Source organism: Lathamus discolor, chromosome W (genome assembly GCF_037157495.1).
Source record: "Lathamus discolor isolate bLatDis1 chromosome W, bLatDis1.hap1, whole genome shotgun sequence".
Classification (NCBI taxonomy): Eukaryota; Metazoa; Chordata; class Aves; order Psittaciformes; family Psittacidae; genus Lathamus; species Lathamus discolor.
Genome location: NC_088908.1, coordinates 33,896,427 through 33,965,927, shown reverse-complemented (window position 1 = coordinate 33,965,927; position 69,501 = coordinate 33,896,427). Strand labels below are relative to the sequence as shown.

The following is a 69,501-nucleotide window of genomic DNA, read 5'->3' as shown; positions in this document are numbered from 1 at the left end:
CTTCCCGTTTAAGTTTTAACCCGTTACCCCTTGTCCTGTCGCTACAGTCCCTAATGAAGAGTCCCTCTCCAGCATCCTTGTAGGCCCCCTTCAGATAGTGGAAGGCTGCTATGAGGTCCCCACGCAGCCTTCTCTTCTCCAGTCTGAGTAGCCCCAACTTTCTCAGCCTGTATTCATACAGGAGGTGTTCCAGCCCCCTGATCCTCCTCGTGGCCCTCCTCTGGACTTGTTCCAACAGTTCCATGTCCTTTTTAGGTTGAGGACTCCAGAACTGTACACAATACTCCAGGTGAGGTCTCACGAGAGCAGAGTAGAGGGGCAGGAACACCTCCCTTGACCTGCTGGTCACGTGCCTTTTGATGCAGCCCAGGATATGGTTGGCTTTCTGGGTTGTGAGCGCACACTGCCAGCTCATGTTAAGTTTCTCATTGACCAACACCCCAAAGTCCTTCTGCACAGAGCTGCTCTGAATCTCTTCTTTGCCCAAACTGGGATTGCTCTGACCCAGGTGTAGGACCTTGCACTTGGCATCGTTGAACTTCATAAGGTTGGCATCTGCCCACCTCACAAGCATGTCAAGGTCCTTCTGGATGGCATACCTTCCCTCCAGCATATCAACCGAACCACACAGATTGGTGTCATCGGCAAACTTGCTGAGGGTGCACTCAATCCCACTGTCCATGTCACCGACAAAGAAGTTGAACAAGACTTATCTCAACACTGATTCCTGAGGGATACCACTCGTTACTGGTCTCCAGCTGGACTTTGAGCCATTGACCACAACTCTTTGCGTGCGGCCATCCAGCCAGTTCTTTATCCACTGAGTGGTCCACCTATCAAATTGATGTCTCTCCAATTTAGAGACAATGAAGTCGTGTGGGACAGTTTCAAACGCTTTGCACAAGCCCAGGTAAATGACGTCAACTGCTCTGCCCCTTCCCATCAGTTCTGTAGCCCCATTATAGAAGGCCACCAAATTGGTCAGGCGGGATTTCCCCTTAGTGAAGCCATGCTGGCTGTCACCAACTACCACGTTGTTTTTCATGTGTGTTCACGTTGTTTCCTGGAGAATATGCTCCAAGATTTTACCAGGCACAGAGGTGAGACTGACTGGTCTGTAGTTCCCTGGGTCATACTTTTTCCCCTCCTTGAAAATGGGGGTTATATTACCCTTTTTTCATTCGTTGGGAACCTCAACTGACTGCCATGATTTTTCAAGTATGATGGACAGTGGCTTAACAAACTCATCTTCCAGCTCCTTCAGGACCCGTAGATGGATTTCATCAGGTCCCATGGACTTGTGCACATTCGGGTTTTTAAGATGGTCTTGAACCAGATCCTCTCCTACAGTGGGCCTAAGGTCTTCATTCACACAGCCCCTGCGTCTGCATTCCAAGACTTGGGTGGTGTAATCAGAGCATTTGCCAGTGAAGATCGAGGCAAAGAAGTCATTAAGAAGCTCAGTCTTCTCCAAATCCAGGGTAGCCAGTTCTCCTGATAGCTTCCGGAGAGGATCCACATTGTCCCTAGTCTGTCTTTTATTTGCAATGTAACTACAGAATCCCTTCCTGTTATCTTTAATATCCCTAGCCAAGTTTAATTCTAACTGGGCCTTAGCTTTCCTAACCTGGTTCCTAGCTTCCATGACAACATCCCTGTATTCTTCCCAGGCCGCCTGTCCTTGCTTCCACCTTTTATAAGCCTCTTTTTTCCTTTGAATTTTTCTCAGCAGCTCCTTATCCATCCAAGGAGGTCTCCTGGCCCTTCTGCTGCACTTCCTTCTAGTTGGGATGCAACACTCCTGAGCTTGTAGCAGGTGATCCTTGAATATCAACCAACAGTCTTGGGCGCCCCTGCCCTCCAGGGCTATATCCCATGGAACCTTACTAAGCAGGTTCCTGAAGAGGCCAAAGTCTGCTCTCTTGAAGTCCAGGGCAGTGAGCTTGCTGCATGCTCTTCTCACTGTCCTGAGGATCTCGAACTCGAACATCTCATGATCGCTACAGCCAAGGCTGCCCTAGAGTGTCACATTTCCAGTCATCCCCTCCCTGTTGCTGAGCATGAGGTCAAGCATGGCACCTCTCCTTGTCAGCTCCTCTATTACTTGCAGAAGGAAGTTGTCTTCTACACAATCGAGGAACCTCCTGATTGCTTTTGTCAGGCTGTATTGTCCCTCCAGCAGATATCAGTTTGGTTGAATTCCCCCATGAGGACAAGGGTCTGGGAGGGTGAGGCTGTTCCTATCTGTCTGTAGAGTGCTTCATCCAGAGTCCTCTTGATCAGGCGGTCTGTAACAGATCCCCACAGTAACATCCACCATAGCTGTTCCCCCTTTAGCCCTGACCCACAGACTCTCTGTTAACTGCTCACCTGTCCCCACACAGAGTTCCATACTCTCCTGCCTTTCCCTAACATAAATATCAATTCCCTCTCACTCTCTGCCAGGCCTGTCTTTTCTAAAGAGCCTTTAGCCTTCCATTACAACATGCCAGTCATAGGAGCCATCCCACCACGTTTCTATGATACCTATTATATCCCTGCAGATGTGCACACATCTCTAATTCCTCTTGTTTGTTCCCCATACTAATGGTGTATCATGGTTTAAGCCCAGCTGGTAACTCAGAACCATGCAGCCACTCGCTGGCTCTCCCTCCCACTTCCTCCCCCTGCTCCTGGAGGGGTGGGGAGGAGAATCGAAAGAATGCAACTCCCACAGGATGAGATAAGAACAGTTCAGTAACAAAGGTATAACATAAAACCTCTACTGCTACCACCATTAATAATAATGATAAGGGAAATAACAAGAGAAGAGAATATAACTGCTCACCACAAGCTGACTGATACCTGGCCCAACACAAGCAGCTATCTAGCCCTCCTGGGTAGCTCCCCCCAGTTTATATACTGGTCATGATGTGCTGTGTTATGGAATAACCCTTTGGCTAGATTGGGTCAGGTGTCCTGTCTCTGCTTCCTCCCGACTTCCCCTCCTCCCTGGCAGAGCATGAGACTCAAAGTCCTTGATCAGAGTAAACATTACTTAGCAACAACTAAAAACATCAGTGTTATCAGCGTTCTTCCCAGGCTGAAATTCAAAAACACAGTGCTGCACCAGCTACTAAGAAGGAGAAAAATGACTGCTACTGCTGAACCCAGGACAATGAGACACACTCCACTGGGTACTTTCAAGGGGACTCCAGAAGGACACCTCCACGAAGACACCCACCTCCAACGGACTCTTGGGGGACGCTCTGCTCTGATACCAACTACGAACCCCAAAGAACTCCCACCAGCAATGATAACGACAACGGATCCCTGGGACACCGCTGGATCCACAGTGGTGACTATCTCTCTCTATGCACCCCGAATCCTTGCTTCATTTTCTACCTTTTTTTCCAATCTGTCCTATCTCTATTCCCTTTATTACAGTAATTTCCTTTTTTTATAATTACTGTCTTTTTGTGATTTGTAATAAACAAACTGTTTGATTATGGTTCTTGACCTTGTTTGTGTCTTAATTTCACTCTTGGGATCACGAACTGAAACAGGATCCGGCACTGGGTTTTTTCTCCATTTGGACCCTGGCACTTCTTAAGGACTGTCCCTTAATAGAGAAAATGGTAGCAGATGAACCACGTGCTCTACAGAGAAATTATCATTCAAGTGCTTATGTTGATGGTTTGTGAAAGAAACTCTGGGAAAAAAAAAAAAAACACAACAAGAAACCAACAATAAGGGGGAAAAAGCTTTCTACTGAAATATAAGTATGCACAGGCAAAATGCAGTATTCAAAAGTATTGTGACAAGTCTCCTAATATAGGATTTTGGCATATTTGATTTTTGTCTGTAATAACTTCCACTCACAGTAGAATAATCAACAAATGGTTTTGAATATAGAGAAGGTATTTTTACTGAGAATGTTTCTGCCATTCTTCAATTGAAAGCCATGGCTCTTCTACTGAAAAACTGAGGGTTTGTTAATAAATATAGATTTTAAAAGCTGGTAAGCTGACATAATATTATGTCCTGGGGAAAAAGAAATAATCATGTAGAATTTTCACATTTTCTAACTGTAATGTGAAATGACTGATGAGGCTGGAAATGATGCATAAAAGGATAAGTAACCATGTTGCAAAAACCTCCAAATTTTTTTTTTGCATTTTAATTAAAAAAGTTATGAAAATACACTTCATGATTTGAATAACAGGACTGACTCTGCAATGTGACATGTCGGGTTTTTTTTTAAGTTGAGATAGTAATTCTTCTATTATAGTGTTAACCATGATATGCCTATATTTTAAGGCATCTTAAGATGCCAAAACATTTTAAGATACCAAAAAGAATTTTCACCATTAATACTTCCTGAACTCAATTTGCTTTGCAATTTATATTTTATACCACTTTCAAAAAACAGTTATAAATACAATGTTAAAGTTTATTTGCAATGAGTATATTCTGGTATATTGTCTAACTTCATAATTATATAGCTTCTGATCCTTTTATTATCAGTGGAAGCCTATATTCTGATACCATGAAGAAGGCTGGGAACTGGAACTACTGGCAAAGTGTAATTGTGCCCAGATCTCCTCATCGAGAAATGCAGCAGGACATGCATGTCGTGGTTTCAGCCCAGCTGGTAACTCAGAACCATGTAGCCACTTGCTCACTCCCCTCACCTTCTTCCTCCCCCTGCTCCTGCAGGGATGGGGAGGAGAATCAAAAGAATATAACTCCCAGAGGTTGAGATAAAAACAGTCCATTAACTGAGGTATAAAACCAAACTACTACTACTACCACCAATAGTAATAATGACAAGGGAAATAACAAGGGGAGGGAATACAATTGTTCACCGCCTGCTGACCGATACACAGCCCGACCCCAGCAGTGATCTGGGCCTTTTGGGTAACTTCCTCCCAGTTTATACACTGAGCATGATGTGCTGTAGTACAGAATACCTCTATGGCTAGTTTGGGTCATGTGTCCAGTCTCTGCTTCCTCCTAGCTTCCTCTCCTCCCCGCCAAAGCATGAGACTCAGAAAGTCATATAAAGATCAGAGTAAACGTTACTTAGCAACAACTAAAAATATCGCTGTTATCAGCGTTGTTCCCAGGCTGAAAGTCAAAAACACAGCACTGCACCAGCTACTAAGGAGAAAATATGACTGCTACTGCTGAACCCAAGACAGTATCCACCCCTTATTACATACCATTCACGTCATGCTCAGATCCCACATTTTTCAATAAAACATCGGTTTTGTCTCATATATATACATATATAAATACACTCACATACACACAAAGAGAGAGATTTCATTGCTTAGTCCATGGACCATCCCTACGAATTTTGCTGAGTTCATCCAGTTCATGATGTCAGGCTCCATCTCTTGTAACAGCCTTTCACGGTAGGAGAGACAGTGTTCAGTGTTGGATTATTGTCTGATGATGACACCCCCGAACTCATCTGGTCACTGCTGAGCTCGTCTGGTTTCATCAAAGTTCAGTCTTTGTTGGGGTGATGATCGGAAGGAAGTCAGGGTCAATCAATGGTGACCTGAGGACAATTCCGTTACTGCTGGCTTTTCCCATGACATTATTCTCTGCTGATGATCATGACATCACATATCTTCTTTTTAAAGGCCAGAGTGGTGGAGATACACATCTAGCTGATGGGCTAGAGAAGTATTATATAGCAGGCAACAGCATATAATTGAGTTCATTGGCTGTTTTCCCCTAAAATCAAATCCCCTTGAGGTACACATCGGATTTCCCCATCTTCCCATATTACCCATCAAGTATATCTGCGTCCCTGAGCAAAAGCAATCCCACTAGTGGGTTTGCCTTTACCTGAAGAAGGAATAACCTAAACTGTCTTCCCCAGCAAATTCTTTACGTGCACCACAGGAACTTTATCCCCCTCTACAGTATGTAAAAGTTCCGACTGGGCTGGGCCAGGCCAGCCCTGTTGGCAGATCCTCTGGTGTTGACCAACCAGGTGGCTTTTGGTAAATGTGTATCCCAATGTTTGAAAGTCCCACTACCCATTTCTCTCAGTGTAGTTTTTAACAGCCCACTGTACTGTTTGATTTTCCCAGAGACTGGTGCATGTTAGGGGATGTGATATATCCACTCAATGCCATGCTCTTTGGCCCAAGCGTCTACAAGGTTGTTTCAGAAACGACTGCCATTGTCTGACTCAGTTCTCTCTGGGGTTCCATGTTGCCATAAGACTTGTTTATCAAGACCCAGGATAGTGTTCCGGGCAGTGGCATGGGGCACAGTGTATGTTTCCAGCCATCCAGTGGTTGCTTCCACCATGGTAACCACATGGCGCTTGCCTTGGCAGGTCGGTAGGACTGTGATATAGTCAATCTGACAGGCCTCCCCATATTTGTACTTGAGCCATTGTCCTCCATACCTGAGAGGCTTTAACAGCTTGGCTTGCTTAATTGCAGCACGTTTGACATTCATGTATAACTGGGCAATATTGTCCATTGTTAAGTCCACCCCTTGATCGCAGGCCATTCTTTATGTTGCATCTCTGCCCTGATGGCCTGAGGTGTCATGGGCCCACAAGTCTAAAAATAATTCACCCTTACGTAACCAATCTAAGCCCATCTGAACCACTTAAAGTGTAGCAGCTTGATCCACTTGTTGGTTGTTCTGGTGTTCCTCAGTGGCCCGACTCTTGGGTACATGTGCATCTACATGGCGTACCTTCACCACCAGGTTCTGCACCCGGGCAGCGATACCTTGCCACAGTGCAGCAGCCCAGATGGATTTTCCTCTGCGTTGCCAGTTGCTTCTCTTCCATTGCTGCAACCACCCCCACAGGGCATTTGTCACCATCCATGAGTCAGTAGAGAGATAAAATACTGGCCACTTTTCTCATTCAGCAATTTCCAAGGCCAGCTGGATGGCTTTCACCTCGGCAAACTGACTCTATTCACCCTCTCCTTCAGCAATTTCTGCAACTTGTCGTAGAGGACTCCATACGGCTGCCTTCCATCTCTGATGCTTTCCCACAATATGGCAGGACCCATCAGTAAACAAGGCATATTGCTTTTCACTTTGTGAGAGTTTCTTATATGGTGGGGCCTCTTCAGCACACATCACCTCCTCCTCTGGTGACATTCCAAAATCTTTGCCCTCTGGCCAGTCCATGATGACTTCTAGAATTCCTGGATGAGTGGGATTTCCTAGTCGAGCTCATCGTATAATTAGTGCAGCCCACTTACTCCATGTAGCATTGGTTGCATGATGTGTAGAGGAGACCCTGCCTTTGAACATCCAGCCCAGTATGGGCAACCGGGGTGCCAGGAGGAGCTGTGCTTCAGTGCCAATCACTTCTGAAGCAGCTCAAACCCCTTCATAGGCTGCCAGTATCTTTTTCTCAGTTGGAGTGTAGCTGCCTCAGATCCTCTGTATCTCTGACTCCAAAGGTTGACCTAGAGTCTCCTCTGGAGCATTCTGCCAGAGGCTCCAGGTAGGACCATTCACCTTGGTTGCAGTGTAAAGCACTTTTTTCACATCTTGCCTGGTCCAGAGTGGTCCAAGGGCTACTGCATGAACTATCTCTTGTTTAATTTGCTCAAAGGGTTGTTGTTGCTCAGGGCCCCATTTGAAATCATTCTTCTTCCACATCATGTGTTAGAGAGGGCTTACAATCAAACTGTAATTTGGGATGTGCATTCTCCAGAACCCCACAGCACCTAAGAAAGCTTGTGTTTCTTTCTTATTAGTTGGTGGATACATTGCTGTTATCTTGTTGATCAGATTTGTTGTGATGTGGCAATGTCCATCTTGCCATTTTATTCCTAAAAAATTAATCTCCTGTCCATGTCGCTTCACCTTACTTTGCTTTATGGCAAAACCCGCTTTCAGAAGGACTTAACTGAATTTAATTGGTATACATTCTCAGTGAAGTTATAACAAAACTATTAACAACCTATTCCATTACAATCCTTCCCGTTTAAACGTAGTTAGGGTAAGTTTTCAAGGGTTTATTCCCTAGAGTAATGAAACAGTTACCCCAGCAGAGGGCTGCGTGCTCTGTCCGGGCCGTCGAACACGCTTTATCCGCTTTTAGGGCAGCGGTGGTGCTCTTTTCTGCACTTCCTGCAGGATTTGCGATCTAGTCCCCCGGCAGTCTGGGGTGGGTAATGTGTGTGAAGCGAGGACGGGACGCAGCTCCGCCCTGGTAACGGCGGCCTGGCTGGCTCCTTGGGAAACCAGAGCGAAGAGAGGTTCTCCCCACTTCAGGAGGGTCCTTGCGGCCGAGCTCGGAGTCATGTCTGTGCAGAGAGAGGACTCCCGCTCCCCCGCGAGCCCCAGCCGATACGGGAAGAATGGCTGCCTGCCCAGAAACACTTCCCGTTGTTATCCCAAAGTCAGGATTCTTCACCCAGTGTGCAAAGAACTGATTAACACAGAGAGTCGAGCTATTTATTTATTTAATGTCTGCAAAGAAATGGGCGCTAAGTGGTAGCTCCACAAAGCCAGCGCGCCTCGGTTAACACGGTAACATTTTATACATTCCGAGCAACAGTTAGTATTTTTTACAGTCGCATTTAGGCACCCTCGTTCCCATTGGCTCTTAAGATGCCCCGTCTTTACTTAAAGTCATAGCATCTCTTCTTTTTGTTGCGCATGTTCTGTGGGGAAAGTGCTTAGTTGCTAGGGGAGCTTTCCCAAAGGAAAGGTGTGGGTTATTATGTTAATTAGGATGGTTCACTCAAAGTTCAAGTACTCTTCTCTTTGTATTTGTCATCAGTTTTTGTTCTCTTTGTGTTTATCTTGGTATTTCCTTGTTTGGTTGATTTATGGTGTTATCCTACTCCTTCAATCAGGGCCAAATCTTGTTAACCTTGAAAAAGGTTTCTTTATTTTCCGTAATATCGCCAACACGGGGGGCAGTCGAGTTCACTGCTAGAGCGTCCACATGTTAAGACGCTCTGGCAAGTACCGCGAGCTTCTCTGTAGTCAGGCCCGCCTCTCCGGTTGTGTGTGGCACCACCGCGAGCAGAACAGTCGTGTAGACTCCACCATGATGAACAGCGGAGGAATCGGGGTTCCGCTCGGTTTCCCCTTGGGCCCCACGTCTGTCATCCAGGTCACAAACCTGTCTTCGGCAGTGACCAGTGAGCAGATGCGGACTCTTTTCAGCTTTCTGGGAGATATTGAGGACCTACGCCTTTATCCCCCGGAGTAAGTACGGTCCGCACCGGCTTTCGGAGCGATAGAGACTTGAGGGGTCGAGAGAACGGGAGGAAGAAACATAAGGGCCTATATGCCATCTTGAATGGGGGCACCAGAATCTCCTGCATGGGTGGGTGGGTGGGTCACGTGGTCCCATCCCTTTGTATGTGGCAGGAGTGTTATATGAAAGCGGCTTCACTTGGATCTAAGATGGTGGTCTCAGCTTGGAGGAGGGGAGCAATTGTGGCTTTTCCGGAATGGCTTGTGGAAATAGGGTGGGTTTTGTGTTGTGGTGGCGGCTGGGGTTGCCTTTGCTGAGTCACGGTCTAAGGCCTGGCGAGAAGCGTGTTCCAAAGCTGCCATGAAGCGCTTCCCCGGTGCTGGTCTCGTTTCCCCGTTTTCCTGAAAATCTCTTTTTTGTGTTTCCACCTTTCTTTTCTTTCGGACTTATCCCAGGTGTGGGGGCGGTCGGGTGGGAGCGTCGCAGGCTCTAACCCAGCCCGGCTGGTTACCAGGCCCCTCCGCCCGGGGGTTGCGGGAGGAATTCTTTTTGTTTGAAGGGCCGTTAACAGAAGAACGGTAACTGCGAAATTGTGATCTGCACAGTTATTTCGGAATATCTTGTTTTGATAGGTTATTAATTTCTGCTGTTGTCTCCCCAGCTGCCACCGAGAAAATTTTGACCTACAAGGATGTTTTGTAGCCTTTTATTTGGTTGTGGGTTTTTCTGGGGGTTTTGGTTGGGTTTTCTTTTTTTTGTGTGTGTGTGGTTTTTTTTTTTTTGTTTGTTTGTTTGGTTTCTTGTGTGGGTTTTTTTTGTGTGGGGGGTGTTTTGTGGTTTTTTGTGGATTTTTTGGTTTGTTTTTGTGTGTGTGTGTGTGGTGTGTTTTTTTTTTTTTTTCCCCCCCCAGTGTATGTTTCTGAATTCTTAGGTTTTTGGTAGATTTTTGTTCTGTTGGGTGATGGATGGGATGGATGTTATTGTCTCCCTTCAAAGGAAAACAAAAAAAAAATGGTAGTAAGATCTGAATATTACTTAGATCTTTATTTCCTTTTTGAGCTTTTTTGCTTTCATAAAGAAACTGGATTTTAATAACCTTGAATCAGAGATGTGGGACTTGCTTTTTTTGCCCTTGTACATTGTAGCCCTAGGAAGAAGACTATAACTCTACCTCAGTTCATCCTCAGGAAAGATTAATAGAGAAAAACATGTAACAAAAGGAATTAAAACAAAATAGGACTTTTCTGTGTTAAGGTTTCTTATGAAACCTAATAGGGAAGTTTAAGAGGCCCACTTCATAAAAGGAGAAGACTTGATTGCTGTGAAACCTTTTATAATTTTACATCTTTTGGATCTTAATAATCTCCCTTGATGTAGATGCAGTATTGATGTGTTTTCAGTAGAGGTGGTCTCCTTATAAGAGAATTCCTCCTCTTAATTAATTTTCCAGTGAATTGCATTAGCTTAACCTTCAGAAAACACTTTGTACCAAAAGTTCTTTTTTAGAGCCTTGTTGTAGCAGTGTTTTGATGTTAATAATTTCTAATATACTTTTCAGATGGCTTTTGTGATTGGAATCCAGGAAATATGGGGGGGGGGGTATTAAAAAAAAACAAACCCAAAACAACTCAACTATTTATAAGGATTATTTATGGAGTTTGAAAATGCATGGAACAGAATTATGATTTTGAGTTAGCAATAAAGGACGAGATGTTAGAAGTCTGGACCACAGAGTTTTCAGCCATTTCAGTTGTAATGCTAGCATGTGTATTTAAAAATAAACCAACCCCAAACAACAACAAAAAAACCAACCCCCAAAACACCCTCACCCCCAAACTAAACAAAATACATCTGTTACCATTAAAATAAAATAATCTTTGCAGTGAGCAATGTCTGGATCTTCAGAATATGTAAGACTACAAATTGCATGCAAATGTTTTTGCTGAGTACTGAGAAAGTCATAGCTATTTGTCAGCTCTAATGGAAAGTTTGTGTTGTGGTTTAAGCTCAGCCTGTAACTCAGAACCATGCAGCTGCTTGCACGCTCCCCCCCTCCCTGTGGGATGAGGAGGAGAATCGAAAGAATGTGAATACCACGGACTGAGAAAAGAACAGTCCAGTAACTAAAGTATAATCCAAAACTACTGCTACAGTTACTACTAATCCTAATGATAAGGGGAATAACAAGGGGAGAGAATATAAAACTAAGGGAAAGGGAGAAAACCCCAATAAACCCAAGTGTTGCACAATATAATTGCTCACCACCCACTGACGGATATCCAGACCTGAGCAGTGATCTGGGCCTTCTGGATGACTTCCCCCAGTTTATATACTGGGCATGACATGCAATGGTATGGAATACCCCTTTGGCTAGTTTGGGTCAGGTGTCCTGTCTCTTCTTCCTCCCTTCTTATGCCCTTCCTCACTGGCAGAGCATGAGAGACTGAAATGTCCTTGATCAGAGTAAGCATTACTTAGCAACAACTAAAGCAACAGTGTGTTATCAGCATTGTTATCAGACTGAAGTTGAAAACGCAGCACTGCACCAGCTACTAAGAAGGAGAAAAATAACAGTTGAAGCCAGGACAGTGTTCTGAACCAAGACCTTGCAGATGGCTCAAAAGCCATTTTATACATTTATTTTATTCCTGAGCATGAAAGCTTGAAACTGATAACATTGTCCACTGCAAACAGACTAAATGGACACAAGAAATGTAGTCAGCTTACAATGTTTTTCTAAATTGTATAAGATTGGCTTTTGTATTTATGTTTCTTCCCCTCCCTGTTAATTTTTGCTTCTTTAATGTATGTTTTCACAAAATTTTCCATCATAAATGTTTTTGCCATTATCAAGTTGGATGGCTGTCTAGATATTTTACCCCCATTACCTTTCTTGTAACCAGAAATGTAGCAATCTGCCAGCCTCAGACTAAGTTCCTAATTTATTTATGCAATTAGTATGATGCAGTAATGTGTCTAAAACTTCTGAGTTCATATTTAAATACTAAAACCTCATTAATTCCATATGACAACTTTGGGGGAGTACCAGCTTGGAGTTTGAGGGGCTACAAGATGGATTGATCTAAACTGCTTCTGGTGCTTCCAGAAAGTTGACAAGTGTTTCAGTTGAGGGAAGGTCAGGATTAAACTGTTCATACAGTGCATTTTCCATGATTTTCTACTTTGCTTTTTATTTATTTATTTATTTATTATTTCTTTTTCGAATGGAACTTGCTGATGTTCCACCAATATCCTATTTTATTCTGTATTTGAAGGCTTCACCTGTACTTCCTTCATATGAATAAACTGCTTGTATAAAGAGTATAAACCTTAACTAGTGAATACATTTTTGTTTGGTTTTTTTTCAAGTAAACTTTGGTTTTGATCAAGGTTATAAAGTTAACATATTGTGCTTTTTGATGTCTCTGTTGGTGTACTATCTAATGGAAAAGCAAATTGCCCAACATACATATTTTTAATTTTCTTCCTTATTCTAGCTTAATAGTGAATTCCTCCTACAGTGTTATTCTGTACTATACTATGCCAGACTAAGGCAGATGATAAGGATTTTTGTTACATTAGCAAACAAAGAATAACATTTTCATGAACTTTCAAGAAATGATTTTATCTTGGTGAATTAACAAAGCTTCTTTTGTGAAGGCCTAAGAGTATTGGTTAATATGGGCTAATATCTGGGCTTACTGTTTGACTAAACTATTTACTTGACATGCATTGAGTAAATGTGCTACTTACAGTAGTAATTTGGAATATATTGGTGAATGATGTTTAGCAAGATATGTAAAGAAAATCAGCCTTGTTAATTTGGGATTTTGGCTTATGTAAATTTCCATTAAAAAGGAGGAAGGGCTATGCTATGCTCTTTTTTAGTGGCATAGTAAGTAGGCAAACTAGTAAATTTCTATACTCGTGTCTTTTAGGCAACTTTTCCAGGAAGTCTAACACTTTTTTTTTTTTTTTTTTTTTTTTTTTTTTTTTAAGAAATAATAGTTGAAAATGCATGCATACAATTATTTAATTTGTCTAATTGTTTTGTTGTTGTGTTTTTTTTTCCCTTTTATCTTGCAGCAATGCACCTCTTGCTTTTTCCTCCAAAGTATGTTATATTAAGTTTCGTGAAGCATCAAGTGTTGGTGTGGCCCAGCATCTAACTAACACAGTTTTTATTGACAGAGCTTTGATAGTTGTGCCCTGTGCAGAAGGTTGGTATTTTAGACATTGTTCTGTAATGTTGGTCTTTGTCCTGTCTGCTAGTTGTTTTAAGCTTTCTATGCAAGGATGTGATGCTCTGTTATTTTATTGCTTAAAAAAAAAAAAAAAGTCTTGAAACAAAATTGAAAATTGAATGGAGAAACCCAGTTATATATATTTGATATTCAGTATTAGAAAAAATTAGTTGACCTTAATTAGGATAATTCATTTTTCCATAGTTATTACAAATTTTTTGGGAAAAGAAGCTAAAATAATTCCCTTCAGTATGGTAAGCTTATTCCCACACAAAGTTCTCACTGAAGTCAACAGAGCACTGAAGTACTGCAAAAGATTAGGCAATTTCCTGGCACTGAGAACACTACAGCTTGGATCTTGATGTATTGCCCTTGGTGTTTTTTTGGTGGGGGGTGTTTTTTTTTCTGGTTTTTGGGTGTTTTTCTTTTAAAATTTATTATTATTATTATGATTTATTATTATTATTTGTGTGTGTGTGATGTTTTTGTTTGTTTTATGGGGTTTGTTTATTTGGTTTTGGGGGGTTGGTTTTTGTGTGTTGTTTCTTTTGGGGGTGATGGTGTTGTGGTTGGTTGGTTGTGGTTTTGGTTTGTTTGGGTATTTTTTTTTCCTCCATTTTTTTAGAGGTATTCTGGGGTATTCCTAGCAAACTCTGACAAGTCTCCAAAATTTCATAGGCTCTAAAATGACCTACAGTATACTGTCTATTCTTGTAGCCTTGTTAATATGGGCATATTAACAAGCCTTTGTGAAGCCTAGATTTTTAGTTGCTTTTATGCTTTATTTTGTGGGCTTCTGGGTTTTATTTTTGGAACTTGATCTTAAAGTACAAAGAGGATATTCCTGTATCTACTTGAACTTTTTTTGAGGCTTCAGGTAGGTGAAATGTATCAGACCAGAGTCCTTATTATTGAAAAATTGCCCTTAAATAGTTGACTACAAATTCTTCAGGATCTTAGTTTTACATTTGATTGAAAAGATGTTAATACTACTGGAAAGGGAAGATTGCTGCCTAACGAATGAACAGCACTTCCTGGTGTTTTTCTTGTGATGATATCACCGCCTGACATATGATATGACAGCAGGCAGATAAAGCTATGTTTTCCTGTGTCTCTTGATGGTAGTCAATGCGCTGAAGGAGAATAAAAATCAGAGTTCTAAGAAATCTTGCTCCATCCCTGTTTGTAGCTGACTTAGTAGGCATTTCTGAGAAAATGTATTGTAGAAAAATTTTCACTGTTCCAGATCATTCTGGACCCCACAGAGGTTTAGGCAATAATTAGCTGAACAAGTGATTGGTTTGTGAAGTCAAAAAAATTAATTTTTTTTTTTTTTTACATCAGAGTGCTATTTCCATGTAACTTTTAACCAGAATCGCTAATTTTAATTTGTACAGATATGAATTCATACAGGCTCAACTTCCTGAGGAATTTACTCTGTGTTATAAGCATGGATTTTGAGACCACACTGCACCGTTTTTTATTCACTATGTATCATTGTTAACAGAATCCGTGGAGTGTATCACAGTCTTTAAAAGTAGCAATGGTTATATTCTACTGGAAGGTTAAATTATATCCATGGCAAACAGTGCCAGAAGTAAAACATTTCATGTGTTGAATTGAATGTAGGAGGAGCAAAATGTAACTGAAAACTTGGTTTTAAAAACCAGAATAAAATCTGAAATGTTGAGTGTATTTAAAAAGTGTTAAATCAAGGGAGTATGAGGAGGGATTTGCTACACAGTGAAAACAGTGTTATTTTTGTGACATTTAATAAACAATTTAACAAAAATGTAATTTAAAACTTAAACAGCTAGTTGTCAAAATACGACTGACTTCTGTGTGTGTCCATAGGCTTTTCTTTAAATGTTATACATTGAAGACACAAAGGTTGAAAGGTAAAGATGCCACACCAATAATACTAAATTTCATATCCACATTATCTAGTAGATGGATTTTGACTATTAATTTGGTTTTGTATGTTTTCTCTGTGTGATATCTGTGCATTATTAGATGACTAAACTGGCCAAGGCAGACCTGTTACACTTGCCTGAGTTAGGCATTGTTTGTCATGCCACTAAACCTGCTGCCAAGTGAAACCTTCATGTGGGAAATGAGATCGAAGTCTGGCCTGCTGAAGATGGACGCCCTGTCTCTGTTTTAATTTTATTTTGCTTTCTTTCCTTTGTTTTTGTTTTTTTTTTCTTTTTTTCCTGTGAAATCTCTTTCCTTTGTACTTGTGAACTGGTAATTCAGTTCTGAAAAAATTATTTTTTGTAAAGGGTTCAGAGTGTTTCAGTGTTTCATTTTGATGTTGATCTGAAGCTGCTTATAGATGGTATACACAGAATTTAGAATATGATCACCTAAGTTCTGTGCTGTGAATTATGGATAAATTTGGTTTAGAATACATTTAAGCATCTAAATTCAGTAGATGAGCACATTGTCAGACTGTAATAGTGAAAAATATATCAGTTTTAAGATGGATTCTTTTATATGTTATGCTTTATGAGCTTACCTCAGAAAAGGACAGTTGAAACTTTCTGGAGAAATTAACTTTACAAAGCAAAATCATTCTTTCTCTGCAGAGTACCTTTATTTTAGGTTGCATGGTCTGTTTAAAAGAAGGCTTTCAATTTGTATCTAATATGAAGAGTTTAAAATAATTATTTCTGAAATTGAGGTTTCATTAATATTGAATGTCATGAAATACTTATTTGCTTTAGATGAAATCTTGCTCCAGTGAGGTCAGTGGCAGTAAGAGTTCATCCTTTTGTTTTTGTAATTTTTAGAAAAAACTGCTTAACACTCATCAGTACAAATGCAGCCTCAGGTTTTGGTTGGAATGTGTTATGTGAGGCACATTGTCTTTTAAAACTGTTATTTGTAGGAAGATTGAAAAAGTCTCTGTGCATGTATGTATGTGTATTGTGTTTTTACATGCTCCAGTGATGATTATTTCAGGAAGAGTTTAAAAAAAAAAAGTGTCATCTCACAATCTTGGAAGCCCCGCAGTTCATGCTGGAGTGTTTGAGAAGGTTCTTGTCCCTAAATAATATTCTTTCTTGTGAAACAGAAGCCCTGAAACAAGTGCTGAACTGAACTAGGTGGTGTGTCTAGTCCTCAGGCATTGCTCTTCCCCAGACAGCTGTATTGGAACCAATTGGTTTCCCTCTGGTAATGCACCAGTCCGTGAACTGCAGCTGGGAAGAGCTTTACTTTATGCCCTCTGTTGGATTTAGCTGTGCCAGTTGACATAATTACCGGTAATTGTAATCTCTTTAATCTCTGTTGCTAAATCCAATAAGAATCATAAATTGGATCATATAGAAAATATTTTTATATGTTCCATTGATTTTTTTTTTTTTTTTAAGTAGGAAAATATTTAATTATGTTTTGAGTAGATGTGAACAGCAGTTATTTTTAAAAGAAACATACTTGCTTATGGCTGAAACAGTTTTGGGGGGGCAGGAGGATTAACTATGTAGTTTCACTACAAAGAGTAGGGAAAGTTTCTTCTGAGCACATGGGGGGGATATAAAAATACCTGCTTAATACAGATGCTTCTGTTTGGCATTTAGCAAAATAGATTCTGGTATGGACTAGGTTGACAAGGGCTCTTAAGCACTTAGATTAAAAAGTAATGATCATAACTGATATTGAGAACAACTGTACATTTCGGCAGAAGCATAATATCTAGGCAGTACAGAGCTAATCTACCTTTGCTTCCAGATAGCTTTGCAAAGTGAAGAATAAATAAATGATTCTAGAATCTCTAATTGACTAAATACTCAAAAGCTTCCAAAATATTTCAGAGAATGTGGTATAGGTGTGGCATATTTATTTCTCTTACTAGAAAATGAATATTTTTACATAATTTCCATTCAGCTTTTAAATATCTGAGTTTAAAAACCAAAGCAGTTCTTCTTAAACTAGTGTCTGAATTTGTTATGTCATTACCAGTAGGTTTTTTTTTTGGTGACTTTGATCTTATATTCCTTTTATAAATAAATTCATGGAGATAGCACTCCAAAACTTAAAGGCTGTAACTCATGAGGTTATTTGGTTTCACATACTGTTTTTTCAAAACTGTAAAGAACAGGGAAGTAAATTTGCAAGATATTTCAGGTTCTCTTTTGTGGTATGTTCCCCCTCCCCCCTTTATTTTCTGTAGAATTGTTATATTCTGAAAATACAGGCAAATATTCAGGGTTCTGTCTGTAGAGATAAACCCTCATTCTTAAATAAAGTAAAAAAGCAGATATTTGTTGCATGGAACTAACCAACTAATTTTTGTATTTAAAATATTATGTTGTTGAGGGACCAAAGCATTATGGAAATAATGCTGCTAACTTCATAATTAATTTAGATAGGTTATTCATTTTTTAACTGCTATATTAGATAACTGAAAGTGTTCAGTTGATTCCTTAAGTAACATTTGAGCAAATGAATAATAAAATACATAGAGTTCTTTCAGTAAGATAACCCATATGCTTAAAGTTTAGAATTTTATCTGGCTAAGTGTATATTGTATTGGCTGTAAGTGTATGCTGAAGTTAGGCATACGCTTGTGTACATTACTGAGCAAGGAGCCATTGCATTTCCTTGAGCCATTGACAACAACTCTTTGTGTGTGGCCATCCAGCCAGTTCTTTGTCCACCGAGTGGTCCACCTATCAAACTGATGCCTCTCCAATTTAGAGACAAGGATGCCATGTGGGACAGTGTCAAATGCTTGGCACCTCTCCTTGTTGGCTCCTCTATTACTTGCAGAAGGAAGTTGTCTTCCACACAATCGAGGAACCTCCTGGATTACTTGTGCCGTGCAGTACCGTCGTTCCAACAGATGTCAGGGTGGTTGAAGTCCCCCATGAGAACAAGGGCCTGTGACCATGAGGCTTTTCCTATCTGTCTGTAGAGTGCTTCATCCACAGGTTCTCCTCGATCAGGTGGTCTGTAACAGATCCCCACAGTAATGTCTCCCGTGGCTGTTTTCCCTTTAACCCTGACCCACAAACTCTCTGTAAACTGCTCACCTGTCCCCAGACAGAGTTCCATACTCTCCAGCCTATCCCTAACATAAAGGGCAACTCCCCCTCCCCACCTGCCAGGCCTGTCTTTTCTAAAGAGCCTGTAACCATCCCTTCCAACATTCCAGTCATAGGAGCCATCCCACCATGTTTCTGTGATGCCTATTATATCATACCCCCGTAGACGTGCACACATCTCTAATTCCTCTTGTTTGTTCCCCATGCTACGGGCATTTGTATAGAGGCATCTGAGCCGAGCTCTAAATTAAGCTGGCTCGTTGGCTGGAGCGGCTGGTATATATCTACATTGTTCCGAGCATTTATTATAGACCTGTAAAGAGTGCTGAATATTGTGATGATAACTCAGATTCATGCATGTTTTTATAAAAGCCCTGGAAGACATCATTGCGTAGTTAATTCTTAAATGCTAATAATTTTCCTATTTTTCCCCTTTAGATAGCAAAATCAAGTGTTTTGTCACATGTTAAGGAGCAAGGCGCCTCAAAACTTTAAATAGAAGGCACGAGGAAAGAAAGAGAGTACTGTTGTTTTCTACTCCACCCATGCTACATATTAATTAATTTTTATTTAGATTTGTTTTGTCCTTTGGTCATATCCAACTGTCAGCTAGTCCTTGCTGCAGGTCTGTAGAACAGGTTTGCAACACTTGATTCCCATGGGGTTTATTGGGACACCTATAGCTAAAATTGCAGAGTGTTTTAAAACATGTCATGTTTTGCTTTTTGATAACAATATTCATATATTAAATTTTAAATCCTGAAGTTAGGGGTTTTGCAGTTTGAACCAAAGCGGTGAAAGCCACTGGCACAGTATTTGTATATACCTTGACTTGTAAAACAATGTTTAAATAAAAGCATTTACTTTATTAAAGTGCATGGGGCAATACCAAAGGGCTTAGTTGGATACCATATGTATAGCTACTGCCAGTAATTTTGAATAGACTATAGATACCTAGTATAATTAGTACTTCCTTTCTGTAGTTTTTCAGTTCAGTGTTTAATGTCTGTACCAGTTTAAATCCCTTTGCATTTCAAATTTAATACATACGTTTAATTGTATTTGTAATTAACTATTGCATCTTTTTATTTTTTAGGATTTTAGGGTGGGTTCATTTAGCAGAAATCTGTGTTCAGTTAAGATTAGGTAGTACTTAAACTTTTAGCATGATGGAGAGCATAATATGGTTGAAATGGTAGGAAGTAAATATTTTAGGAAAACATAGCTTGCTTAGCTGTTCAGTTATGATTTTCTTAAATCTCAGTATATTTGGAGCTAATTTATCAAAGTTTCACAGTGATCTCCGATATAAAACTGTATAAATCTGAATTTTTCTGCCATCCCTGCCTCTATTCCCAACTTCACTTGTATGTCTTGTGTGGAGTCACAGCAGTTTTGGGGGTGGGGTGTGTGTGAAGGTGGTGTGTTTTTTATTTTTGTGGTTTGGGGTTATTTGGGGTTTTTTTTGTTTGGGTTTTTTATTTTATTTTTATTTTTTTTATGTTTACTTTTTTTTTTATATTTATTTAATATTACATAAAAAGTAGGTAACATCAGAGGGGGGGAAATGCACCCTAATTTCAGTTAGCACATACTTTGTTTTCCCACCCCTTAGTTTTTTGGTTTTGGGGCTTTTTGGGTGGTTTTGGGGGTTTGTTTGTTTTTTGTTTGTTTGTGGTTTTTTTAACTGATTTGGTTATTTGCCATCTCTGGGGATTAAATTTAAAAAAAATGTTCTTCTTTTCTGTATCTGATGTTCTGTGTGCTATTAGTGATGCAGCCAACATGATCGGTTGTCATGTGTAAAACAACTTTCGATCACCGTGAAAACACCGCCCTGGGAAAACGTCCATGCTTGATATCGTTTGGTTCATGAACATTAAGTTTCCAGTACAGGTGACCCATAGCTCAAAGTGTTAAATAATTGTGTACATTATTCATTTTTTAAAATAATAAGCCATTAATGAGACTGCTAGTCTTTGCAGTTTTGCTCACTTTTGTTTTTCCTAGTAGAGGCAGGGTAAAAGGAAATACTTAAGTTCGTATATGTTTCTTTGTAAGGATCTGGTAGATAGATTCATTCTTATCTATTATGTCTTTTAAATGCAAGGGTAACTGTAAAATCATAGAAAGAGTAACATCTGTGTTGTGTTCCAGTTCTGCATAACGCTTTCATTTGCTTCTTCAGGTAAAATCCCAGATGAAGCCAAAGCCCTTTCTCTATTGGCGCCTGCTCCTGCTATGACAAGCCTGATGCCTGGTGCAGGGTTGCTTCCTATACCTACACCAACTCCTTTGACTACAGTAAGTAAAAGTCAGTCCCTGTTTGATTTCTGGTTTTTCTCTAAAAATACCTGCACAAAACTCAGCATCCTTTCTGATGCTTGTGCTCCAATAGCTGTTTTAGTCTCCAACTTATATAATGAAACAGTAGGTCCCAAGTCATCAGTTAGAGGTTTAGGCTGATTCTCTTAATGGTTCATAGCTGTCACTGTAGAAGAGACATTACATGACTTTGAAAATCATTTTTAGCTCACAAGAATGTTGGCTTTTTTTGTCTTAAAATAGGAGATCCTGCCCTCATTGATGTGTAAAGCGATAGTTTACGTATTTCAAAACCAAAAAAAGTGCTTACTCATGGTTCTGCTGCATAATTGTTGCTAATGAAACATGGGCATAGAATCACTTAGGTTGGAAAAGACCATGGAGTCCAACTGTTAACCTAACACTGCCAAGTCCACCACTAACCCTTGTCCCTAAGTGTCGCATCTACACGGCTTTTACATGCCTCCAGGGATGGTGACTGAACAGCTTCCCTGGGCAGCCTGTTCCAGTGCTTAAAAACCTTTTCAGTGAAGAAATGATTCCTAATGTCCAGTCTAAACCTCCCCTGGCACAGTTTGAAGGCATTTCCTCTTCTCCTATAATTTCTTACTTGGGAGAAGAGACCAACGCTCACCTAGCTACAACGTCCTTTCAGGTAGCTGTAGAGAGTGAGGTGTCTCCCCTGAGCCTCCTTTTCTCCAGGCTAAACACCCCCAGTTCCTTCAGCCGCTTTCTCATCAGACTTGTGCTCCAGGCCCTTCACTAACTTTGTTGCCCTTTTCTGGACCCACTCCAGCACCTCAACGTCCCTCTTGTAGTGAGGGGCTGAGACAAGGGGGGACACAAAATTACAAAATGGAATATATAAACCTTTAGAATCAGTTTTAAGTAATGTTAAGTTTGTTTTTTAACAGTAGCAATGGAAATTTTTTTTCTATGTATCACGCACCTCAGTAGAGTACAGCTAGAGAACATACTGAGAATTCTTGTACAAGATAAATCATTATATTTGATGTAGTTTTAAGAAAGCAGTCTAGAAGAACAGGATGCAAGGATAAGGTGTATCTGGGAATGGCAGATGTCCAGGATGGGCTACAGTTAAACTAACTGATAAGTAGGAGGACAGGAAGATTATTATGTCTGTGGTGCTAACAAACCAATTAAGCTGGTATAAGCATCTACTGCGCGTGCTTCAAAGGCTGCCAGAAGTGATGAAGATTGTTGGAAGAAGTAAACGACCCTCAGAGGACACCACCACAGTTCTGTACGCATGCAGGGAGCCTTCTGGAAAATAATGTAATCCCTACCTAGCCTCATGAACATGTATATATGCCCAGTGACTATATAAGGACGGCTTGTGTAGCAGTACAGGGACACACGTTAGGAGGAGCTATCCCCCGTGTCTCCCAGCGCTGCAATAAAGAATACCTGCTTGTCAAGTTGAAAACTTTGTTGGCAAGTTTGTTTCTGGAGTTTTCTCCAAATCAATTTGGCAACCCAGATGGGACCCTCTCTGGTCGGCTGCAGGACCTGCTGAGGACAGGGTTCCCTAGGGCCCTCGGGAATTTTTCCCGGAGGGACCCCTCGACTCATTCGGATCACTGCAGGAGCAGACAAGGACCATCTGCATAAAAGGTGTTCTTTTCTTTTGTATAGTCTGTAAGGTGCAGGGGGTATCTAACATAAAGACTAAATTGGGATGGTTTGGTAAGCGTACGCAAGGTTTGGAAGCCTTCCGTAAATCGAGATAGGAAATCTCGTAGGTAAAGGCGTATACCTGGCTGCTAGCGTCCGTTTGGTATACACCCACAAGAAGGAGGGGGCTTCTTGTGGTTTGGGTCCTACAAGACGCAGGGGGTGTCTTGTGGAAATGGTTTTGGATCTTGTTGGTATTTGATTTATTTTGTGGTTTGTTACATTAAGGATTTTGGTCTTGTGATTTTGGTATTGGTGGCAGGATGCTATAACTGTGTTATTTATTGTGGTTTGTTTGATAGAGTTTGTTTGATAGTCTCAGTTTCAAGTGTTGTAACTGTGTGGAGTGTGTCTGTGGGATCCCTAGTGTGTGTGAGTGGGAGATTGCTGATTTTCCATTATCAGAGTGAAGAGATCATGAAAAAGAGTCCTTTAGGGTGCATTTTGGCACACTGGAAAGAACTTGGTGGGTCTCCTGGGGGCTCGGTAAATAAGAAAACATTGATAAAATATTGTAACCGATGGTGGCCTTTGTATACTTTGGAAGATCAGGAAAAACAGCCCAAAAATGGAACTCTTACCTATAATACATTGTTACAATTAATGTTGGTTTTGAGGCAGCAAGGAAAACGGGGTGAAGTAATATATGCAGATATGTTTTTCACTTTAAGAAACCATGTGGAGTGACAGGCTGAATGCAAAATCAATATAGCTCTGCCAGATCCCTTAATTTTGGCTTTGGAAAAGGACAGGGAAAAACTGAAAGTTAAGATGGAGAGATGTTGTCATATTGGGGAAAGATGTTTTAAGTTAAAAAACAGTAATCAGGAAGATAGGTTGGAGGAAGATAGCTATCCCCATTGTCTCCTGGTGCCTCAATAAAGAATACCTGCTTGTCAACTTGAAAACTTTGGCAAGTTTGTCCCTGGAGTTTTCTCCGAATCAGGGCCCAGAACTGAACATATCATTCCCCAGGAGAAATTTCAATTCTCAGTTCTAAAAATTAGTTGCATTGTCCTCATTCTCTAGGCAGTGACTGTGTTTGTAGGGTAAGGTCTTACACTTAATATCTTTCATGTTTCAACTGTAATTAATCTTATGTAATATGTTTATTCAAAAGGTACTTTATCTGTTCCTTTGATAGACTGATGTCAGTTATGAAACAAATTGGCCATGGTCACTTCAAATTCCCTTCTTCCTTGCTGGGCAAGGCCTCAGTAGTACATTATCCGTTTGTGGATAAGCAATTCCGTATCCACTTCCTTATACTTGTAGCAAAAAAATAAGGATTTTAACAGTGTTTGAAGGTATCTTACTTAATTGACTGTAAGCATTAGAAATTCAAGCCAGCATTTTTTTTTTCTGATTTATGTACTGCATCCCTGTCCAGACCACTTTGATAAGACGATAACTGATAGCACACAGATAATCTTAACTATAGAAGGTTATTTATGGGTCCTGCCAGCAAATCTGCTCCAGCATGGGTACCTCTCTCCCCCAGGGACACAGGTCCTGCCAGGAGCCTGCTCCAGCATGGGCTCTATGGGGTCACAGTGTTAGCGTAAGAATAAACACATAACCACCGGAATGGTTATATGAGGTGCTTTATTGCAGCGCTGGGAAACCAGGGGCACTTGCCCAAATCTGGCTTCGACCTTGTCACATCGCGTTCGCAATTTATACACTAAAATTTGGTTACTAATACATATTTAACACGGATTGCATCATTAACTACTACATATGTATCAAGGATTGCCACATCAGTCTATTACGACATCAGCCTCTTCTGCGCTTGCGCAGCCTCCTCTGGCGGTCGCATTGATGAAGTAAGGAGTCTTCCTCAGATGAAGTAAGAAGTCTTCCTCGCTCTGTCCTCCTTCACCTTTCTGTTCTTTGGATATATCCCAACCATTGTGTGGACGCCAGCATTGTCTTGTTCTCACTTGACTACCCTGGTGTGTCCATTAATTTCTACTTCGATAGACTTTCACAATACTTTTTAAATCCACCAGTATGCCCTTTACCGTATGTAATTATGTTAGCTCTTGCCACCTAGCCTACCATTGTTAACATTGGTTACTGAATAACTCTGGTACAAAACTACAAACAGTACTGGAAAATTACAATATTTCCAAACCCACACTACTGATTTATAAATTTTCAAATATAATAATTTCTAATATTTAGTTATCGTCAAATTTTGCCCTTTTCTCTAACATTTCCCCCCTTTGAAAATACTTCACTTAACTTAAGTAAGTATTTTCATTCTCTTAGGTAGCTGTCTTCTGATAAGTCAGTGGAGGTGTAGGGTATTCCAGATGTTTCCTAGTTACTGCCTCTATGATTCGATGGGTCCATGCTCTGTTTTGGGCTATTTCCTTTGGATACAAAGATACATCAAATATAGCATTAAAAATACAATCAGTATCACAATTATAGTTTGTACGAGGGAATGGACCCATCCTGTGAGGTGAAGGCCCAAACTATCAAAGAGTGCTCCAGTCCAATTTTGTTCAATATATTCTCTTTTTCTGCTTCCTGTTCAACTTTAGTCAATTGGGAAATATCATATTCTATGTTCGCAGTTACATTGGGAATATGAATACAACAATGGTCTATTCTATCTTTCAAATATTCACAAACACCATGTTCTTTAAGTAGTAACATGTCCAATGCCATTCTGTTCTGCAAGGTCATTTTAGTCGTGGCTTGTAATTGCAAATTTATATCTTTGAATCCCTTTTTGTTATTTTAGCTAATCTTTCGGTCTGACCAATTAGATCATAAATCATTCCTCTATTCCGATATACTGCAACTTGAGTAAATAAGGATTCCATAGCCCATCCTACTTTAGGTCCTGTGGAGGGTTCCTGCCAAGTATGGCTTTCCATAGAGGATCTCATAGGGGCTTATTGACATTCCACTTCTGGGTTTTACTCTGATTTGTAACAGATCTATAGGTAATGCTTGTGGCCATTTTATTCTGGCCTCCTGACATATTTTACTGATTTGTCTTTTTATTGTTTGGTTCATCTTTTCTACCTGTCCACTAGATTGGGGCCTTCAGGGAGTATGTAAGTTCCATGATATCCCTAATAGTTTACTAACTTCTTGTACTATGGTTGGCAATAAAATGTGGACCCCTATCTGATGATATTCCTAAAGGAACTCCAAACCGTGGGATGATTTCTCTAAGTAACCATTTCACCACTTCTTTTGCTTGATTGGTGCGACAGGGAAAGGCTTCTGGCCATCCAGAAAAAGTGTTAACCCCTACTAGCAGATATTTGTACTCTTGTACTTTTGGTAGTTCTGCAAAATCAACCTGTCAATAATCTCCTGGTTCCACTTCTATCCTAATTCTTTCCATCTTAATTTGTCTTTTTACTACTGGATTATTTTTCAAACAAATTTCACATTTTGATCCCACTGCTTTTGCCATCGTTAACATCTGTGTGGAAATTATTCCTAGCCTTAAATAAGTTACCAATACTTCTGCACCCCAATGACATTTTTGGTGTTCAGTTTGTAGGATTTTTCGCATTATTGCTGGTGGTACTATTATTTGTCCAGTTGTTGTATGCCACCCTTCAGAATTCTTTTGAGCCTCCAATAGTCCTGCCAGCTTTTCATCTTCTTTTGAATAATTAGGATCTTGTGAAAGATAGGTATGGAGTGGGCTTACCTTGAGAGGTATCAGGGCCATATCATGTTCCATACCTTTCGGGCAACTTGTCGAGCTGTCCAATCTGCCAGTGTATTTTTTTCGGATATCTTCGAAGTTCCTCCTTGGTGTGCTTTACAATGCATACTGGCTATCTGTTTGGGTTTTTGTACAGCAATTATCAGTTTCAAAATTTCTTCTTGATATTTTATATTAGTCCCTTGTGAAGACAACAGTCCTCGTTCTTTTTACAATGTTCCGTGTATATGTATTATACCAAACGCATACTTTGAATCAGTTCATACATTCACCTTTTATCGTCGCTCAGTTCCAACGTTCTTGTAAGAGCTATCAGCTCTGCCCGTTGAGCTGACGTCCCAGGAGGTAATGTTTTTGCCTCAATTACCTTTTGTTGCATTGTTACAGCATATCCTGCGTACCGTGTTCTGTTCTCCACAAAGCTGCTTCCATCTGTGAAAAGTTCCCAGTCTGGTTGCTCAAGAGGTACCTCTTTTAAGTCTGTTCTGGTTGCATATATATATGCTCGATGACCTCTGTACAGTTATGTTCAAGAGTTCCTTCCTCTAGGTCAGTTCCTAGAAAAGCTGCTGGATTTAACAAATTAGTAGTCTTTAGATTCACATCATCTTGTTCTGTTAAGATTGCTTGATATTTCATCATTCGGCTAGGGGATAACCAATACCCCCCTTTTGTTCCAAGACAGTTTTTACCATATGTGTTACAAACACTTCAATATGTTTTCCCAGAGTCAGTTTTCTGGCCTCCTGTATTAGAACAATAGTTGCCGCTACCGTTCTTAAACATGAAGGCCATCCCGCACTTACCGGATCTAGTTGTTTTGAAAAATATCCTACTGGTCTTTTCCAGCTTCCAATTTTCTGGGTTAATACTCCCAACGTCAATCTCTGCCTCTCATGGACAAATAACTGAAAGTCTTTTGTCAAATCTGGGAGTCCCAATGCTGGTGATTTTATTAACGTCTTCTTCAGTTTTTAAAGGCCTCTTTCTGTGGTTTGTCCCAAACAAAAGCATGTGATTTTTTTTTTTTGGGGCTTCATACAGGGGTTTAGCAATAAGTCCGTAATTCATTATCCACAACGTGCACCATCCTGCCATGCCCAAAAATGTTCTTAACTCATGTAAATTCCATGGTTCTGGAATGGCACAAATTGTCTCTATGCAGTTTTTATTCCTAGCTGGTTCAGGATTTCAATAGTCACTTTTATGCATAATGATTTCTGTTCTGCCACAATAAAGATACCATCTACATATTGCAATCGGAGATATTGTGATCTCGGTACCTGTACCTTTCCTTGAGTAGTCCATGTCTCCAGTTCCTTAGCCAATTGATTCCCAAAAAGGGTTGGATTGTTTTTGAATCCTTGTGGTAGTTTGGTTCACGTTAGTTCTGTTTTTCATCCACTCTGTGGATTCTTCCCATTCAAATGCAAACAGTTTCCTGCTATTTTTATTAAGAGGAATGCAGAAAAAGGCATCTTTTAAATCAGTCACTGTAAACCATTTATATTTTTCCTTCACAGATGTTAACAGTGTATAAGGATTTGCTACTACTGGGGGGGATATCTTTTGTTATTTTATTTATTGCCCTCAGATCCTGTACTAAACTATATTCACTGTTTCGTTTTCTTACTGGAAAAATTAGTGTGTTATATTATGATTCACATTCTTCCAAAATTCAATATTTCAAAAATTTCTCAACTGTTTTTATAATCCCAAACTTTGCCTCTAGCTTCGGAGGATATTGTTTAACTCTTACTGGCCTAACCCCATCTTTTAATTCCACTGTTACTGGTTGAGCTGCTTTTGATTTTCCCGGGATTTCTGTCTCCCGAACTGTTGGTATCACAGCCTCTTTTACCTCTTTTGGAATTTGAGCAATGGGTTTTTTTTTTTTAAGAACCAAAATCTGTCCTGCTTTTGATTCGGGGATTTGCATTATTAATTCACCATCTTCAAAATGATCATTGCATCCAATTTGGCCAATAAGTCCTGTCCTAAAGGGGGAATGGGGCATTCAGGTACATATAGAAATTCGTGTGTTAATTCCTTCCCTCCAAATCGCAGATCTAGGGGCTGCAAGAATGGCCGTATTTCCTCCTTCCCTGTGGCTCTCACAATTGTCATAGTTCTTTCCCCTAACCCCCCGTGTAAATCATTTAAAACTGAATATGTAGCCCCTGTGTCTATTAAAAATTTTACTTCCTCCTCTCCTAGTTGGATCTTTACAAGGGGTTCTTTATTTTCTGCTTGGCTTAGTCAGCTTTGATTAACAAAATCCCCCAACAACATTGTTTTAGCCATGTCGGATCCTGCAAAAGGATTTCTTGTTGACATGAACTGCCCCCCTTTTGATGGACATTCATTTTTCCAATGTCCTTCCTGCTTGCAAAGGGCACATTGATTATATCACATTCTGTCTACATTCATTCTCCTTTTTTTTTTTTTTTTTTTTTTTAATTACAAAATCCTCTTACTCCCCCCTTTCTTCATTTAATGCCGGTGGGGCTGATGGGGCAACTGTCAAATCCAAGCTTTCAATACCTTTCTGATGTTGTAAATTATTCTTTAAGGCAAGACACCCTATACCTCTTTTCTTAGTAACATATCCCTTACATTGTTCATTAGTATTTACCTTAACAACCATTATTCCATAGGATTTCTACCATTCATCTTTTCTTTTTTTTTTTTTTTTTTTTCAATTTTCCCTTTTTTTTTTTTCTGAAGGGAGGGAAAGGGAGTGGGGAAAGGAGAGGGGTAAAGGAGGAGGGGTAGGTGGGTGGGAGGAAGGCGGCAGCAGGGCTTTCCAGCTCGCTCCTGCCTCCCTTGAAACTCGTCCCATTTTCCTTCCCTTTTGCAATACAACATCAACTGCAAGATAGTATTATACTGTAAAGTTCCATTCTCAGGCCATTTTTCCTGGTCTTCTAATTCATATTGCATTCACTGTACATTACAGTAATCAATTAGTTTACTCTTTTGCATGCTCTGCCCAAACCGACCCTCCTTGCAGTGACTTAAAAAACAACCTAATGGAGACGACTTAGGGACCAATGGCATTTTGTAAATACAAAGAGATCTCCAAAACACGCACACACACTTACCACTACGTTACAGGAATTATACAGTCAGATGCTGATCCCGCAGCACAAATACCAATACCATAACCACGTTTGCCGAACCTGCAGAGCTTTCGCTACTGTCTAACGGACGGCGCCTAGGCTTTTACCCCGAGAGCTCTCTAGCCCCAACCAAGCGCAGCTTTCACCGCGTCTGACAGGCAGGCTTTACTACTAGCCCAGCCAAACGCAGCTTTTCGCTGCGTATAACAGGCAGGCTTTTACCAGACCTTACCAAAGGTCAATACACCATACTTTTACTAGAAATCGGTTCTGTAACTTAAATAAAGCACCTTTCTTACCGTGTCAGAGGTCCGTCGTGAGCAGCAGAGGTCGGTCGCGGTCGATGGCTCCCCGAGAATTTCTCGGTGCCGGCTGGAGTGGGATCGAAACGCGATCCGCCTCAGCAATGCCCGCGAGGTCCCACCTGGGTTGCCAAAATGTTAGCGTAAGAATAAACACATAACCACCGGAATGGTTATATGAGGTGCTTTATTGCAGCGCTGGGAAACCAGGGGCACTTGCCCAAATCTGGCTTCGACCTCGTCACATCGCGTTCGCAATTTATACACTAAAATTTGGTTACTAATACATATTTAACACGGATTGCATCATTAACTACTACATATGTATCAAGGATTGCCACATCAGTCTATTACGACATCAGCCTCTTCTGCGCTTGCGCAGCCTCCTCTGGCGGTCGCATTGATGAAGTAAGGAGTCTTCCTCGCTCTGTCCTCCTTCACCTTTCTGTTCTTTGGATATATCCCAACCATTGTGTGGACGCCAGCATTGTCTTGTTCTCACTTGACTACCCTGGTGTGTCCATTAATTTCTACTTCGATAGACTTCCACAATACTTTTTAAATCCACCAGTATGCCCTTTACCGTATGTAATTATGTTAGCTCTTGCCACCTAGCCTACCATTGTTAACATTGGTTACTGAATAACTCTGGTACAAAACTACAAACAGTACTGGAAAATTACAGTATTTCCAAACCCACACTACTGATTTATAAATTTTCAAATATAATCATTTCTAATATTTAGTTATCGTAAAATTTTGCCCTTTTCTCTAACAACAGCCTCCTTCAGGGCACATCCCCCTTCACTGTGGGCTGCAGGAGAACTTCTGATCCAGTGCCTGGAGCACCTAGTCCCTTCCTTCCTCACTGACCTTAGTGTCTGCAGAATCGTTGCTCTCACATATTCTCGCTCCTCTCTCTAGCTGCAGTTGTGCAGCATTTTTTTTTCTCCTTAAATTTGTTATCCCAGAGGTGCTACCACTGTGTCGTGTTTTAAGCCCAGCTGGTAACTCAGAACCATGCAGCTACTCGCTCACTCCCCCCCTTCTTCCCCCCTGCTCTCAGAGGGATGTGGAGGAGAATCGAAAGAATGTAACTCCCACAGGTTGAGATAAGAACAGTCCAGTAACTAAGGTATAACACAAAACAAGGGGAGAGAATACAGTTGCTCACCACCCACTGACTGATACCCAGCATGACCCGAGCAGCGATCTGGGCCTTCTGGGTAACTCCCCCCAGTTTATATGCTGGGCATGATGCGCCGTGGTATGGAATACCCCTTTGGCTAGTTTGGGTCAGGTGCCCTGTCTCTACTTCCTCCTGGCTTCTTGTGCCCCTCCTCATTGGCAGAGCATGAGACTCAGAAAGTCCTTGGTCAGAGTAAAACATTACTTGGCAACAACTAAAAGCATCGGTGTTATCAGCATTGGTCCCAGGCTGGAAGTCAAAAACACAGCACTGCAGCAGCAACAGGGAAGGAGAAAAATGACTGCTACTGCTGAACCCAGGACACACTGTCACTGGCTCAGCCTTGGCCAGTAGCAGGTCCATCTTGGAGCTGGCTGGAACTGGCTCTGAGCGATGTGGGGGAAGCTTCTGCCATCTTCTCACTGAAGCCACCCTTGTAGTCCCCTTCTCTGCTACCAAAACATTGCCACATAAAACCAATACAGTATTCAGCTGGGACCTTAAAGTCGTGCCTATATTCATTAGGTTTATTTTTACAGAAACACACGAGGCGGACAAGTGTTAACAAGTATCTTCCACCAGTGCTTCGCTTCTCAAAGCATATTCTATTTTTGTGTTTTTTCAGCTTGGTGTTTCACTTGGCAATTTTGGGGCTATACCAGCAGCAGCATTGGACCCTAACATTGCAGCACTGGGAGAAATACCACAGCCACCGATTATGGGGAATGTGGACCCATCCAAAATTGATGAAATTAGAAGAACAGTCTATGTTGGAAACTTGAATTCACAGGTAGCTTGTTTTAATTGTTATTATTTTATTCACAATACTAATAGAAGATGCAGAATTATCGTTTCTGAATTATAATCTTACATTTTATTCTGAATGCTCCTTTGTCAACCAGATAATAGCAGACTCTGGAATTCATTCTAGCAGGATACCAGAGAAATCACACTGTAGCTGAATTCAAGAAACATAGTTATGATTGTGTGTGTTGATTAAATGTCCAGCTGGGTTGTGCTAGCTGAACAGTGCCTCAGAAGTTGTGAGGTCATGGTAGCTGTCCCCTACAGCACTGTGCAGTTGTTTAAGTACAGTAAGAAGAAATGATTAGTCCTACTAGAAGTTGCAAAATTAGCACAAAAACTTTTGATTTTCTGTGACAGGAAAGTTAGGTCTTTCAGAAATTTGGTGGGGGTTTTTTTATCAGTTGATTGAATTAATTGAAAAACAAATTGCTTTTGACAGATGCAGTATTTGATTTTGGGGTTTTTTTGTCTGCAAAATTAGTTACTAGATTGTAAAAGTACTGTTGATTGCAATAAAATAAAACAAGCTGGAAGCCAGTAGGAAAACAGATAAAAGTGAAGTCTGGCAATGTTGTTTGGATTTTTTTTTTTTTCTTTTTTTTAATTGATCAAAATTCACAGTCAATATCTTGGTCATAGATGTATCAGGAAATTCCTCATGAGTTATTTCAAATGAGCTGCCTGAAAAGTACAAAATCCTGTGCAAGTGCTTTTTTAACCTTGATTTGCTTTTTTAACCTTTAAGTTTAAGGGCTTGTGGTTGTACTATTTTAAATTATAGTATAGTCTTTAAGAGAAAAAGGTTAGGTTTTTTTTTCCTTCTGTTAATCTGAAGTGAACATTACCAAATTCATGTTGCCTGTGAGATGTTTTTCTAAAATCTGTAGCTCTTAGATTACCTGATATGTTGGTTAAGTGGTTTTCATTATACATTTTAATTCATCTGAGTATTTTGACTCTTTCTAGACTACAACAGCAGATCAGCTGCTTGAATTCTTTAAGCAAGTTGGAGAAGTCAAATTTGTGCGAATGGCAGGTGATGAGACACAACCAACACGATTTGCTTTTGTGGAATTTGCAGACCAAAATTCTGTACCTCGAGCTCTTGCCTTTAATGGAGTTATGTTTGGAGACAGGCCGCTGAAGTAAGAAATTAATTGTCCATATGAATACTGAATGAGAGATTTCTTTAGTATCCTTACACATTTATGACTGATGTGCAGGAAACTGCTGTGAATATTCTTTCATAGAATCATAGAATCATAGAATAGTTAGGGTTGGAAAGGACCTTAAGATCTTCTAGTTCTAACCCCCCTGCCACAGGCAGGGACACCTTGCACTAAACCATGTCACCCAAGGCTCTGTCCAACCCGGCCCTGAACACCGCCAGGGATGGAGCATTCACAACTTCCTTGGGCAACCCTTTCCAGTGCCTCACCACCCTCACGATAAAGAACTTCTTCCTTATGTCTAATCTAAACTTCCCCTGTTTAAGTTTGAACCTGCTACCTCTTGTCCTGTCACTACAGTCCCTAATGAAGAGTCCCTCTCCAGCATCCTCATAGGCCCCCTTCAGATACTGGAAGGCTGCTATGAGGTCTCCACACAGCCTTCTCTTCTCCAGGCTGAACAGCCCCAACTTTCTCAGCCTGTCTTCATACGGGAGGTGCTCCAGCCCCCTGATTATCCTCATGCCCCTCCTCTGGACTTTTGTTCTAATGGTTCCCTGTCCTTTTTATGTTGAGGACACCAGAACTGCACACAATACTCCAGGTGAGGTCTCACGAGAGCCGAGTAGAGGGGCAGGATCACCTCCTTTGACCTGCTGGTCACGCTTCTTTTGATGCAGCCCAGGATACGGTTGGCTTTCTGGGCTGCAAGCACACACTGCTGGATCATGTTCAGTTTCTTATCAACCAACACCCCCAAGACCTTCTCCTCAGGGCTGCCCTGAATCTCTTCTCCGCCCAACCTGTAGCTGTGCCCCGACCCAGTTGTGTAGGACCTTGCACTTGGCTTGATCCTTCAATATAAGGATCCATTGTTAGTAAACTGGAACACTTTTTTGAACTCAAATTTCAAGGTTGGGCCTAACTTTCTCCACAAAGAATATGGATAGCATCAAGTAAAATATTTCTACATCTAATCTTGAGTTACGGAAAGCCATAACAGTGAGAGAATATGCAAAGTCCTGGTGCTAATTAAGGTTTAGATATGATTTGTGTGTAATTAGTAGGTCTTAATGTAGAGATTTGATTTGAAATAGAGAAACAGATTTCTAGACTTCTACTAGAAATATTTTAACACAGGAATACTGTGCTGTATTTATTTAAAAGTGGTAAGATTTGAAAGTGGTAAAAGACATTTCAGATACTTAGAACATACGAGTGTTAAGAAAAATCTGTAGTTTTGCTGAACTTTAAAGTGTTTAGTCACATGTGGAAGTTAAGGTGTTTTCTTACTTGGTTTTTCATTTTCCCTTTTCAAGAGTTTGGGAGTTAAATGTTTTATTTTTCCTTAATTTAGAATAAATCACTCCAATAATGCAATAGTGAAGCCTCCTGAAATGACACCACAAGCTGCTGCCAAGGAACTGGAAGAAGTGATGAAGAGAGTAAGGGAAGCCCAGTCTTTCATATCTGCTGCTATTGAGCCAGGTAGGTATATTATGCTCATTACCTAACAGACATGTTCTATGTGTACCTTGGTACGTGCTTTTAAGAGCACTTTCAAACACAGGAATATGGTACTCAAAGGTGAACAACATGCTTGGGTGAAAACAAAGGAAAATAATCAAAATGGCCTTCATGCAACAAAACAGTGGAATGAAGCTGACTTTTTATTTCATCATATCTTATTTTCAGATACATGCTCACTGAATGTTTTCTAAAATACAATGTCAATACTAAATTAATACCTAATGTTGGTGCTTTTAAAGGTCGAAGTACGTACAAACCTAAAATTGCTCTATATTTTGTTCTGTTCTCCTCTAGCACCCATTAATGCCATAGTTTCATGATCAGAGGGAGCTAGCATGCTGCTGAAAGGGGCAATGTTATACTTCAGCATGTTAATTTTTTCACTGTGCTATGCTCTTTTTCATGCTGGCTCAAGACTATGTGCATTTTCATAGCAAATGGGATCAGAGAAAGAATCTGGGATAAAACTTAACATATTGTAATGGACTTTTTCATTCAGATTGGTTCCCTGATCCCTGTTGACGTTGAAGTTGCCAGGTCGAGGAGGAAGGTGTTGGGGGGTTGAGTGGTTAGACAGATGTTTCAGTGCTGATTTATGCTGACTTAAACTGATTTTAAAACCACAGCATAAAAAATTCTCAACTTGTTAAACTTGCAGTTGAAATCCTCTGTTTTCCTTCAGCAAGATTTTCATTCTAACTAATAAACCTAGACATTGTCTTATGTAGTTTAGATAGTGGAAGATCTTGAGCGCTTGTTGGTCTGGGGGTTTTTTGGGGGGGAGGGAAGAGTATTTTCTGTTGGGAGAAAAATAGTTCTAACATTTCCTTAGTGTTAAGCAGCAGAATATTAATCTTTTAGAGTCTGAACCAAAGTCTGGTGAGGTTGCTGGTAAGCTTTCATGCTGACTTTCTGGCCTTTGGATCAAACTTTTCACCCCCTTCTCTCCATCCCTTCTTCCCCCAAAACAGTGTTTGAAGAATAGAATATCAATATTTGTACAGTGGCTGGAATATCTAAAAGTATAAAAAGTACTAATTATTCTTTGCATTTTATTCTTGTTTTCAAAATTATGCCCCCTAAATTTATTCTTCTGAGGTTATTTAGAAAAAAAGTAGCTAAATAATATAGTGGAGGAGAACGTCTTGTAATCTTGTGCATTTTGGCAGCAACATAAATCTCATTCCTAACAGAGCTAGCTGTTTATAATTATCTGGTTTGTGTGTACTGCTGCAGGATGGCTGCACTCAACGAGTATATGCAATGACTTTCTTGGATGTTTCTGAAGGATATTTGCAAAGAAGGAAGATGTGCAAAGCGTAGGCCCCTTGCACTATATGTGTGGTACTTTCCACTTGTGCCAGATTGTTAACTGGGATGTTTAAATGTTCTGAGCTTACACTGCAAAGTGGTTTTTTCCTCTCAGAGTCTGGAAAGAGCAGTGAAAGAAAAGGTGGTCGATCTCGTTCCCATTCTCGTTCAGAATCCAGGTCTAGCTCAAAATCCCGATCTAGAAGGAAAAGATCACACTCAAAACACAGGTAGGTATGTTTTTTTTTTTATTTTAGTCTAAGAGATCTTACTGGGGTCGTTTTGGGTGGTGGTAGTTACTGAGACTTCTTACTGAGTTATGAGATGAGTATCCCTGTAGAGAAGATTAGTAACTCATACTGACCAGATCAAAGTAACTAGGAACTTTGTCTCTGAACAGATACTTTTTCCCTCTAAAATTTAAATGTTTCCAGGATTACTTTCGCGTAAAAAACGCTAGAAGGTACTTATTGTGCCATGCAGCATAATTTACTTTTGTGACCTCTGATTTTAAAAAGAAAGTTATCTGTGTTTTGTGGTTGCAACATTTGGCTTACTGTTAACACCCTGAACAGATAGGCTGGCTGATTTTGCTAGTAGAAAGTTCCTGCTGTCTTCTAAGCGTCTAATTAACAAATGCAGTATTTTTATTTACTGTACTGTAAATGTAAAGCTATATATTTATTTAATTATTTTTTTTTTTTAACAGAATAAAAAGGCTTTAAGGGCAGTTTTTAATTCTTCAGAGTTTGTTGGCTTTGCTGATTTGTTCAGTTTAGATATAGGCTTTGAAATATAGGAGGGAATAAAATTACTAGATCACCCTTAAAGTTTACCCATTAAGGTCATTTCCAGGGATGAGACAGTCTTCCTATGTGAGACTTACAAATGCTTCCTGAAATGGTTCAATGTCATGGATATCTTCTGATAACTTACATAATCAATCTGAAGATATTTGGCTCCATTAAGTATCAAAGCCAAACCCAACCAAACCAACCCATCCAACAGAAAACCTCCTCAATGTATTTGATAGCTTACACTTTAAAAAGGTGAGTGTTGTATGCTGCAGCAACAGCACTGTTGCATTCTTTCATCCATTGTCTTTTAACAAGGCAGCTAGATTTCTTTTACATACAGAAAAGATGGCCTATGAGGATGCTGGAGAGGCCCTCTTCATTAGGGACTGTAGTGATAGGACAAGGGGTAACGTGTTAAAACTTAAACAGGAGAAGTTTAGATTGGATATAAGGAGGAGGCTCTTTACTGTGAGGGTGGTGAGGCAATGGAACGGGTTGCCCGAGGAAGTTGTGAATGCTCTATCCCTGGCGGTGTTCAAGGCCAGGTTGGACAGAGCCTTGGGTGACATGGCTTAGTGTGAGGGGTCCCTGCCCATGGCAGGGGGGTTGGAACTTGATGATCTTAAGATCCTTTCCGACCGTAACTATTCTGTGATTCTATAAGGACGTACCGCATCAGTCATACTACCAAACAAATATGATCCAAGTGCAGGCTTCAGTTTTATAATAGTGTTACACAGTACATGTTATGTAATGACTTTACAGCATTGGATGTTTTTGTAATGCAAGAAGAATAATTTGTTCATTTCCTTATTGCTTGCTTCTTTTCTGTTACTCTAACTCAGGACACAACTGAAAAACAGGTTTGGGGTTTTTTCATGTAACATTGCAGTAATCTCAGTACTATTTTGTACTCATACAAACCAAATTGAGTTTTAAAAGATAAATTTGCTTTTTTTACTTGCAGAAACCTGGGCTTTAAACAGTTGTCAATAGTTATATTTCTCTTTTTAATGGTTATACCACTGCTACTGTCAGTTTTGAGAACAAGCTGAAAAAAGGCCAGTCTGCTCTGTTGAGACAACTTCATCCTTAAGAATAAACTGTCCTTACCACTTTCCTGGTTTAGTGTTTTATAAAACCACTAAATTGCTTTCATTTCTATGATATAAAATCTGTTCAAGGTCTTATTTAGACTAAATTGTAATTAATTTCCCCTGTAATTAGTTTGCATTTCTACACTGATACATGGAGCAAAGCTGTAGGTAAAAAAATTATTGCCTCTTGGTATATCTTACTCTGTGTCTTGAGCTGCAGAAGACTAGTGGAGCTGGTATGTTTTTGTATCTCCCTGTTCTTCAGGATTTATTGAGTAAAAAATTTGAATTTCTGTCTTTGGCAAGTTCAACTTCATCATACCTTAACCTCTCAGGCAAAGTATCCAATGATGTACTCTTTTGAAACTTAATGTTCAAATTCAGCTTCTTATTTTTCTTTTCTTAGGGGACTTCCAAATATAGGGAATATTTTGGGAAAGAGTATAGTAATTTTTAAGTCTTGTTTTCTTCGTCAAATCTGGGACTATACTATATATGTCTATCAGAAGACTTTAATTGGATTTCTATTGGAGTATCTGCACGTTATTCGCTTTCCTTATTTATTGTGTAGTAAATGCTCATTCTTTTTCTTGAGAACTGTAATAATTCAAATCCATGCTAACATATCCTTTCAACTGAAAAGGTAACTGGACTAAATGCTGAACCACAGACGTTAGGGTTCTTATTTTGGTTTGGTTTTTTGTTTGGCTTTTTTTTTTTGTATGGCTTGTTTTTTTGTTTGGCTTTTTTTTTGGTTGGTTGGTTGGTTTGGTTTTGGTGGGGTTTTTTTTTGTTTTGTTGTTGGCTTGTTTTTGGGGTTTTTTCAAGTTGAATTATATTGTAAGTCTGGAGAACAAAAGGCCAATTAAAGCCATCTTTCTTCATTAACCAAGACTGCAATAAGTGACTGGGCCTGGAAAAGAAGAAAAATGTGACTAATTTTTACAGCTGCTAGAAATTGTCTAGTAGCTTTTATGCACTAGATTTACTAAGGACGGCTATCCTAATATGATATGAAATTGTATTTTCCAGAATATTTATGGAAGTTATTATGAAGCATTAGTATTACTTAAATGGTGCATTGTTTCAATGGAGAGAATGTGCACCTGGTGAAGCTTAAAATATCCATATTTACAAAAATGTTGGTAGGCAGTATATTACTGAGGTGTAACTCTATTTTATATAGTTAGACAAGATTTATATTGAGGTTGTTTTTTTTTCCCCTTGGTTGACCGAATTTTCATGAAGTTTCAATATTAAAGTATTTTTCTTCTGTTGTTTGTATAGAAGTAGATCTGGGAACAGATCGCTCTCAAGACACCAAGACAGACTTAGATCCAGAAGCCCCCTAAAAAAACGGTCTACATCTAGGGAAAGATGGAAATCAAGAAGTCATTCTCAGTGAGTTTCCTAAGAAATTATACTGTTGTTCTTAGCATGTAGTACAATGTTTTTTGAATAATAAATAAATAATAATCTAACAGCCATTGTGGGTAATGGCAAAGGATGGAATTTCTTAATGCTTTAGCCTGTCCTTCAGCTTTGTTTGTGGGATGAAATAATGGAAAGTAAATTTTTATGCCAAGTGTACTGGTATTGGCTGTGAATATAGTGAATTTTCTTCATAGTAACTCATATGGGGGGGGGAGGGGGGAGTTAAACCACAAAACTGAGGTACTTAAACTTTGATACTAAAGCCTAGTCTACGTTTTATGCCAACATGCAAGCTGATTAAAAAATAAGTAACTTTAATTGTTGGACTTTAACCAATGGATTATATATGTTCTGTGTAGCCTCTTCAATGCGAAAAAAGGGGATGCTGATGCTGCTTCAGCCTTCTCAACAGATATAGATTGGATTCAGGCTGAACCTGTTCCTGGATTCTGAGAACATGTCTTAAGTTTTTGTGCATGAACTTTTATTTTTGCCTTTGGTTATTTTATAATAGCCATACACTGCTGTATGCAAAAATGAATATATCTGTTATGTTAATTGATGTTGAACTTCCAAGCAGTTTAAGGCTATTTACGGAATACAATCATAGAATGATTAGGGTTGGAAAGGACCTTAAGATCATCTAGTTCCAACCCCCCTGCCATGGACAGGGACACCTCCCACTAGCTATATAGCCTCTCCCTTGTAATAAACAAGGGTGGAAAATTAAAATTTTGACTAACTACTTTTTTTCTATCACAGAATCACAGAATCACAGAATCCCAAGGGTTGGAAGGGACCTCAAAAGATCATCTAGTCCAACCCCCCTGCAAGAGCAGGGTAACCTACAGTACATCACACAGGAACTTGTCCAGGCGGGCCTTGAATATCTCCAGTGTAGGAGACTCCACAACCCCCCTGGGCAACCTGTTCCAGTGCATTTTTTTCTTGAACAATTAATGTATGATAAAAAGTTAGTTGTAATTTTTATTGGAAAGTTCAAAGATGAATTAATGGATTTATGTTTGACTTTTCACAGGGACAAGCAAAGAGACAAAGAAAAGGTCAAGGGAAAAGAAAAAGCCAAAGAAAAGGAAAGAGACCGAGACAAAGAGAAGGAGAGAAACCAGGACAAAGAATGGGAAAGAGAGATAAATAAAGAGAGAAACAGGGATAAGGACAAGGAGAAGGACTGGGAGAGAGAGAAGGAACAAAACAAAGACCGAGAGAGAGTCAGAGACAAGGATAGGGATAGAGACAGGGAAAAGGACAAAGATAAGGAAAAAGACAGGGAAGAGGTAGACCAGAACAAGGAAAAAGATGATGTTGATGAAGAGGGGGAGAAGGACCGAGAGAAGATTAAGGACAAGGAGGGAGACAAGGAAAGAGGGGACAAAGATAATGACAGAGATAAAGAAAAGGAAAGAGATGAGGATAAAGAGAAGAAGGAACACAAAAGAGAAAAAGAGAGAGATGATAAAAAGAAGAGAGAGAGGAGATCCAGAACACCCCCAAGAAGCTACAGCTCTTCAAGAAGATCTCGTAGCTCCAGCAGGTTTGTTTAGAAATTTTTTTCATGCTTTTTTGGACCTGTCAGGACAGTGATGTATCATGAAAATGTACATCCTAATGTTTATGTATTGATATCACCATGTCACTTACTAATTCAATTTGCATTCTTTCTGTTTTGTAGATTTCCCTATAAAGTAAAATCTATTACAAATATCTTTGTATGATGCTTGATAGAAAACAATTTCTTGCTGGGCAGCTGGTGCTTGCCTTTCACATAACTATAGTATAGTCCTTGAGGACAGTAAGTAGATGGTTCTTATGCCATTTCTCTGTGTTGGAGCCATCCAGAAGTTATAATAGAGGGACATCAAACATAATCTTTGTCCTGATGAAAGCTTGACTCGCTGTTACATAGCTCCTTGGTCGATTACATACTGTACAGTGTTGCTTGGTAAAGCAGTTTGTTGGGTTTATGAACAGTTGGGTTGGTAGTATTTGCCCCTTGGCCACCTTAAGGAATGACGAGCAATGAATTTTCTTGGCTGGATGGCTGAGCAGCAGGCAGCAAGCATGTCATTTGGCTGGCTAGCCATTTGGCTGGCTAGCCATTTGGCAAGTGAATGTATCTCAGCTGGAAGATAGGATACCTTGCTTAGCTGGTAGGGTGGCCAGGTGCAAGTAAAAATAAACATTCCTTAACCATACTGATAGTAAGCAGGAAAGCAGTCAGGGTTAATTCTAGCTGTTGTTTTTGCTTCTGAGGGAGGGTAAACTGGATGGAAGTCTGGGTAAATTCAATACAGCAAAAGGAGGCTGTGGTATTGATTATAAGTTCTGTAATTGGACTAATTCAGGCATACAAAGCAAAATGCAAGGTCTTACACCTGTGTTGGAGCAATCTCGGGCACAGCTGCAGGTTGGGCAGAGAAGTGATCCAAAGCAGTCCTGCGGAGGAGGACTTGGAGGTGTTGGTTGATGAGGAACTTAACATGACCCTGGAGTGTGTGCTCGCAGCCTAGAAAGCCAGCCGTGTCCTGGGCTGCATGAAAAGAAGTGTGACCAGCACTCAGATTACTGAGGTGTAACTCTATATAATTTTATGTAGTGAGACAAGATTCTTTCACCATCTGGGGTTTTGGCCTTTGACATATTGCCTCTTTTCGGTCTTGTTCCAGTGTTCGCTGTCCAGCACTAATCTCATATTCCAGGTAAATTATTTTTGCTTTACTATCTGGCCTTTTTTCTTGGATACCCTATATCCCTGGAGTCCCAGAAAATTTAAGATGCTTACTGTCCAGGCAACACAGGCCTCTTCTGTCTGGGTGGCTATTAAGATGTCATCTACACACTGCAATAGCTTCCCTTCTTCCAGTGGAGCCTCCCAGGACTCTTAAGTCGTTTGAAAGTTGTTCTCCAAACAGGGTGGGACTGTTCTTAAATCCCTGAGGCAGCACTGCCCACATGAGCTGGATTTTGCACCCACTCTTAGTGCTTTCCCATTCAAATGTAAATATTTTCTGGCTGGCTTCGTGGAAAGGGAGGCAAAAGAAAGCATCTTTCAGATCTAAAATGGTAAACCAAGTTAGCTCTGATGTTAAGCATGTTAATTGGGTATATGGATTTGCTATCACAAGGTAAAGGTCCTCAGTTACTTTGTTAAAAGCTCGTAAGTCCTGTACCACCCAGTATGGCCTGTCAGGTTTATGAACAGGTAAAATAGGGGTGTTAAAATCAGACTGGCACTCCTTTAGCAGTTCTAATTGTAGTAAATTTTCAATTATTTGGCAAACTCCTTCCCTATCTTCCTTCTTCAGGGGGTATTGTTTAATCCTGACAGGCTGTTTTCCCTCTTTGAGCTTAATCTGTATCGGGGGTGCATTTTTGCCACTTCCAGGTATGTTTGTAAAAGCTGATTCGGAGAAAACTCCAGGAACAAACTTGCCAACAAAGTTTTCAAGCTGACAAGCAGGTATTCTTTATTGCAGCGCCGGGAGACACAGGGGATAGCTCCTCCTAACGTGTGTCTCCCCCTGTTGCTCCACAAGCCGTCCTTATATAGTCCCTGGGCATACATACATTACGTCATTTTCCAGAAAGTTCCCCGCATGCGTACAGAACTGTGGTGGTGGTCTCTGAGGGTCGTTTACTTCTTCCAACAATCTTCATCACTTCTGGCAGCCTTTGGAGCACGCGCAGTAGATGCTCATACCAGTTTAATTGGTTCGTTAGCACAGGAGACATAACAATCCTCCTATCCTCCTTCTTATCAGTTAGTTTAACTGTAGCCCATCCTGGACACCTGCCATTCCCAGATACTCCTTATCCCTGTGTCCTGTTCTTCTAGCCTGTTTTTCTTAAAACTGTGTCAACTATAACAATTTATCTTGTACAAGAATGCTCAGTGTGTTCTCTAGCTGCACTCTATTTTTTTTTCTATGTATCATGCACTTTAGTAATTTTCCATTGCTACTGTTACAAAGCCATCAAACTTAGCATTACTTAAAACTGATTCTAAAGGTTTATATATTCCATTTTGTGATTTTCTGTCCCCCTTGTTTCAAATCCCCCCTTTTTCTGTCCTTTTGCAAATTCTTTTGCAACATTTTATATATTACCATTGCCATCAAAAGTCTTTTGAAATAACTTCCCGTTTCTACTTGGTGCTTAATTTCACTCCTTTTCCAGTCTTCATAATTTATCATAGCATTTACAACACCAGAGAGAACATTGTATCATACCACAAGTAATCAATATTAAAATAATTAACACCAATATACCTGCAATCAGTTGCCTCAACCAGGAGAGATCAGGTAACCATGAAGTTAACCCTTTCCATATTTTTTTTCAAAACCCCAGGAGGTGTCATCCATGGCCATTTCATGAAATATCTTAGTTTGTTTCCAGATTTCCTCCAGATCTGTTTCAATTCTGCCACTTTGGTCTATATAGGAGCAACAACTTTCACTGATTATGGAACAAACCCCTCCTTGTGATGTCAATAACATGTCTAGAGCCATTCGGTTTTGTAATACCACCTTAGATAGGCTAGTTATCTCTCGTTCTGCCTGGATTATATCAATGTTTTTATCTTCCGTTTCCTCTATGGTTGCTGAGATATTTATAATTTATAATTCACTTATTCCCAAAGATGGAATTAGCCCTCTTACAAAACTATGAAATGCAGTGTGCTGTTCAATAATAGGGTTAAACCCTCGCTTAATCTGTTTAGCAAAATTGGGTATTACAGCACCTAAGGTGCATGCCCCCTTCTAGTTGAGGGCTAGAGTCTTATAAGCATTTTCTCCACATAACCAATACCATCCTTTCCCTTTAGGAATGGGCCACCACTGAATTATGATACCATCTATATTAATAGTGTGATTGCAATTTGAATGGTGACCTACATCTGTGGCATTTAAACAAGTATGATCTCCTACCCTGGTTCCCGGTGTAATACATCTTTCTGCACAGGTGTAATATTTATTACCTGCATTAGGATTAACTATTCCAAATTTTAACCTTTCCTTCGAATACAGATTGCTAGTGTTCACCCACAAATTTGTCCATGAGACAGTGTTAGGAATTGGAACTCCAATTAATGGGAGATCCAGGCTTTCTCCTGATTTAGGCAACTGTGCACACACCCAACAGCCACTACGATTGGAAATCTTAGTGACATTCTGCACTAATTTCAGGTATAAGTTCTGGTCCCAAGCTTGTGCTCCAGTTATCATATGAGTCCTAATTGTGACCGACGCAATTTCATACGCAAGGGTCCTGAAGGTTTGACCTGCCATGTCTTCTCTGGCTCTGGTGCTTTCTTTATTCTTGAGTAATGTATTCAAGCAGGCTGTTCCTTTATCTTCACTGCTTTAAAGGTGGTCAGTAATCTCTGGTACGGTCCGCTCCACTTCTCCTGTAGAGGATCTCCAGAAAAATTCTTAACATAAACCCAGTCTTCAGATCTGAAAGGGTGAATCAGATAATCCAGACCTCTTGCTTTTGTCCCTACTGTTCTCTTATTTATCTCCTCCAACTGTTTTCCCAGATGGATCAGAAACTGTCGGAGATAGCCTTCCCCCACTTCCTGAAGACTTTCTCCTTTAAACTGGGACTGATATGGTCTTCCATACAAAATCTCAAATGGGCTAACCTCTTCTTTTGACCAAGGTTTAGTTCGAATTCTTAATAGAGCCAGTGGTAAGGCTTGGTACCAATATAAATTTGTTTCCTGACATATTTTACTAATCTGTTTAATCAGATGGTTCATCTTTTCTACTTGCCCACTGGCCTGAGGCCTGTATGGAACACGTAGTTGCCAATCAATTTCAAAATTTTTCCTAATTTCTTGTAACAATTTTGCACTAAAGTGTTAACCTCGGTCTGAAGAAATTGCCTCTGGTACTCCAAAACGAGGTATAATCTCATTAAATAATATTTTAATCACTTGTCTTGCATAATTTATCCTACAAGGGAATGCTTCTGGCCAGCCTGAAAAAGTATCCTTTAACACCAACAAATATCGATAACCTCCTTTTCTTGATAATTCAGAAAAATCTGTTTGCCACTGCTGTCCCAGATAACTTCCTCTCACAATTGTCCCAATTTGATTTCTATTTTCAGTTTTAGGATTATTCTTAAGACATAGCTGACATTGTTTTGTCACTAATTGAACTATAGTATATAGTATATAGGACATGGAGCTGTTGGAGCAAGTCCAGAAGAGGGCCATGAGGATAATGGCTATGGGGCTGATGGCCATGAGGCTGGAGCACCTCCCATACAAAGAAAATTGGGGCTGTTCAGCCTGGAGAAGACAAAGCTGCATGGAGACCTCCTAGCAGCCTTCCAGTGTCTGAAGGGGGCCTACAAGGATGCTATAGGGACACTTCATCAGGGACTGTGGAGAGATGACATGGGGTAATGGGTTTAAATTTCAGCAGGAGAGATTTAGGCTGTATATAAAGGAAAAAATTCCTTACTGTGAGGGTGGTGAGGCACTGGAATGGGTTGCCCAAGGAAGTTGTGAATGCTCCATCCCTGGTAGTATTCAAGGCTAGGTTGGACACAGCCTTGAGCAACCTATTTTAGTGTGTGGTGTCCCTGTCCATGGCAGGGGTGTTGGAACTAGATGATCTTAAGGTCCTTTCCAACCCAAACCACTGTATAATTCTATGATATTCTAAAAGTGTTGCAGCTAACTTAAGTTCAGAAGCTTTGGTGGAAAAAGTACTTTCTGAATGCCTCTGCTTCATGTGTCAAATTTAGATTTCCAATTTTATCTGTTAGTTTGAGACAATGAAATGCTGGATGAATTGGGCAAAGTTATACATCTTATAATCACTTCCCTGAATGAAAGCAAAACTTCCGTAGCCCTCAACATTCAGGAGTTCATGGTTCATACAGTGCAGAAAAGGCTGTAATGGTTTCTGAACATTGCCTGGGTTATATATGAAATGTCCATGTTGTTTTGGAGGTTTATGGACAAAATACTGTGGCTTCATTAAGCATATGAGGCTTCCTATTTTAATACATTGTTAACATTATTTCAGACTCAACTTGGGAAATTAGTTTAATTTTTTGCCAATCAAATCAGCAGGGTAATGAAAACCACATCCTAAAACACCTTCCCCCCCACCCTTCCCTTCTTCCCAGATTCACCTTCAGTCTGGATTTTCTCTGCTTCCTCCCCCCAAGCAGTGCAGGGGTATGAGGAACAGGGGTTGCAGTCAGTTCATCTCAGGTCTCTGCTGCTCTGTCCTCCTCATGCTCTTCCCCTGCTCCAGTGTGGGGTCCCTCCCCCAGGAGACAGTCCTCCACAGACTGCTCTAGCATGGATCCTTTCCACAGGTGCAGTCCTTCAGGAAGACTACTCCAGCATGGGTACCCCATGGGGTTGCAAGTCTTGCCAGCAAACCTGCTGCAGTGTGGGCTTCTCTCTCCATGGGGCCACAGGTCCTCCTGAGAGCCTGTTCAAGCACAGGCTTCCCATGGGGTTGCAGCCTCCCTTGGGCAAATCTTTCTGCTCTGGCATGGGCTCTCTGTGAGGTCACAGCCTCCTTCAGGGCATATCCCCATGCTCCAGTGTGGGGTCCCCAGTGGGCTGCAGAGGAATATCTTCACCGTGAAATTCCATGGGCTGCAGTGGCACAGCCTGCCTTACCATGGGTTGCAGGGAAACCTCTGCTCTGGTGCCTGGAGCCACCTCCCCCGCTCTTTCTGCACTGACCTTGGTGTCTGCAGAGTTGTTGCTCTCACATATTCTCACTCCTGTCCTGCTGCAATTTCCTCCCTTCTTAAATATGGTTCCCCAGAGGTGCTACCACTGTCACTGATGGGCTCAGCCTTGGCCAACGGCATCTCTGTCTTGGAGCTGGCTGCAACTGGCTCTATCAGATATAGGGGAAGCTTATAGCAGCTTCTCACAGAAGCCACCTCTGTGCCTCCCCCCGCTACTAAAGCCTTGCCATGCACACCCAATACAGTAATGTGTAGCTTCTATAATAGCCTTGGTGGAAGACCTGGTTCCTAATGTCAAATAGCAAGTGTAGTTAGCTGGATGTTGCAGAAAAAATCATACTCTAGTTTGCAACAGTTATGCTTCCCTTTAAGCATCCTCCTATTTAAGAAAGCATCACAGAAGGCTCAAATGTCATGTACTTCAGCAGAGAATTCCAGTGAAATTTAGGGCATCTCTTCTAATGGACTTGCAGTACAAAGCTCTACACTGATATGAATTTTTCTTTTTGCACTGATGCCATTAAACAAAACAGGGACAGTGTTCTTTCTGAAGATTTAAGATGAGAGAAATACATTGGTTTTTATATGAGGAGAGATATATATGAGCAGAGGCTGAGAGGGATGGGATTGTTTAGTCTGGAGAAGAGAAGGCTGAGTATCAGTGAGTATTGAATACCTGATGGGATACTGTGAAGAAGATGGAGCCCAACTGTTCTCAGCGATGGCTAGTGACAGGGCAAGAGGCAGCGTGGGCATATATTGAAATATGGGAAATGTGTTTTCTAATGTTTACATTGTGTGCTTTCTGGGCAAACTGGAGCCATTTTCCTAGAGAGTTTATGAAGTCTCCATCCTTGGAGATACTAAAAACCTGACTGGATGTGGCTCTGAGTAACCTGCTTTAGTTGATCCTGTTTTGTGAGAGTGTGGCGGTCTGGACTAGGTGTTCTCCAGAGGACTCTTCCAACCTCAGTAATTCTGTTATTCTGAAAACTATTTGTCAATGTGTTGGGCTACCAAGTCCTGGTTAGCTTGTATTTAGGGGTGTCTGTTCTCTTTAATGATTGATTTTGCCCAGTTAAAATGGTCACAAACCAGGAGATTATCCAACAACCTGGCATTTCAGCTGTCTTGATTTACACTGCAGCATTGAGTGGGGGCAGTTTTTGAAGACTGCAGATCCTTTTTCTGAAGAGTGTAAAATATTGCATGAATAGTAGTTTTCTTTTTGGAGAAGAAATAGAATAGAACATATGGGAGCTTCTAAGAACTAGGTAGCAGCTTACCTTACTGAAAAACAGCATGCAAGTACTAGAAATCAGATTGGCTATATTTTATTCCTAGCTGAAGGAAGAGACACAGAGCAGAGGAAGAGGAAAACTGGGCTCCTTTTCCAAGAGGTATCTACAGGCTAACAAAGGAGATAGGTAGGGACTTTGTCTAGAGAGTGGACTTCTTGATGGTTGAATTGATATCTTTATAATCCAGTAATGGCCCAACCTGAAAGTAGTAATATCAAGGCCAGTCTGTCTTGCCCATTAAATATTGTTTGTCTGGGTTTGGTAGGGGCTTCTTTTCTTTTTTACCTAAAGAAGGCAGAGGGACACTATACATTTCATTAGCAGTTTCTGCTGGCATAAACAAGGCTCAGATTCCATCAGGGTCAAAACCAGAATTTGTGCCTTAATTAGGAGCAAACAGAATATGAAGAGGCCAAAAGCTACCTCTCTTTAATCATGGAATGGTTTGGTTTGGAAGTGATCTTAAAGCTCATCTAGTTCCAACCCTCTGCCATGGGCAGGGACACCTTCCACTCGACCAGGTTGCTCCAAGCCCTGTCCATCCTGGCCTTGAATACTGCCAGGGATGGGGCACCCACAGGTTCTCTGGGCAACCTGTGCCAGTGCCTCGCCACCCTCACAGGCAAGAGTTTATTCCTAATATTTCAGTCTCCTCTCTGTCAGTCTAAAGCCATTTCCTCCTGTACTATCCCTACAGGTGCTTGTCAAAAGCCCCTCTGCAGTTTCCTTGTTGGCCCCTTTGGGCACTGGAAGCTGCTCCAAGGTCTCCCCAGAGCCTTCTGTTCTAAAGGCTGAACAAGCCCAACTATCTCAGCCGGTCTCTGTAGCAGAGGTGCTCCAGCCCTCTGCGCATCTCTGTGGCCTCCTCTGGATTCGCTCAAGCGGGTCCACATCCCTTCTCTGTTGGGAGCCCCACAGCTGAATGCAAGACTGCAGGGGTGGTCTCCAGAGAGTAAAGAGGGAGTTAGTTCACACTGGCAGCATTCCTCTAAGTACTGCTAGTTGGAGACAGGTGTTGAGATCTTGTTCAATATCTTTGGTGACATGGACAGTGGGATTGAGTGCACCCTCAGTAAGTTTGCTGATGGCACCAAGCTGTGTGGTTCGGTTGATACGCTGGAGGGAAGGGATGCCATCCAGAGGGACCTTGACATGATTGTGAGGTGGGCCAATGCCAACCTCATGAAGTTCAACCAAGCCAAGTGCAAGGTCCTGCACCTGGGTTGGGGCAATCCCAGGCACAGCTACAGATTGGAGAAGAGGTTCAGAGCCGCCCTGTGGAGGACTTGGGGGTGTTGGTTGATGAGAAAGTGAACATGAGCTGGCAGTGTGCTCGCAGCCCAGAAAGCCAACCATATCCTGGGCTGCATCAAAAGGAGCGTGACCTGCTGGACAAAGGGGGTTGTCATGGTTTAAACCCAGCCAGCAACCCAGACCCACGCAGCTGCTCGCTCACTCCCCCCACTTCCTCCCTCGGCTCCTGGAGGGGTGGGGAGGAGGACCGAAAGAACGTTACTCCCACAGGTTGAGATAAGAACAGCCCAGTAACTAAGGTATAACAACCCAAAACCACTACTGCTACCACCAGTAATAATAATGATAAGGGAAATAACAAGGGAAGAGAATAGAAATGCTCACTACCCACTGATGGATACACGGCCCAACCCCAGCAGTGATCTTGTGCTTCTGGGTAGCTGCCCCCAGTTTATATACTGGCCATGATGTGCTGGGGTACGGAATACCTCTTTTGCTAGTTTGGATCACGTGTCCTGTCTCTGCTTCCTCTCGGCTTCCCCTCCTCCCTGGCAGAGCATGAGATTCAGAAATTACTCAGAATTACTTCGCAACAACTAAAAATGTTGGTGTTATCAGCACTGTTCCCAGGCTGAAAGTCAAAAACACAGCACTGCACCAGCAACGAGGAAGGAGAAAAATGCCTGCTACTGCTGAACCCGGGAGAGCATCCACTCCTTACTCCATACCATTCACATCATGCTCAGACCCCACATTTTTTCAGTATACAATCACTCTTGTCTCATATATATACATATATATGCATCGAGAGAGAGAGATCACTCCTTAATCCATGGGCCAATTGCTATAAAGCTGCTGAGTTCATCTGGTCTGTGATGTCAGGCTCCATCTCTTGTAGCAGTCTTTCAGAGGAGGAGAGATGGTGTGTAGTGTTGGATTGTTGCCTGCTGATGATACTGCAGAACTCGTCTGTTTTCATCAAAGTTCATTCGTTGTTCAGATGATGGTCGGAGGGAAGTCAGGGCCAGTTGCTGGTGACCCGAAGACATCAAGTTGGTGGGCTATAAAAATGCTACATAGCAGGCAACAGCATACAACTGAGTTCATTGGCTGTTTACCCCTAAAATCAAATTCCCTTGAGGTACACATCGGACTTACCCATCATCCTGCATTGCCCACCAAGTATATCCGGGTCCCTGAGCAAAAGCAATCCTAATGAAGTGTTTTCTTTATGTGCACCACAGGACCTTTATCCCTTTCTACAGTATGTAAAAGTTCTGACTGGGCTGGGCCAGCTCTGTTAGCAGATTCTCTGGTGTTGGCCAACCAGGTGGTTTTTGGTAAATGTGTATCCCAATGTTTGAAAGTCCCACCACCCATTCTTCTCAGTGTAGTTTTTAACTGCCCATTGTACCATTGGATTTTCCCAGAGGCTGGTGCATGGTAGGGGGTGTGTTACATACACTCAATGCCATGCTCTTTGGCCCCAGTGTCTCTAAGGTTGTTCCGAAAATGTGTCCCATTGTCTGATTCAGTTCTCTCTGGGATGACGTGTCAACACAAAATGTGTTTCTCAAGGCCCAGGATAGTGTTCCGGGAAGTGGCATAGGGCACAGCATACGTTTCCAGGCATCTGGTAGTTGCTTCCACCATGGTAAGCACATGGCACTTGCCTTGGCAGGTTGGTGGGAGTGTGGTATAGTCAATCTGCCAGGCCTCCCCGTATTTGTATTTGAGCCATCGTCCTGCATATCCGAGAGGCTTTAACTGCTTGGCTTGCTTAATTGCAGAATGTTTGACATTCACGTATAACCTGGGCAATAGTGTCTATTGTTAAGTCCACCCTTCAATCACAAGCCCATCTATATGTTGCATCTCTGCCTTGATGGCCTGAAGTGTCATGGGCCCACAGGGCCAAAAATAATTCACCCTTATGTTGCCAATCTAAGTCCATCTGAGCCACTTCAATCTTAGCAGCTTTATCCACTTGTTGGTTGTTCTGGTGTTCCTCAGTGGCCCGACTCTTGGGTACATGGTGTACCTTCACCACCAGGTTCTGCACCTAGGCAGTGATGTCTTGCTACAGTGCAGCAGCCCAGATGGGTTTACCTCTGTGTTGCCAGTTGTTTCTCTTCCATTGCTGCAACCACCCCCAAATGGCATTTGCCACCATCCATGAGTCAATAGAGAGATAAAGTACTGGCCAGTTTTGTCTCTTAGCAATGTCCAGGGCCAGCTGGATGGCTTTCACCTCAGCAAGCTGACTCGATTCACCATCTCCTTCAGCAGTTTCTGCAACTTGTCATCAGGGTCTCCATACATCTGCCTTCCATCTCCGATGCTTTCCCACAGTACGTCAATAACTATTCTATGATTCTGTGATTCTAAATCTCCTTGCCCCAAAGCTTCTGTCTCAGAATTAAAATATTCTAGTAATGTTGTACCTGGTGTTGATCGAAGGCAGATCTCAGAGCCCTTCCTAGTGAACTTTATTTAAATCAAATTTCCTCCACTCCTGAGCCTGTTGGATTTTTCCTTTGAAACAAGAATATTAGTTTTGTGTATGGTTTAGAGACATGGGATCACTGTCAAAGTTTTCAAACTGCTTTTTCTTAAATTTTACAATCATAAAATCTTAGAATTGTTAAGGTTGGAAAGGAACTTAAGATCATCTCGTTCCAACCCCCCTGCCATGGGAAGTGACATCTTACACTAAACCATGTCACCCAAGGTTCTGTCCAACCCGGCCTTGAACACCTCCAGAGACGGAGCATTCACAACTACCTTGGGCAACTCATTCCAGTGCCTCACCACCCTCACGATAAAGAACTTCTTCCTTATGTCTAATCTAAACTTCCCCTGTTTAAGTTTTAACCTGTTACCCCTTGTCCTGTCACTACAGTCCCTAATGAAGAGTCCCTCCCCAGCATCCCTATAGGCCCCCTTCAGATACTGGAAGGCTGCTATGAGGTCTCCACACAGCCTTCTCTTCTCCAGGCTGACTAGCCCCAACTTCCTCAGCCTGTCTTCATACGGGAGGTGCTCCAGTCCCCTGATCATCCTCATGGCCCTCCTCTGGACTCATTCCAACAGTTCCATGTCCTTTTTATGTTGAGGGCACCAGAACTGCACACAACACTCCAAGCAAGGTCTCACGAGAGCCAAGTAGAGGGGCAGCATCACCTCCTTCAACCTGCTGGTCATGCTCCTTTTGATGCAGCCCAGGATACGGTTGGCTTTCTGGGTTGTGAGCGCACACTGCCAGGTCATGTTAAGTTTCTCATTGACCAACACCCCAAAGTCCTTCTGCACAGGGCTGCTCTGAATCTTTTCTCTACCCAACCTGTAGCTGTGCCTGGGATTGCTCTGACCCAGGTGTAGGACTTTACCCTTGGCATGTTTAAATTTCATAAGGTTGGCATCAGCCCGCCTCACAAGCCAGTCTAGGTTCGTCTGGATTATATCATATCCCCGTAGACGTGCACACATCTCTAATTCCTTTTGTTTGTTCCCCATACTATGGGTGTTTGTATAGAGGCAAATTTTGCTGTATTAGTGTTGCTTAAGAGTTTTAATATAAACAGGCACACAGAAATCTTTGTATAGATAAATTAATGTAGAGGTAGGAATGCTGTCAGGCACAGCTGTGGTTCTTCAACTTGAAATATGAAAAACAGAAACTGAAAATTAGATTTCATGAATAAACAGTTTTTAGTTCGAACACATTTACTAGGGCACTTAATTGCTCACAGATATGTATGCAGGAAAGGAAAATAAAGGGGGAATGTACTCAATGTAGACTAAGAGGGAGCGCTGTCAGAATAATATGTTCATTTCCAATATCCCTATTTGAAAAAAGACGATAAATGCAAAGGTGTTCAAAATGAGGTACATGTTAACCAGTAAACATCTGATCAATGACTGTGGGTTTTCCTTCCATGATTTTGAGGCCACTATATTTTTGTTTACCAAAGATCAAATCAAACTTAAGATCTTGCTGAACAAAATAGTTATGAGCTTTTTTTTCTGTGAAGCTTCAGGAGGTCAGGCTAGATGGTAGTGTTAGAGTATGAATCCAGATTGCAATACTAGGTATATCTTAATATATTCTTTTGTAATTTATCTAATAACTATTGTTTTCTTGGCCTTTTTAAATATTAAACTTGGGTGTGAATTGCAAAAGTCGATATGTGTAAGTGTAGCTTTTGTGCTGTATCTTTAAGTGCCCCGTCAATTAGTTTTTAACTTCTCTTTCTTTGATGGCTCTTCCTGTCTGCTTTTCCTGCTCTATGAAGAGGTGATAGGAAAGAGTTGTCTTTCTTTGACAGAGATAGGTTCTATGTTTATGTTGAATGAAGCTTTACTTGCTCAATTTTTACTTTATTTTAATATGTGCCTTAGTATGTTTGCAACCAGTTATTTACTGTTCTGTTCTGAGATCAGACTCCATAACAGCAACTTCAGCAAATTCCATACATCTGTGTAAATCAGCTTTTTTTGTAAAATACTAAGAGCTCTTCAGTGCTTTATAGAATGATATATAGGTTTGCTGAGCATGGACTGCTAGGAAAATAATAGATATTAACATTCATTTTGATTTTGACAGCAGCTTGAGCTTAATTTTGCACTTTTTGCTTCTAAACCAATAGGAATGCTAGCTCATGTATTCAGGAATTAAACTTCAGTCACACTGAACTGAAATTCTAGTGTGATCTTAAGCTTGTAATGTTAAATTTTGAAGTTTGTATTGCTCAAGTTATGCCTTTTGTCATAATGGGGCTTTTCATTCAATGGATTCTTTTACTGACTGGAGAAACTAGTAATACAGGATTAGTGAATTCAGTGTGTTTCCTTTGTTATCAGGTATAAGTACAAGCATGTGAGGATAAACGTAAAACTACAATCTGAAAGGGGACAACTTTTTTTTCTTTTTCTTTTTTTTTTATACTTGCCACTTCCATTCTTCCATTTCCTATCAAACTGAAATATATGGTGGTTTTGGTTTTTTTGCTTTGTACAGTTCATATCATTGGTGATATATAATGTTAAATTCAGGGATATTTACTTAGCGGTATCAGATAATTTTAAGAGCTTTCTGGTTTTGTGCAGTTCCTGAATTTATTATTTTTCTTCTTTGGTGATCTTGAATTTCTTGGTCCTCCAGTGAAAGGCATAAATGGAAGAATAGAAGTTCCTCCAAGTCTCCTAAAACAAGAAAAACAAAGTCTTCACAAACTCCTTCTCCAACAAGGTCAGTTTGATGTAAACATAAAAGTTAATGAGCAGTAAAGGAAGATGTCCTGAGTTCAGCTGTAACAGTTGTTATTCTTCTTAGTAGCTGGTGCAGTGCTGTGGTTTTGGCTTTAGTCTGAAAGAGTGCTAATAACGCACCAGTGTTTTAATTGCTAAGTAATGCTTACCCCAATCAAGGACTTTTCAGTCTCATGCTTTGCTAGTGTGGAGGGGCACAAGAAGCCAGGAGGAAGCAGGGACAGGACACCTGACCCAAAGTAACCAAAGGGACATTCCATACCACAGCACGTCATGCCCAGTATACTGGGGCAGTTACCTGGAAGGCACAGATCACTGCTCAGGTCAGGCTGGGCATCAGTAGGTGGGTGGTGAGCAGTTGTATTATGCTTCATTTGTGTTTGATTTTTTTTTTCCTTTCCCCTTTTAGTGTTATATTCTCTCCCCTTGTTATTTCCCTTATCATCATTATTACTGGTGGTAGCAGTAGTAATTTTGTATTATACCTTAGTTACTGGACTGTTCTTATCTCAACTCGTGGGAGTTACATTCTTTCAATTCTCCTCCCCACCCCTCCGGGAGTGGGGGAAAGAATTGGGGGAGTGAGCGAGCGGCTGCGTGGTTCTGAATTACCAGCTGGGCTTAGACCATGACAGAGGAAAACGTTGCAGTATTTTTATTAAATTGAAATGTGACCTGGAGATCAGTGTTATGAAAGGAGCTAACTCAATTTGTACTTTTTCTGGATTTTTTTTTTTTTTATTAATGGTCAAAAATTCAAAATTTTCTTTTTGGAGGAAAAGGTCTGTTTTTCAATAAACAGAACACTCAAAGGTGGATGCAGGGATGCAGATGCATATATTGAAAACAATTTGGGAATTATGTTTATCGATTTACTGCCTTTTCACTAACCATCTCCAATAATTTAAGTTGGTCAGTACGATTCAGTTTTAATTTAAAATAAAACAAAAAAGCCCTTCATGGATTTGATCTTTGGTATGCTTTCAACTGGAGAGTTTTAAATCTGTTAGTGATGCAAATTTGCTTCAAATCAGTAAAAGCCTTTCATTGAGTACAGATTAATTTGATTTTCTCTTTGCAAATGCCATATATACTGAACACATGCATTCTTTAGCTCTCTTCTCTTGTCTTTATGAAGGGGGTTTTGTATGTGTTTTGAGTTTTCTGTTTGTGGGTTGTTTTTATTTGTATGAGATTAGTTTGCAGTTAAATGGTTTGAAGGTGACTGAACCTTTCTGCATTGGTAATACCCTTGTTGCTGTTGGATCAATTTCTGATTTGAGTGAAAATTTTCTTAAACAGAAACAAGAAAGAAAAAAAAAGAGAAAAGGATACAAATAATGAAAGAAGAGAAAGGGAACACTCCACCTCCAAGAAAAAAAGTAGCAAAGAAAAAGAAGGAAAGGAAAAATCTGACAAAAACACCACTACTTTGAAGGTAAGCTGTGTGACCAAGTGAAAAGCTGAGTGGAGTGCTGTGAGTGGAATGATTATTTGAATTCCCTCCCTTTTTCTTCACCCTTCTTTTTCCCCCGTTTTCCTTAACAAATTATTCCTGCTTGAGTTTAGGTTTTGCCAGTCAGAGACATGGAAGTGATTCTTCAGTTGATCTTAGGCCAGTTTGAAGTCTGTGTGTTTGAACTTTACTGCAGCTTGTGTGAATAGGTTACAGAAACACTTTGTTTTGGTCTCACTCTTTGTTCTGTGCTGTATGTTAGGAGTTGGCTGACTGCCTAGCTGTATGAGCAGGCAAAAAAAGCAGATTGTGTAACTAAGTAGCAGAGTTCAGGGTTAGTTTACCTGTATTGTGGTTTAACCCCAGCCGGCAACTAAGTACCACGTAGCCACTTGCTCACTTCCCCCCCAATGGGATGGAAGAGAGAATTGGAAGAGTGAGAAAATGCATGGTTTGCGATGAAGGTAAATAAGTTAAACCACGGACTCATGGAATGGTTTGGGTTGGAAGGGACGTTAAAGCATACCTGGTTCCAACCCTCTGCCATGGGCAGGGACACCTTCCAATAGACTAGGTTGCTCCAAGCCCTGTCCAACCTGGCCTTGAACACTGCCAGGGATGGGTCAGCCACAGGCTCTCTGGGCAACCTGTCTCAGTGCCTCACCACCCTCACAGGGAAGAACATCTTCCTAACATCTACTCTAAATCTCCCCTCTGTCAGTTTAAAGCCATTGTCCCTTGTCCTGTCCCTACAGGTTCTTGTAAAACGCCCTTCTCCAGCTTTCTTGTTGGCCCCTTTAGGCACTGGAAGCTGCTCTAAGGTCTCCCCAGAGCCTTCTGTTCTCCAGGATGAACAAACCCAACTCTCAGCTTGTCTCCATAGCAGAGGTGCTCCAGCCCTCTGCGCATCTCCATGGCCTCCTCTGGACTCGCTCAAGCAGGTCCACATCCCTCTTGTATTGGGGCCACCAGAGCTCAACACAGTACTCCAGGGTGGTTTCACTAGAGCGGAGTAGAGGGAGAACACCACTTGTCACTAGTCACCACTTAGAATCATAGAATCATAGAATAGTTAGGGTTGGGAAGGACCTCAAGATCATCTAGTTCCAACCCCCCTGCCATAGGCAGGGACACCTCACACTAAACCATCCCACACAAGGCTTCATCCAACCTGGCCTTGAACACCGCCAGGGATGGAGCACTCACAACCTCCCTGGGCAACCGATTCCAGTGTCTCACCACCCTAACAGGAAAGAATTTCCTCCTTATATCCAATCTAAACTTTAAGTTTTAAGTTTTAACCCATTACCCCTTGTCCTGTCACTACAGTCCCTGATGAAGAGTCCCTCCCCAGCATCCCTATAGGCCCCCTTCAGATACTGGAAGGCTGCTATTATGTCCCCACGCAGCCTTCTCTTCTCCAGGCTGAACAGCCCCAACTTCCTCAGCCTGTCTTCATACGGGAGGTGCTCCAGTCCCCTGATCATCCTCGTGGCCCTCCTCTGGACTTGTTCCAGCAGTTCCATGTCCTTTTTATGTTGAGGACACCAGAACTGCACACAATACTCCAGGGGAGGTCTCACAAGAGCAGAGTAGAGGGGCAGGATCACCTCTTTCGACCTGCTTGGATATCAAGCCATCGACCCCAAGTCTTTGAGTGCGACCATCCAACCAATTCCTTATCTACCGAGTGGTCCATCTGTCAAATCCATCCCTCTCCAGTTTAGAGATGAGGATGCCATGCGGAAGAGTGTCAAATGCCTTGCAGAAGTCCAGGTAGATGACATCGGTTGTTTGGTCTTCCCAAGTAACCGTTTATGCATGATGGAGTCCTGCTTTCCTGGAGACGGCTGAACTCCTGCCTGCAAATAGAAAGCGATGAATTAATTTCTTGTTTTGCTTTACTTGCATGTATGGGTTTTGCTTTATGTTTTTGCAACATGAAGAAGGCCAAGGTACTCAATGCCTTTTTTGCCTCGGTCTTCAATGGCAAGAGCTGCAGCCACACTGCCCAAGTTGCAGAAGGCAAAGGCAGGGACTGGGAGAATGAAGAACAGCCTGCTGTAGGAGAAGACTGGGTTCAAGATCATCTGAGGAATCTGAAGGTTCACAAGGCTATGTGACCTGTCAAGATGCATCCATGGGTGAGGAAACTGGCAGATGAATTTGCCAAGCCATTATCCATGATATTTGAAAAATCGTGGCAGCCTGGTGAAGTTCCTGCTGGCTGGAAAAAGGGAAATATAACCCCCATTTTTTAAAAGGGAAAAAAGGAAGGCCTGGGTAACTACAGACCAGTCAGTCTCACCTTGGAGCCCCGCAACATCATGGGGCAGATCCTCCTGGAATCTGTGCTAAGGCACATGAACAGTAGGAGGGTGATTGGTGACAGCCAGCATGGCTTCCCTAAGGGCAAATTGTACCTGACAAATTTGGTGGCCCCCCATGATGGGGCAACGGCATTGGTGGATAAGGGAAGAGCAACTGACATATCTACTTGGACTTGTGCAAGGCATTTGACACTGTCCTACATGGCATCCTTGTCTCTAAAATGGAGAGCATGGATTTGATGGATGGACCACTCAGTCAATTAGGAATTGGCTGGATGGCTGCACTCAGAGTGCTGTGGTCAACAACTCGATGTTCAAGTGGCAGTCAGTGACTAGTGGTGTTCCTCAGGGGTCAGTATTGGGACCGATCCTTTTCATCATCTTTGTCGGTGATATGCACAGTGGGATCAAGGGCACCCTCAGCAAGTTTGCTGATGACACCATGCTGTGTGGTCTGGTTGACACACTGAAGGGAAGGGATAAGATCCAGAGGGACCTTGACAGGCTGGAGAGGTGGGCCAGCACAAACCTCATGAAGTTCTGCAAGGCCAAATATAAGGTCCTACATATGGCAATCCCAAGCACAACTACAGTCTGGGCAGAGACTAGAGAGAGCAGCCCTGCGGAGAAGGACTTGAGGGTGTTGGTCGATGAGAAACTTAACATGAGCCGGCAGTGTGAACTTGCAGCCCAGAAAGCCAACTCTGTGCTGGGCTGCTTCACTAGCAGCATGACCAGCAGGTTGGGGGGGGGGGATTCTTCCCCTCTACTCCGCGCTCGTGAGACCCCATTTGAAGTACTGCGTCTAGCCCCTGAGCCCTCAACATAAGAAGGACGTGGAGCTGTTGGAGCAAGTCCAGAGGGTAGCCACAGAGATGCTCAGAGGGCTGGATCACTTCTATGAAGACAGGCTGAGAGCTGGGCTTGTTCAGCCTGGATAAGAGAAGGCTCCGGGGAGACTTTAGAACAGCTTTCCTGTACCTATAAAGGGGCCGACAAGAAAGCTGAAGAGGGACTTTTGCCAAGCACCTGTAGGGACAGGACAAGGGGAACTTGCTATAAACCAACAGAGGGGAGATTTAGGGTAGATCTTAGGAAGTTCTTCCCTGTGAGGGTGGTGAGGCACTGCACAGGTTGCCCAGAGAAGCTGTGACTGCCCCATCCCTGGCAGTGTTCAAGGCCATCGAGGATGGGGCCTCATCCTAGTGGAAGGTGTCCCTGCCCATGGCAGGGGGTTGGAACTCGATGAGCTTTAAGGTCTTTTCCAACTGTCATGATTTAAACCCAACCACACAGCCCGTCCACTCACTCCCTCCCCCCCCCCCCCCTTCTTGCCCTCCCCCTGCTCCTGGAGGGATGGGAAGGAGAATCGAAAGGAATGCAACTCCCACGGGTTGAGATAAGAACAGTTTAGTAACTAAGGTATAACACAAATCACTACTGCTACCACCAATAATAATAATGATAAAGGAAATAACAAGAGGAAAGAATACAACACCTCAACACCACCCGACCAATAACTCAATAACTCGCCCCACTCCCCCCAGCCGAGCACCGACCGATACCTCGTCCAACCCTGCACTGCCACTAGCCCTTCCAGGGTAACTCCCAGTTGCCTCCTGGGCATGACGTGCTGTGGTATGGAATACCTCTTTGGTCAGTTTGGGTCAAGTGTCCTGTCTCTGCTTCCTCCCAGCCTCCCCTCCTCCCTGGCAGAGCATGAGGCTCAGAAAGTCCTTGGCCAGACCAAACATTTGAGCAGCAACTGAAAACATCAGCCTTATCAACACTGTTCCCAGGCCAAAAAATCAAAACACAGCACTGCACTAGCTACTAAGAAGCAGAAAAATAACTGCTACTGCTGAACCCAGGACACCAACCCAAACCAGTCTGTGATTCTATGATGGTTCTATAATAAGCAGTACATCAAGCAGCAAAACCAAAAGGTAGCTAATAACAAGCACTAGCCTCTAATATACAGTAAAGCAAGCAAGCTACATGGCAAGCACAGAAGCCTGCCAGTTAATAGCTAAATAGTAATAGCAGCTGTAAATTCCATCTGGCACATTTCATTTAAATCTGTTGTTATCTTGAACCCTTCAAGCCCCCCACTGGGTGCTAAAAAGGAGTGTTGTGTTTTAACCCCAGTTGGCAACTAAGCCCCACACAGTCACTCGCTCATTTCCTTTCTGCCGGTGGGATGGAGGAGAGAATAAGAAAGATAAAAGTGAGAAAAATCAGGAGTTGAGATAAAAACATTTTAATAGGTAAAGTAAAAGCTGCACATGCAAGGAAAGTAAAACAAGGAATTCACTCACCACTTCCCATGGTCAGGCAAGTGTTCTGCCATCTCCAGGAAAGCAAGGTTTCATCGTGCATAATGGTTACTTGGGAAGGCAAATGCCATTGCTCTGAACATTCCCCTTTCCCTCTTCCTTCTCCCAGCTTTTATTGCTGATCGTTATTATTATTTGTGGTACTAGTAGTAGTTTTGTATGATACTTTAGTTACTGGACTGTTTTTATCTCAACCCGTGGGATTTGCATTCTTTCGATTCTCCTCCCCATCCCTCCTGGAGCAGGGGAGGAAGAAGAGGAGGGAGGGAGGGAGGGAGCGAGCGTCTGCGTGGTTTTGAGTTACCATCTGGGCTTAAACCACAACAGTGTGACATCATATGGTATGGAACATCCCTTAGGTCAGTTGGGGTCAGCTGTCTCAGCTGTGTCCCCTCCCAACTCCTTGTCCACCCACAGCCTCCTCACTGGTGGAATGGGGTGAGAAGCAGAAAAGGCCTTGGCTTTGTGTAAGCACTGCTCAGCAGCAACTAAAACATCCTGTGTTATCACCACTGTTTTTACCACATATCCAAAGCATAGCCCCATAATAACTACTGTGAAGAAAATTAACTCTATCCCAGCCAAAACCAGCACAGGCTTTCAAGCTGGAAAGACTATAAACTTTGACTCCGAAATTCACCATCTCCCTGCTTGCTTTGGTCTTGGGCTGCATACTGGAATATTGGAATCTGCAGGAGTAAAGCTGAAGATTTGAGGAATAGTATGAACTTTTTCTATTGTGAAATATGAGATGTGATTAAGAAAAGAAATATCTTCAAATTGTTTAATCTTACAGAATCATAGAATAGTTAGGGTTGGAAAGGACCTAAAGATCAACTCGTTCCAACCCCTGTGCCATGGGCAGGGACACCTCCCACTAAACCATGTCACCCAAGGCTCTGTCCGACCCGGCCTTGAACACCTCCAGGGATGGAGCATTCACAACTTCCTTGGGCAACCCGTTCCAGTGCCTCAGCACCCTCACAGTAAAGAACTTCTTCTTTATATCTAATCTAAACTTCCCCTGTTTAAGTTTGAACCCGTTATCCCTTATCCTATCACTACTGTCCCTAATGAAGAGTCCCTCCCCAGCTGATTTAGGTGACTCTTTCCACACACTTAAATAATTGTCTTACCCTACAAAAAATATGGAAAAATAAAAACACTTTTTTTATTTAAAAAATATGATGAAGTCATAATTTCTGAAACTGTTTCTCATAGGTCCCATGATGCTGCTTGTTCTGTTTTACCTGAATATTGATCTTTAAGACAGATGACAGTGATTTCTTGGGTGACAGGTTGTTATAACTGCCTAACTTCAGCCAATTGCTTTTTTCTTTTTTGTGTTTGGTTTTTTTTTGTTTAGTTTTGTGTTATGTTTTTTTTGTTGGTTGTTTGTTTTGTTGGTTTGGTTTGGTTTTTTTGAGCTGACACCTATGTTCTGAAAATTGCTGAGACAAGATAGGCATGTAAAAATTGAGGCAATCAAAATACCAAGAGTTGGTTGGAAGTCATATCCTGTAATGCTAAGAGTATGATTATTTTCTTTATTTTCTTTTTTTAATAATTTTATCTTTGGTAGGACAAAGATCACACTAAAGAGGATCTGAATTCAGAAACTGACAAGGAAGTAGGCAATAGAGATACACAAATGACAGATGAAGCCAAACTGCAACAGAATGGAAACTGTCAACCAAATGATGAAAACCTGTCAATTAAAATGGAAGAGGTTCAAAGCAAAGAATGGACCTCTGACTCAACTAAGAAATGAAATCCAAAGCTTTTAATTTCCCAGTATGAGGAAGAAAATGTCAAAGTAATCAACCTGAACATGGTGACAATGCTAGTAGCTCTTCCAATTCTTGTGATAGCTTTGTCAATTTCTTGCTGAAAGGACAAATACCATCAGAACTATTAATCTCTGAAAATCCGTGCATTTCCATGATGGTTGTACTTATTCGTAAAATGATTTGTGTTAAGTTTTGCCACAAGCTGTTGCAAATAGAAGCTGAAACTATAGAAGTAGAAACTGAAAGATGTAACCCTGTACTATCAAAAAAAGCTGGATATGCATTGAAGGTTGTTTAATATACTGCTTATTGAGGAGTTTTGTACTGTTTTACTTTGTGGGTTAAAAAAATCCACAAAGTTTTCAATGTATACTGTTTGTGTTTGGAAATGGTGCATAAATGTATGCGCTTTCTTTTGTTGTAAATTAAAACTATAGAAAAAGGGTTTTTAAACATAAGCATAGTTTTACAGTTCTTATGTTAAAAGCGCACTGACTAGTTTGTTTTTCATGTGCTTGCTGCTTGAAATTCTTGGGTTTTATTTAAAACAATTTCTTATTAATATCCTTAAAATGAATATTTCTTTTGAACAATGCATGCTACTTTTCTGTTTGTAGAAGAAATGTCAGCATGTTATAGATAATAGGCTAGCTTACTGGGTTATTTGGGGTTGTTTTGTTGTTTATTTTTGTCCTTCCAGAAGTGAGCATGTCTGTATGATATTAGAACTTACAGCTTTATTTTGAGCTGTACTGCAGTGTGTCTCTTCAGCTGAAAATAGTACAAGTGTCACTATGAAAATAATTTTTTCTCATTTGTTTAAAAAAAATATGGGAGCACAAGCAGAAGCTTTAGTGCCTTCTTAAAATAATGTGTCATTTTCTAGAAATGTATATGTGCTATTACTAATTTTCAGCTAAATCTTAGAATCATAGAATAGTTAGGGATGGAAAGGACCTAAAGATCAACTCGTTCCAACCCCACTGCCATGGGCAGGGACACCTCCCACTAAACCATGTCACCCAAGGCTCTGTCCAACCCAGCCTTGAACACCTCCAGGGATGGAGCATTCACAACTTCCTTGGGCAACTCATTCCGGTGCCTCACCACCCTTACCATAAAAAACTTCCTCCTTATATCCAATCTAAACTTCCCCTGTTTAAGTTTTAACCCATTACCCCTTGTCCTGTCACTACAGTCCCTAATGAAGAGTTCCTCCCCAGCATCCTTATAGGCCCCCTTCAGACACTGGAAAGCTGCTATGAGGTCTCCACGCAGCCTTCTCTTCTCCAGGCTGAACAGCCCCAACTTTCTCAGACCACCTGTCTTTATATGGGAGGTGCTCCAGCCCCCTTATCATCCTCGTGGCCCTCCTCTGGACTTGTTCTAAGAGTTCCATGTCCTTTTTATGTTGAGGACACCAGAACTGCACACAGCACTCCAGGTGAGGTCTCACGAGAGCAGAGTAGAGGGGCAGGATCACCTTCTTCAACCTGCTGGTCATGCTCCTTTTGATGCAGCCCAGGATACGGTTGGCTTTCTGGGTTGTGAGCGCACACTGCCAGCTCATGTTAAGTTTCTCATTGACCAACACCCCAAAGTCCTTCTGCACAGGGCTGCTCTGAATCTCTTCTCTACCCAACCTGTAGCTGTGCCTGGGATTGCTCTGACCCAGGTGTAGGACCTTGCACTTGGGTGTAGGACCTTGCACTTGTAAATCTTACATGAACTCTGTTGCTCTTTTGACACCACTATACTGTAGACAAGAATGCAAGTTATTTCTCAAAATTATTGATTCACTTGTTAAATACTGAAGCTCCATTTTTACTTTAATTTTTAGAAGAGATTTATAGGTGAAAGCAAAGATGCATTTTTGGGGACCACCACTTTACAAAAGTAGTAGCTGAATACAAAACATTTTCTGATCACCTGCATCAAAGACAGTCCTTAAAACATTTAATCTATGTTTGGATGGCCTTAATTTTTACCTTTCCATAATCATTTCTGATACCTGTTGGGTGATATAAAAGGAATTGTATGTAAAGCTGAGGGGATAAATATTTTGGGGAAAAAAATTCTAATTTACCCAGGAGTTATATGGTAGAGATTCTTTTTTCATTCCTTAAAGAGAAAGCAGTTTTGTCAAGGTAAAGCATGGCTTCTGTTGTCCAAGCTAATTTAATCAGTTTCATTATTGTGAGATTCCTTAAGTCTTAACTTTAAAATTTATACTTAAAATCAAGTAGATTATTTTTAATACTACTTAATACAGTTAAATTACTTAATTGCCTTACCTCATGGAAGAAATTATTTTTCAGTTAAAAAAAACCCACCTGAATAGCATATTAGATATTCACTTTCAATTTGTTTCTTTTCCTTTGTATAGTTAATTCTTACAAAAATAAAAATAAAAGCTTTTTACAGGGAATGAAAAATTTGCCCAATTCCTAAGGTAATGAAACACAATTTGATTGTGAAGCTGCTTAATCACTCTTCTTTTTCTTTTTTTCAATATGATTTTATGTTCTTGCCACTTTGTGCATTTAAGACTAGAAAATGCTTTACTATGTAAAGTATAAACAGTCATTTCTGTGATGCTTAAACCACATGCTGTTGACTGGTAAGCAGTTTATTCTGATAGAAGTATGAGAAATCCGTATGCTTATAGAAAGACTGTGAAGGATTATGTCTCACAACAACAGCCTTCATTTATGATGTGTGAGTAGCATAGAGCAAAGAGGTTCTTTGTATACTTGTTATCTGTGGTACCATCTCACTAATAAAAGTAAGTATTTTAGAGGGAAGTTTCTGCTGTTATATACTTTTAGTTGATCTGGTCTTCTTCAAGCAGCTTCTTTGATTTGAAATGAAAATATGTATGTATTGTTTATAATATCTTTGAAAAGCTAAGTTTCTTCTTTGGGAGAAATTAGAATTCTTGTATCATGTTTCATCTGAGATTAACCCCATGTAATGAAATTACATAGCTCTATTATGCAGCAGTTATGGAATATGTAAAGGGCTGTATACAGTTAGCTAAGAAACATGCCTTTGAAAATTAATAGTTAAAGATAGCAACATTATGAGCTGACTTAGCACATTTCTAAGTCCATATGCAGCACGTTGTTATACTGTATGTGAATTAATCTGGGAGGCCAGGTCTACTGGAGGCTGGTGAAGCCAGTCTGACAAAGAAGGGGAAGAGTTTCTTTGGTAGGAGACTTGCCAGGCTGGTCAAGGCAGCATTAAACTAGATGTGTTGTAGGAGGGGGGCATCAATCCATCCCAACACTCCCAGTCAGTTGCCAGCACCTGTAATACATGCTTGGAGAAATGCAGAGCTGCTTCAGCTGCTCCAGCCAATGAGACGGCTTTATTTGGAGCTAGGCTCAGATGCTGCTATACAAACGGTCATAGTATGGGAAATAAACAAGAGGAATTAGACATGTACATGTCTACGGGGATATGACATTGTTGGAATTACAGAAACATGGTGGGATGGTTCTGTCGTGGTTTAAACCGATCCACACAGCTTGTCCACTCACTCCCCCCCTTCTTGCCCATCCCCTGCTCCTGGAGGGATGGGAAGGAGAATCGAAAAGAATGCAACTCCCACAGGTTGAGATAAGAACAGTTTAGTAACTAAGGTATAACACAAATCACTACTGCTACCACCAATAATAATAATGATAAAGGAAATAACAAGAGGAAAGAATACAACACCTCAACACCACCCGACCAATAACTCGCCCCACTCCCCCCAGCCAAGCACCGACTGATACCTCATCCAACCCTCCAGTCCCAGCCCTTCCAGGTAACTCCCCGTTACATCCTGGGCATGACGTGCTGTGGTATGGAATACCTCTTTGGCTAGTTTGGGTCAGGTGTCCTGTCTCTGCTTCCTCCCAGCCTCCCCTCCTCCCTGGCAGAGCATGAGACTCAGAAAGTCCTTGGCCAGACCAAACATTTGAGCAGCAACTGAAACCATCGGCGTTATCAACACTGTTCCCAGGCCAAAAGATCAAAGCACAGCACTGTACTAGCTCCTAAGGAGAAAAATGACTGCTACTGCTGAACCCAGGACAGGTTCCTATGACTAGTGTTGGAATGGAAGGTTATAGGCTCTTTAGGAAAGACAGGCCAGGCAGAAGGGGAGGGAGTGTAGCTATTTATGTCAATGATAAGCTGGAGAGTATGGAGCTCTGCTTGGGGATGGGTGATGAGCCAACAGAGAGCCTGTGGGTCAGGGTCAAAGGGAGAACTGTGATGGGGGACATTACTGCGGGGATCTATTACAGGCTGCCCAATCAGGATGACTCTGGATGAACCTCTCTATAGACAGATAGGAGCAGCCTCATGCTCACAGGCTCTTGTCCTCATGGGGGACTTCAACCACCCTGATATCTATTGGAAGGACGGTACGGCCCGGCACAAGCAATCCAGGAAGTTCCTCGATTGTGTGAAAGAAAACTTCCTCTAGCAAGTAATAGAGGAGCCGACAAGGAGAGGTGCTATGCTTAACCTCGCGCTCACCAACAGGGGGAGCTGGTGGCGAATGTGCTGCTCCAAGGCAGCCTTGACTGTAGCAATCATGAGATGGTGGAGTTTGAGATCCTCAGGACAGTGAGAAGGGCATGCGGCAAGCTCACTGCCCTGGACTTTAAGAGAGCAGACTTTGGCCTCTTCGGGAACCTGCTCAGTAAGGTTCCATGGGATAAAGCTTTAGAGGGCAGGGGGCCAAAGACTGCTGGTTGATATTCAAGGGTCACCTACTCCAAGCTCAGGAGAGTTGCGTCTCGACCAGAAGGAAATGGCGCAGGAGGGCCAGAAGGCCTCCATGGATGGATAAGGAACTGCTGAGGAAATACAGAGGGGAGAAAAGAAGCTTATAAAAGGTGGAAGTGAGGACAGGCAGCCTGGGAAGAATACAGGGACATTGTCTGGGAAGCTAGGGATCAAGTCAGGAAAACTAAGGCCCAGTTAGAAGTCTAGCAAGGGATGTGAAAGATAACAGGAAAGGTTCTGTAGGTATGTTGCAAACAAAAGACAGAATAGAGAACCATGAGGATGATCATGGGGCTAGAGCACATCCCGTATGAAGACAGGCTGAGAAAGTTGGGGCTGTTCAGCCTGGACAAGAAAAAGCTGCATGAAGACCTCATAGCAGCCTTCCCCCTTGTCCTGTCACTACAGTCCCTAACGAAGAGTCCATCTCCAGCATACTTATAGGCTCCCTTCAGATACTGGAAGACTGCTATGAGGTCTCCACACAGCCTTCTCTTCTCCAGGCTGAACAGCCCCAACTTTCTCAGACCACCTGTCTTTATACAGGAGGTGCTCAAGCCCCCTGATCATCCTCATGGCCCTCCTCTGGACCTGTTCCAACAGTTCCATGTCCTTCTTATGTTGAAGACACCAGAACCGTATACAGTACTCCAAATGGGGTCTCGTGAGAGCAGAGTAAAGAGGCAGGATCACTTCCTTCGACCTGCAAGTCACACTTCTTTTGATGCAGCCCAGGATACGGTTGGCTTTCTGGGCTGCGAGCGCACACTGCCGGCTCATGTTAAGTTCCTCATCAACCAACACCCCCAAGTCCTTCTCCTCAGGGCTGCTCTAAATCTCTTCGCCCAACCTGTAGCTGTGCCTGGGATTGCCCCAACCCAGGTGCAGGACCTTGCACTTGGCTTGGTTGAGTTTCACGAGGTTGGCATTGGCCCACCTCATAAGCATGTCAAGGTTCCTCTGGACGGCATCCCTTCCCTCCAGCGTGTCAACCGAGCCACATAACTTAGTGTCATCAGCAAGCTTCCTGAGGGTGCACTCAATCCCAGTGTCCAAGTTACTGACAAAGATATTGAACAGGATTGGTCCCAACACCGACCCCTGAGGGACACCACTCATTACTGGTCTCCTATTGGATATTGAGCCATTGTCCACAACTCTTTGCGTGCGGCCATTCAGCCAATTCTTTATCCACCGAGTGGTCCATCTATCAAATTGATGTCTCTCCAGTTTAGAGACAAGTATGTCATGCAGGACAGTGTCAAACGCTTTGCACAAGTCCAGGTAGATGACGTCAACTGCTTTGCCCCTATCCATCAGTTCTGTAGCCCCATCATAGAAGGCCACCAAATTGGTCAGACACATGTTCTGGTAAAGAATGAAAGTAGTTTTTGTTGAAAATACTGGCAATAAATGGAAGAAATTGCAAATCTAAGACAAGATATGCATAAAAAGAATACTAAGAATAAAAGACCTACAAGCTCAGAATATAGTGTTAAAATGGTAAATTACACATGAGCCAGATAATGTAAAGCATGTGATCTAACAATCTGGTATAAAATACTTAATGTAACTAAGCCTTCTGCAAACTGGCAGTCTGAGACAAGCGGTGAGAAGAAAGTTTGGTGACACCCTGGTCTCATTTAAGGCAATGATTTTGCTCATTTGTTTTCAGACATGACATATGCAATACATGATCATCTCCTTTTGGAACTGACTATTTAGTCTAGCAGGCAGTTAGGCACCCCAAACTTTATTATGTACTCATTAACTCACTTGCCAATAGTTCAGTTTTTATTTGCATTAAACACACATATGTGACATATATTGGCATTAAACACATATTTATGAACTTTGCACTTTCCTTACTCTGTACTCTTTTATTCAGTGTTTATGATTGCTAAAAGAACCACTATCAGAGATATTAACAAAAGTGTGTGATTCAACAGAATTCGATAGCAAGGTTAACTATTACATACAAAAAGAGATTGTGTCTGAGTATTTGCTGTTTTAGTGTTTATTGGCTGGGGGGCCTGGGCTAAGGTTCTTGTTTCACTGTACTTTATGGTAATGACTTGCAACACAATAGGCTTATTGATCATGAAACTGATCTGGCTTGCATTTCCAGTGTGGTCATCACCTCTATACTTTGGGAGGTATATAATAGAAGTGTTTAGCAATTACACATCTTTTTTCCCCTCCTTGGGTGGTCAACCTATGAAGGAGACATTCCCTTACGCTCCCAGCCTCCCCCCCCCCC

General features: G+C 41.5%; 1 protein-coding gene across 6 annotated transcripts; it reads left to right on the top strand.

Annotated features, from left to right (window-relative positions):
• Positions 1-8,928: 8,928 nt before the first annotated feature.
• Positions 8,929-65,260, top strand: LOC136004430 (splicing regulatory glutamine/lysine-rich protein 1-like). Of its 6 annotated transcripts, XM_065660920.1 has the most exons (13): positions 9,378-9,467; positions 13,280-13,413; positions 20,258-20,381; positions 20,674-20,789; positions 31,447-31,611; positions 32,595-32,773; positions 34,155-34,285; positions 35,754-35,868; positions 38,820-38,933; positions 40,006-40,521; positions 54,438-54,524; positions 55,847-55,982; positions 62,249-65,260. In XM_065660920.1, the coding sequence occupies exons 4-13, from the start codon at positions 20,727-20,729 to the stop codon at positions 62,435-62,437; spliced, it is 1,695 nt and encodes a 564-aa protein (XP_065516992.1). In that variant the 5' UTR covers positions 9,378-9,467; positions 13,280-13,413; positions 20,258-20,381; positions 20,674-20,726; the 3' UTR covers positions 62,438-65,260. The 6 variants fall into 6 exon arrangements, with proteins under 6 accessions (XP_065516990.1, XP_065516989.1, XP_065516991.1 ...); XM_065660918.1 differs by lacking the exons at positions 9,378-9,467; positions 20,258-20,381 and adding an exon at positions 8,929-9,201 and having other exon boundaries at positions 35,811-35,868; XM_065660917.1 differs by lacking the exons at positions 9,378-9,467; positions 20,258-20,381 and adding an exon at positions 8,929-9,201.
• Positions 65,261-69,501: the final 4,241 nt, after the last annotated feature.

Excerpts from the sequence above, each read along its gene's own strand:
- LOC136004430 (XM_065660917.1), top strand. The coding sequence starts at position 8,936 with ATGTTAAGACGCTCTGGCAAGTACCGCGAGCTTCTCTGTAGTCAGGCC. Across the intron at positions 13,414-20,673 it reads AGTTGTGCCCTGTGCAGAAG|GTAAAATCCCAGATGAAGCC; the intron begins GTTGGTATTTTA and ends TTGCTTCTTCAG. Across the intron at positions 55,983-62,248 it reads AAAACACCACTACTTTGAAG|GACAAAGATCACACTAAAGA; the intron begins GTAAGCTGTGTG and ends TATCTTTGGTAG.